General features: G+C 37.4%; 1 protein-coding gene across 1 annotated transcript; it reads left to right on the top strand.

Annotated features, from left to right (window-relative positions):
• Window positions 1–24171: 24171 nt before the first annotated feature.
• Hs2st1 (heparan sulfate 2-O-sulfotransferase 1) lies at window positions 24172–60895 on the top strand. Its single transcript, XM_013024615.1, has 7 exons — window positions 24172–24181; window positions 27530–27768; window positions 37654–37739; window positions 44419–44557; window positions 53341–53438; window positions 55358–55515; window positions 56102–60895. The coding sequence occupies exons 1-7, from the start codon at window positions 24172–24174 to the stop codon at window positions 56326–56328; spliced, it is 957 nt and encodes a 318-aa protein (XP_012880069.1). The 3' UTR covers window positions 56329–60895.
• Window positions 60896–72089: the final 11194 nt, after the last annotated feature.

The following is a 72089-nucleotide window of genomic DNA, read 5'->3' as shown; positions in this document are numbered from 1 at the left end:
TGACTATTGCTGTACCACGTGAGCCAATAGTCTGTCAGACTATCTTTCAGATAATTTGTCTGTGGCAGATGGCTTCAGACTTTAGTTATCAGGCCTCAGTTATTAGGCCTCCTGCGTAGCTATAGTTTAAGTTATGAGACACTGACAGTCTTTGAGGTCTTCCTTCCTTCCTTCCTTCCTTTCTTCCTTCCTTCCTTCCTTCCTTCCTTCCTTCCTTCCTTTCTTCCTTCTTCCCTCCTTCCCTCCTTCTCTTCCTCCTTCCTTCCTCCTTCCTTCCTCCTTCCCTTCCCTTCCTTTTTTCTCCCTTCCCTCCCCTTTTTCTCCCTTCCCTTCCCTTTTCCTCCCTTCCCTTCCCTTCCCTTTCCCTCCCTCCTTTTCCCTCTCTCCCTCCCTCCTTCCTTCCTTCCTTCCTTCCTTTCTTCCTTCCTTCCTTCCTTTCTTCCTTCCTTCCTTCCTTCCTTCCTTCCTTCCTTCCTTTCTTCCTTCCTTCCTTCCTTCCTTCCTTTCCTGTCTTTCTTTCTTTCTCCTTTTTTTCTGGTCCTGAGGCTTGAATGCTTGAGCTCAAGGGTCTGGTCCTTGTTCTGGAGCTTTTTTGCTCAAGACTAGCACTCTACCACTTGAGCCACAGCTGAGTTTTTTGGTAGTTATTTGGAGATAACAGTCTCACGGGCTTCCTGCGCAAGCTGGTTTTAACTGTGATTCACAGGTCTCAGCCTCCTGAGTAACACATGAGGTTCATATGGTTAAGAAAACAGTCCCCTTTATTACAAACAACTGATCATTTCAAATCTTGCTTACTCTGAACTTGAGGGTTGAAAATGGAAGTAAAAATGGTCCCTGAGTGTCATAAAGTATTGGTAATTCCAAGGTCTTGGTTGAAACAATATACATTTGCCTCTGTGACATTCATGCAGGTGTGTCTTTAAATATCACATCTGATCAAATGCTATTACTTTTTACTTCCTACTCTTGTGGATGCAGTGCTGGATGAAGGGGAAAAGCACCATTTGACCCTATCACAGCACTACTAAAGTCAGCTCACAAAATAACACTGCTTCCTGAATTGCGAAGATTTTATAGAGAGTTCTTAATTCAATCTTTTTCAGAGCTTCTTCATTTCAGGTCTATACTAGTTAGCTGGAGCTGCCATAACAAAATACCACAGACTAGGTGGCTTATATGCTTTACAATTTATGCTATCATAATCCTGGAAGCCAAGAGCCAGAAATCCAGGTATTTCTTCTGAAGCCTTTGTCCTTGATTAGAAGGTGGTAGTCTCTGTCTTCACATGGTCTCTAGCCAGTAGTTGTCTATATTCAGCACTTGACAATATTACTTTTATACAAGAGGTGATACTGAGATCCGTCAGTTCTGTTTTTCAACCAAAATTTTGTTGTTTTTATGCCAAATTTGAAAGTGATATTCTGCTTCACATGTATGATACAAGATCACAGAATAATCAGAAGGTAGCAGTATTATGCTTTGATATAATTTTTGTATATAGAGGGACCAGGTATACTGTTTAGTCACAGGATTCTCAAAATTCCTTTGAGAGATTAAAAGGGCAATTAGTAAAATAATTGAAGTCAGTAGGTATAAACAGATTTATTTATTTATTTATTGTTCGGCTGGGGATCAATTCCAGAGCCTTGTGCATAATGTACTCCTGAGATATAACCCTAGCCCAACAAATTATTTTAATCTGAAAAAATATAGTATAGGTGGGGAAAATGTGGATGCTTTTATTTTTAAACAATAATTTCTTCACATAAAAATTAAAATGCAAGTTGATCCTTAATAAGGTGCCTTCCTAGCCGGGCGCTGTAATCCTAGCTACTCAGGAGGCTGAGATTTGAGGATCGAGGTTCAAAGCCAGCCCGGGCAGGAGAGACCGTGAGACTCCTATCTCCAGTAAACCACCAGAAAACCGGAAGTGGCGCTGTAGCTCAAGTGGTAGAGCGCTCGCTTTGAGCTGAAGAGCTGAGAGACAGCGCCCAGGCCCAGAGTTCAAGCCCCACGACCGACAAAAAAAAAAAAATAATAAGGTGCCTTCCTTATCTATTGTATCAACAAAGCTCTCTTCATTGGTAAGATTTTGAAATTTGCCAACACAGTTTTCATGTTTATGCATAAACAGACTTCATTTTTACAAGAGAGTACAGTCAGTTCTGCTGTGATTCAGCATATGTTTCATTACAAAATCACGATGCTAGGCAAAATTGTTCAATAAAGCACAGGATTGTGAGCACTGAAAGCATAGAAAAAGCTAATAGGTTTTGTAGCACAGTTATATACAAGGTATGTGGATAAATACCTGAGTTTTGCAATGAGTTGGTACTTCACCTTGAAAGACCTGAAATTTGCTTCTGGAAGTGAGCCTTGAAGAGTTTTACTGTCTTAATTACTGTCAAGTGGTAGAGAGGTTAACTAAAACAGGATGGAGGCATGAGGTGTGAATGGATGTGGCTTATGACAGGCAGTAAGCTGAGGTCAGGGCTGAGGGTGTGGGTATTTGCATATTTCTACTACTTTCATTTTAGCTAGGTATAGTTTTCTGCATTTATCAAAATTTGTTATGAATAATGCCAAGCATAAACACAAAATCTGTGCTGTACTCATGGTTCTAGTATGTCATTTGCATTGTAATAAATTCACATTTCAAAGTCAGTGTTGTAGCAGAACTGATTAAATATTGGCCTAGATTTTATGGAGTTATTTGTGATGATTATGTGTTGCCTATATATGTATGTGTTATTATATAAATATACACATATAGGGGCTGGGAAGGTGGCTCAGTGGTAGAGGCTTGCCTTGCATGCATGAGGCTCTGGGTTCCATTCCTCAGCACCACATAAGCAGAAAAAGCGGGAAGTGGCACTGTGTGGCTCAAATGGTAGAGTGCTAGCTTTGAGCTGAAGAGCTGAGGGACAGCGCCCAGGACCAGAGTTCAGATCCCATGACTGATAAAAATAAGGTAAAATAAAATAAAAAATATAAGCATATACCTACAAATTGTAGTTATCCTAAAGACAAATAACTACTTATGCAAGATGATATACTAATAAGGATAGTATCCTAATAAAGGATAGTTATTGTAATAATTATTTATAATGAAGAAGATTTATAATCTTAATAACTGTGAATAAATCACTTGTTAAATAAGTTATGGCTCATGCCATAGTTATGAAAAATACCATACTGTTATTGATGACAGTCACCTATATAAACTGATATATGGTGTTTTCCATGTTTTTTTAAAAAACAGGGTTTCCCTGTTGTCACTTGTATTTGATTCCGGTGCCCTGCATCTTGTATACATATTTTTCTAATTTGGGGAGCAGAAGGGAAATAACAAAATGCTGAAACAAGGATACAGGTTGTCCCATTCATTGTAACAATGAGAGGTACAAGGCACAATGTTTAGCAAACTTTTAAACTTCGGGGGTGGGAGGGGGCAGGGAGGGTAGGGAGGAGTTGGGGAGATGGGGAGGAAGGGATAGTAGGGGAAAAACAAAGGAGGAGGTAACCATGCTCTATAGAAATTGTACTCATTACCTTACTCATGTAACCCCTCTGTACAGTATATTTACAATAAAAAATATTTTTATGCCGGGCACCAGTGGCTCACGCCTGTCATCCTAGCTATTCAGGAGGCTGAGATCTGAGGATTGTGGTTCAAAGCCAGCCCAGGCAGCAAAGTCTGTGAGACTCTTATCTCCAATAAACCACTCGAAAGCCAGAAGTGGCACTATGGCTCAAGGGGTAGAGTGCTTACCTTGAGCTGAAGAGTGCAGGGACAGCGCCCAAGGCCAGATTTCAAGCCCCAAGGCCGACCAAAAAAATAAAATAAAAATAAAAAATATTTTTAAAAAGCAGGGTTTAGAGTAGTGGTGGGCTATCATTGGCACTATAAGTTAAGTTTGTAATCAGCCTTCTTCTCCATGTAATCTGGACTTGTGGATTCCACCAACTATGGGCCAAGACTTTGGAAGCAGAGCTGTGGCTCATTAGCCTTGAGTGTAAAGGCCAGGTGAGAATGTGAGGCCCTGAGTGTAAGCCCCAGTACCAGGACAAAATCAATCAATAAAAATAGAAAGCTAAGTAAGTGCTGGTGGCTCACACTGATCATCCAGCTATGCAGGAGGCTGAAATCTAAGATTTGTTGTTTGAAGCCAGCTTTGGTATGAGAGTCCCTGCGACTCTTATTTCCAGTTAACCAATGGAACGCTGAAACTAAAGGTGTGGTTCAAGAGGTAGAGTGCCAGCCTTTAACAAAAAAGCTAAGGGATAGCACCCAGGTTCTGAGTTCAAGCCCTAGTACAAAACAAACAAGCTAACAAAAATAAAACTTATTTCTGTACTAAACATATGTAATTTTTTTTTGTTTTTATTACCTAATGATATAGTTAATTGACTATATAACATTTATATTATACTGTGTTTTATATTACAGGAGATTGTGCACAGCTTGTATGCAAATACCATACCCTTTATATAGGGGAATTGAATGACCACAAATGTTGGTATCAGTGAGAGGAAAACAGTGTAATACCCCATGGATACTGAAATAGGACTATGCGCAGAATAGAAAGATGAAACACTTGCTGGCATCTCCACAGTGCCAGGCTTTGAGTTCCATGACAACAGATGTATGTCTTATTTGTCTTCTCTCCTGACAAGGTAGCACGGTGCCTAGCTTGTATCAGGCGCACAATATATACAAAATAGGATAAATGAATGTGCTTCCACATCTTATCTCTAAGAAAATTTGAAATGCAAACAAACACGGAACTGAGGAGGATTGAATGAGTATTCATTGTATTTCTGGAGAGCAGAGAGTATTTGTATATACTTATTAGAAAATTGTTTTCCTTATTTGCAATAACTACTATATATCTGAGACAAGCAGAAAAGGTCAGATAAGATGATGTTAAGCAAAATGAACCCCAAAATAAGGATATAAGTGGTTTTTTCTTTCTTGCTATTGTTTCTAATGTATTTATAAGGCACCACATGATTTTTTTGTTGCTTTGTATGTCCCTCCTCCACAGTATAACCCCTGTTTTCACTGTATTGATGTTGATATAATTTGGGGAGCAGAAGGGAAGAAATTGTTTAAATAGGGATACAGGTTGACCCATTGCAGCAGTGAAATGTACAAGAGCTATGTGGAAAAACAATTCAGGTGTGGGGGTGGGAAGGGGGTGGGGAGGATATACTTGTGGAGATGGGAGGGAAGGGGGATGGTAGGGAAAAACAAAGGAGGAGGCAACAATGCTTGATAAGAAATGTACTCATGACGTTGCTCATGTGATTGTAACCCCTCTGTTCAGTATTTTCACAATAAAAATCTTTAAAAAAAAAAAGAATACTGTTTCCTGTGTTTTGATTCAAATATGTCCTTTGAGTAATGCCACTGGAACATATGCATAATAGGTAACTGAAAAGAAATTGGAGAAAGGGATAACAAGACAAAGAGCAGACATGTTAAGTTGTTAATAGTTGAAGTTTTATCATTAGGAAGCAGTGATAAAATTTAAAAATAAGGGAGACAGATTTCTGCGTCAGGAAATTTTCAGAATTCCCACGAAGATATGGTAACCTATTAACAATTAAAAGAACAGTATCATGGAAGTTTTGGTAGTAGTGCAACATTTCTATCAGATGAATGTAATGCAAGGTTAGGGAATTGGTAAAATGGAATGATTAGAAGTAACTTCTTAGAATTAGGTTTGAGAGCTGCACACCTGGGCAAGCGATTTTTTAGTTTCATTAACTATGAAGTGAGAATAATATACATTATAGTATTGCTCTGAGGATTAAGAAATCATAAATTATGAGCCAGTCATAGTGGCACACATCTGTAGTCCAGCTGTATAGAGATAGAGGCTGGAGGGTCAGATCATGATTTGGAGATCAGCCTGGGATACATAGTGAGATACTGTTTGAAAAAAATCTCCTCAATAAATACTTTAATGCGGCGAGCGCCTTCTCGGCCAGCGAGGAAGAACGACCACCACACCAGGAGTCTTCTCAGATCACACTTTATTGGAGAGCCTTTGAATTGATAGGAGAGCTTGAGCGAGAGACCCGTGTACAGAAACGTGGCCGCTTATATATGGAATAGGAACACGGGTCGTTCTATCATTGGTCGTCTGCCTTTCACCGTCACCAGGTGCCACGGGATTGGCTGGGGACTCTACGTGGCTCGCGCATGCACAAAGCCCGGGACCCACAGTCCCGCCAAGCACTGCCTAATATGGAGTTGCTTACCTCAAAGCTGCAAGGAAGTGGGCGCCATCTTGTAATGGCGTTCGCCCTGGCTCCCCGCACTTTAAATGTTGCAGTTGTAATAAGAATGTTTTCTGTCTTTCTTTTTTTTTTTTTTTTTGAGCTGTGCGCTGGTGACTCATGCCTATAATCCTAGCTATCAGGAGGCTGAGATCTGAGGAGTGAAGTTGAAAGCCAGCCCCAGAAGACAGATAGATCTAAGAGACTCTTACAGTCCTCTGCTCTACTGACTGATCTGTGGAAGGACTCTCAAATGTGGGAGACTCTTATTTCCAATTAGCCAGTGAAAAGGTGGAAGCAGAGGTATGACCAAGTAAGAGTATGAGGACCTGAGGACCTGAGTTAAAGCCTTTTTACCAGAACACATACAAAAACAAACAAAAAAAATTGATAGTAGGTTTTATAGTTTAGTTTCCATTTTAAGCTGGTATAGTATTTATCTTACCTATTATTTTAAGTAAATATACTAATAAATATCTATGTTTGAATTATATCATAACTAAAATGTAGTTTTGAATTGTGAAAAAATTTTAGGAGGTGCCCCTACAATGTATGTCTTAATAATTAAAAGTTATATTTTGAGTTAAATAGGTACAAATGTCACAGTAAAGATGGCTGACGTTCAGACAATAAAGAAGTCAATGTGGACTTTAATAAGGGATATAATATAGAAAATTGGTTTCGACTTTGGAAGGTTGATGAACAAAATAAGAGCACCTAAGTAGATGAGGGCCAGTAACTTCTGAAAGCAGCTGCTCTTGGAACTGGAGAGATGGAGGATCAGGGGTGGCAGAAATGGACTCTGGGACCTGAGGAGATGTTACATTGTCTGAATGGTGTTGCTACCAGTAAAGAATTAGGAGGAAGCAGGGTTTGCTGCCACAAGAAAAGTGTTGCTGCTGATATGTTTTTGACAGGTTTCAAGCAGAGAACACATTTGTCATATTTTTCAGTGTCCTTTTTGGTGGAACCTACTAGCAAACCAGGTGGCAGATGAGAAGTTTAGTTGACAGATACTCAGCCCAGGATCACAGAGTACAGATAGGTGAAAATGGAGTTAGGACACAACAGCTTGAGAAAGGTATCAGAGGACCTCTGATAGTATATATTAATAATTAACATATTGTTTTCATGTAGAAAATTTTTATTTTGAAGGTTTTTCCTCTCCAGAAGAGATTAGCTATATTTATATTTTTTTCTGTTAATGATTTAAGATGTGTTTCTTTCAGAAAGGATGACTTAATTCACTAAGAATTCCACGTAATTTACTTTTCTCTTCCTATCTGACCACTCTTGAATTTTTTATGAGTACCTAGGAAACCTTTTATATTGTATGTGATTGTTTTTCTGGATTTAAGATTTGCAAAATGTAACAAAAACTAAATCTGAAATATTTTTTGAAGTCACAGGTTTTTTATTTGATTAAAATTATTACTGTGATTTTTTGCTTTCTTGAAGCTAGAGTACGGTGGATTTGTGGATAAGATTGTATCTGTGTTTAGAAGATACTGCATTTAAAAAAGATACCTTCTTATCATCCTACAAAAGTAACCAAACTGATCACATTTGCATTTTTGATTAAGGATAGTTTGGCATTTTTCAGATACAGATATTCACAGCAAATGTGCTTTTTTTTTTTTTGTAATGACTACAAGCATCAATTTATTTGTTACATAGTTCCCAATGAAGTAACTTCCCAGGGATGTTGTTTATTGGTCTATGCTCTCACTGAGATATGTTTATGGGTTCTAATTAGGCATACATTCAGTAGCATGTACATAACATCTATAAAAATATGGTAGTATTTAGATGGCTTGTGTTACCCACAGCATTGTAGCAATTTAGTAAGTGTCCTAATACTTTTAAAGTATTTGGTAAGGTTGGGTTTTATACTCTTAAAACAAATATGCTAAATACTCTACAAAATTATTAAAACCTTACAGTTGTTTACAGGTTTTATTGCATAAAGGATAGTTAACTAAAAGTCAGAAAACATATTGGCAAAGCTTCTTAGTTCTACCATATGGATTTAAATGATCTTCCCAGACTTTGTGGGCATTTCAGGGGTAGTTTAAGGACATAGTAGTTTTTTTTAAATTATATTTATATTTATTTATATTTTATTTCTATTCTTAAGTAGTTGTACAAAACAGTAGGCTAGGGCTGGGAAGGTGGCTCAGTTGTAGAATGCTTGCCTTACATGCATGAGGCCCTGGGTTCTATTCCTCGCACCACATAAGCAGAAAAAGTTGGAGGTGGCACTGTAGTTTAAATGGTAGAGCCCTAGCCTTGAGCTGGAGAGCTGAGGGACAGTGCCCAGGCCCAGAGTTCAGGCCCAATGACTGACAAAAAAAAAAAAAAGTAGGCTAGAACATCCTTACATATTTTAATTAGCATCAGTTAGTTGTATAGGGGATTTCATTTTGACATGTTCATATATGCATACAGTGTACCTTAATCAAACTTACCCCCTTGGTCATTTCCTCTGGTAAAATAATCTTAAACATAAGATTTCAGGTATTACTCTGGGAGATTACATCTGAGGGATAGATGTTAAAAAGTAAGTGTAATAATCTAAATTGAAATGAGATAATACCAATGTCCAGTTCTAGATTTGTTGGGCCTAAAGAAAGCAATGAAGATATTGAGGATAAATATCAGAAAATTGTTGAGTAAAATTTAATGGGAACCATTCATTAGTATGTGGATTTAATAGTGAAACTTAACATCAACTTGTATTTTTAATTTATATGGATTACAGTTACCTTTCCAGAGTCTATGTATATTATAATTATATATCTATACTCACAGTGTATATAATAGACTGAACTATGTAGAAATATTTTTCTCCTCCTATTTTCCCTATAAGTAAGCTACCATGTGAAGTCTATTTGTAGCAGGATTTGTAAAGAGTACACCAGGTAATCTTAGAAAGCCAGAAGGGAAGGTACCACCTGAGTTTCATTCCCTCTTCAGAACAGGGTATATCACCTTTTTAATGAACTGGTTTCTTAATTGGCTTATTTGCAACAGGCATTTTGTTTTTTATGATTAGCATATCTAGTTAGGTAAATTCTATTTTCTAAGAGCTTTTTTTTTCTTGCTATTTTTTACATGCTATTTTTTTCAATGCATGCATTGAATATACTGTAAAAAATTTTAAAGTAAATTACAATCTGCAACTTTATATATTTAAACAGTACATATATATCCTGTGTTGAATCCATACATATTCACACACTTGTTAATTCTTCATTGGGGGAATAGTGACTTATTTATGAAGGGGTTTTTGAGACCCTGTATTTGAATGGCATAGGCCGTAACTGAGTTATTGCCATTCTTTTCAAACTGGAGTGTTAGAAGGATTATATGAAAAGACTAGTATAAAAAACAGGAGAGCTGATATTTCTAAAGTTAACTATTACATTTTTTTATTAGTTTCATGCTGAAAATAAAGTTTTCTCTGAAAAGTATAGAGTGTGGGGGCTTGTTTTTAATCTCTACTGAAACATGGTTCTATTTTATACAGTGATAGCAAAACAAAATTTTCCCCGATGTTCTATTCTTCATTTAAAATAAATGGGTGTCCTCAGTTTGGACAGCAGAAATAAACCTTCCCATATGTTATTTATAGACTGAATTTATAATTGGTCTTCCATCCATTGTATTAATTACCTGGAGCCAATTTTGGTCCAGAGGTTAAATGGAACATTGCAGAAACAAAGAATTCTAAAGTTTAACTTATTATAATATATTGTTATAGTTTTTCCTATTTTATTACGATATTATTTGTCATAATGCTGTTATATACTGTGCCTTGTTTATAAGTGAAGCCACTATGACATGTGAATGTAAAGGAAAAGCAATGTAACACCTCATATGGTATCAGGAATTATGCTTGCCTGACAGATCATACAGGGTCTCCTGTGTAATCACACATGGGAAACTTAGTTGTTTTCATTTGGGTTTTGTTTCTGTAGTGGTGAGATGATGATGAACAAAAATGTCCATGAAAACAGCTTGACTCAAATGATAAGCAATCCATGAGGGTCTGGATCACATTTTCTACTTTGAGATTGTTACATAAATTCTTTGACATCTAACATGAAATTGTGTAGTATGCGTGTGCTTTGCATTTTGGTTTATACCTGCTCCTTGGCTCTCTCTAGTTTGTCTTTAAATATGGGCATGTATTGGATTAAAGTTGTTTTTATTATTTTAGGTATTTTTCTATAACTAAAACCATGCTACATAGTTTTGCCTCACTATTCTTAAAGAATATTTGCATTTTGTCACTGCTTAGCTCACTAACTCTTTTTTATTTTCTGTCTAATCAGATCTTAAAGTAGCTATCAAGACCTTCTATAAACTTACTCATTCTTTTTGTCCACTGGCACTTGAAAACAAATACTCCAAGACTCATTGAATCTAAGAGGGTATTTGTTTGATATCTTTAACATACCATATTTGTTAGCACCCCTTATTTTTTTTGCCAGTGGTGGGGCCTGAACTCTGGGCCTGGGCACTATCCCTCAGCTCTTCAGCTCAAGGCTAGCACTCTACCACTTGAGCCACAGCACCACTTCTGGCTTTTTCTGCTTATGTGGTGCTGAGGAATGGAACTCAGGGCCTCATGCATGCAAGGCAAGCACTCTACCACTGGCCACCTTCCCAGCCCCTAACACCCCTTATTGATGACAGGAATATACCACCTATGTCCAGCTATTGGGATCTTATGAACTTTTCCAGGCTGGCCTTGAATCACTGATCTCTGAATCCTGATCTCTGGATTACAGGTATGGCCTCAACTGCACATTTTGTTAGTTGCTCATTACCTTTAGAACTCTTTTTAAAAATGTAGTATGGGGTTGGGAAGGTGGCTCAGTGGTAGAATGCTTGCCTCACATTCATGAGGCCCTTGATTTGATTCCTCAGCACCACATAAGCAGAAAAAGCTGGAAGTGGCGCTGTGGCTCAAGTGGTAGAGCACTGGCCTTGAGTTGAAGAGCTCAGAGACAGTGCCGAGGCCCAGAGTTCAGGCCCCATGACTGACAAAAATAAAAATAAAAATGTAGTATGAATCTTTACCTCCATTGGCCAATTGATACAGTAAAACAAGGTCAAGGCCATGAATCAGTGCTTTGTGTTTTGTTTTGCTTTGTTTTGTTTTCATCTAAAGTATTTGATTTCATCATTAACTATATCTTACCATTAGTTAAGGGAAAAAAAAATCCTTTCTTGTACCTGAACAAAACCATTTCAGTGCTCATGTGTTACCAATGAGGGAAGTGTGTATTTTAGTTCAGATCATGAGCTTAATCTTAGACTAGGAATTCCCTACAAAATAATTTTGTTTTCATTTTGTGATAATCTTGAAAAGTACATGCACACTTGGTTTCAGTCACATAGCAGTGATCTTGTCTGAGAGTTTATTGGCTGAGCATATTTGAAAGTAATTTGAAAACTTTCACAATGACATTTTTAACATACTTTTACAATGGCGTGTTATGCAAGTGGCACAAAAATTCAACTGGAGAAAAGTGTTAAGCATATTAAGTCATCACACAGAACACATGATAGGCTTCCTAAACTCAGTAGAATTTGCCCTATTGAGCAGCAACATTATCTGGTAAATAAGAGAAGCTGGCATCAGGTAGTTTGGCTTTAAATTATATTGCTATTATAGATAGATCAGTATTTAAACATATATTGAGTTTCTCAGACTGATTATCTCTTATGTAAGAGATTTAGGAAGAAATCCTTATGAAAGGAGACATCCCTCTGTGTAGTGGAGGTAAAAGGATGCACAAAAGAAGCACAGGACAGGAAGGTGATGTTAAGAGAATGTGGCAGAGTTTATCCTAAGAAACTGCAGTTTCAAACGGTGAGGAAACATATTCAAAGGTCTACAAATGGGGAAGGTTTAAAGGCAGTGTCTTGCTCAGTGCAATTGAGTCCAACTTTGTAATAGCCACACTACTTCTTGGTTTCATGCCCAGAAGAAAAGTAATTCCATAAAAATGAAATTAAATTAATGCAATTTTCTTTTCAAGTGCTTAAGAACCAAAGTGCTCCAGCAGTTAGTTACAGGTCCTCATTTCAGGCTAAAGATGTGGCTGAAGGGACAGAACAGAGTGTCTATCTACAGTTGAGAGACTCTGATTTCAAAACCCAGTACTGTTAAAAAAAAAAAAAAAGCATACAGGTGGAATGAAACCAGTGCTAATTGCCATTTCTCCATCTAAGTTTTAGCCAGTCTCAGGGAGAATTACAAAGCCCTTATTTAACTAACACACTGGTGTGATTGACTGGGATATGCTGCTTAACTGTTACATGGTGATCATTAAGTCAAGACGGAGAAGTCTATTTGGCTTTCATATTCACAGCATCTTTTCAAATTGGGAGAAAATACCATTCCAATTGATATTAAAACACTAGAGTTAATTTGCTACTACAGTAATCCCCCTTAGCCAAGGATTTGCTTTCCTAGGTTTTAATTAACTTCAGTTATCTTATTCCAAAAATATTAAATAGAAAATTCCAGAAGTAAACAATTTATGAGTTTTAATTTGGCCTAGTTCTGAGTCTACAGCCCTCCATCCATTCTCCCCACCTTCCTGCCCCCCCCTTGGCCCAACTACACACACACTTCAGTATGAGTCACATTTGCTATACGCTCTGCCTACACAGGAGTGAATTGGAAGCCAACTGTATTATTCTATCTCCTTACCTGCTTCTGAAGTGCTTTTGCTTACTGTTGCCCCAAAGTGCAATAGTCAGTAGTGATTCTGTTGCTCTGTTTTAATCAATAATTAAACATTAATTCTGTAGACAGCTTAATTCCTATCAAAAGGACATAAATGAACTGAAAATACCAGCTTTATGAGAAAATTTTGACTATGACAGAAAAACATTTTACATTGATTATATAATGTGAAACTTTGAGTTTATAAACTTTCAGATTTGAAAATAGTATTGCTACTGGGAGCTGGCATATTGGCACACACCTGTAATCCTAGCTACTTGGAAGCCAAGGCAGAAAGATCTTGAGTTTGGAAACTTCCTGGACCAAACCAAAGTAAAAGTACTGGTTGTATAGCTCTGGGTACAATATCCAGTACTGCCAAGAAAATATGTACATATTGAGTGAATATAATGTGTCCTGGAATTATATGTCAGGCCCTTTCCCTACTCTGTGTAATTTTCTTTGTTAAAGGTAAACAGTTTAGTTGAAAGTGCATTCTAAACCTTGCACTAACTTTCTAAACAAATTTTCTTTCTTTCCACATAATATAGACTTTCTGTTATTATAGCTAACTTACAGACTATTACAGGAAATTATTTGTTCTAATGATCTCAATTCTTTCTTATTACATTATTCTCAAAATAAGTGGGGTTCTTTTAACCATGGTCTTACCTATTATTTATCTCTTTTGAGTTCTGTTTCTAACTAAACCACATTTTGCTTTTTTCTGCTTTTAATTGCTTTTTGTTTATTTTGTTGTTATTGTTTTCTTTTGAGACAGTCTCACTGTGTAGCCTAAGCTGACTTGGAACTCACTATAGAGCCCAGGCTAACCTCGAACTTTTTGATCTTCCTGCTACTGCTGCTCCTTTTAATTACATTTTAAAAATGAGCCATTTGAAGACAGGTCCAATAACAGATGTTATTAAAAAGCATGAAAAGGTATATATAATATATATACTTGTAATTAAGATCTTTAACCATCTATATTGCTGTCTTCTGTAAAAATCCCTTTTCTTCCTTTCATCTAACTTACTGCCCATCATTTTTTTTTTTTCTAATCCAAGTTAGTGTTTTATAATCCCATTCTCATCATAACAGGCCTTTGGACTGAATAAGGCTGATAATGAATGTCATTTAAATGTTATAATAACTAGTTAGAGCTAAAGTCTGTATTTATGAATTACTATGGATGTTTTCAGGATGTACATAGTAGAATAATAAAATAGATCCCTGCATTCATTAAGCTACACCAGTTCATGTCTGACTATATTTTATCTTTTCTGTTTCTCTTTGTATTTTAGGTATACCTTTATTAGTGGTTTCTTTTTCAAACAAAGGATGGGGGCAGGGAGAGTCATTCAAATGAATAATGTTGCATATTTAAAAGGTTTTTATGACCTTATTTTCCAGAATAAACATTTCACTCTGCTTCTATAATGATGGTTAGAGAAATTAACCTAGCCTTAGGAGATATAATGGTTGGTGAGGGGCAGTGGAGGAGATGGGCCATCTCCTTAGCCCAGCATGTGAGTTCAAAGGTTAATACTCTGACCACTAATTTATACCACCAAGTTGAGTTGCTTTGTTTTTTTCCTCATCTAGGCTATGTCAGAAAATTTAAATTAAAGGAGATAGCAGCTAGTTATACTATAGAAAACAGAACATTTTGTGTCTGTCTTCTTAATAAGCCAGTAGAAACCTCTAGAAACACTGATTCTCAAAGTATTCCCGGACTATTCTATTTCCATCACCTGAAAACTTGATAGGAACATTGTTAGGCTCTGAACTAGTAGCTAGGGAGAAGGCAGAGATCTCTATCACACACCTCCTCGAAAGAATTCTAATTTTGAGGAGCTCTGTTCTAGAATATAGTACATATCAAACTCTAGTGAAGTAAGTTTTCAGCATTTCACACAGATACTGTTATTAGATTTTTTAGATAATGATATCCAGGCCCAGCTGGAATTAAGTCCTATTATCTCGGATCTTCTTCTACTTAATGAATGGAACATTAAGTGCCATTGTAAAAGTATAAAAATAATTCAGCTTTTTTAGAAAATGCTGGCATTTTTCTTGATTTTGAAAGTGCTGTATTTTTCTTGGTATTTATTTCAACAATGCACATGTGCACCCATTTTTTTAGTAGTACTAGAGTTTAAATTGAGAGCCTCCTTTCTAAAACAATATTCTACTATTTGAGCCATGTTTCCGCCCCTGCTTTTTGCTAGTTATTTTGGAGATGGAGTCTAGCACACTTTTTTGCCAGGCTGGCCTCTAAACTGCAATCCTTCTGTCTAGGATTACAGATGTGAGCCACTGGCACTCAGCTTAAAGCATATTTTAATGGTGGTTTGTATTTCTAAGAATTGAGGAAACTTCAGAATCTTCCTCCACCAGAGATGTGTATGTACTCAGATTTATATTAATGGCCTGTTTCTCCTTTGGTCTTGAGTCCATATGATTTGCACATTGCCTTTCTAATATTTCTGGAAATCTTCTAGATTTTGTCTCTTTTGTTTTTAAGAAAAAGCATATTCCCTTCTGTCTCCAATCATTTGTTTGGTCACCTGTTTGCCCACAGGGAACTATTTGTAAATTAAATGTCATCTCTGCTGCTGCCCCCAGAGGAAAAGTTGGTTAAGTACAATAGCCCTCATACTGCTGAGACTGATGCTCTGTTGGATGTAAAAATGGAGAGAGTTCCTATAAATACTGTGAGTGATGTAATAAATACTATGAACCTACTTTATTGGGCCTCTGAAGAGCTGTATAACTGTATGCCAATACTTATGCATAGTCTTTATTTCTAGATAACAACTGTGCACACAGAATTAAGTTTCTCTTATGGCTCCTGCACTGTTGTGCCTTCTTGACTCTGTCTTCCCATTTCTGTTAGCTGTGTGCAAAACCTTGGCAGTCTTGAGGGATAGTGGTACACAGTTGCAAGAAGAAAGGCATCCAATACCCCCACATTACTGCATTTGCCAATAAGAATCACTCACATTGGTACCAGAACAATAAACAACTTCAAGTAGAGTACTAGCTATCATGAAATCCTTTCTTCTGCCCAATTCTTCCTTCCCTAGTTTCTCAATGTTAATGAATAGTACCATCCTCTTTCAGTTAAGCTTAGGAACCAGACAGTAACCTACAATTCATGTTCCCTTCCCTACAAAGCCATTTCTGTTTAAGAATGTCCTTCATCAAACAAATTAACTTTGTTGAATCTTGACTATCTGGTATAGATCTTCTTTATGTTTTCTCCCCAACTGGAGTGTACATGAAGCACATTGAAGTTACAGCAAAGTCTAGTGGCCATCTTAACTCCTCATATGATTTCATTGCAAGCTCACACGTCACTTTTTTTCATGGAATGGTATTTTTAATTTGAAAGAACAACCAACTGAAAAAAGTACATTTATTCATGCTTTTGGGTAATTGGCAGATATTCTTTCAAAAATGAACAAAATGAATGGTACTCAAAATACCTGAGAGGACAATTTAGAAGGAGAAGGCTTTTTGGCTTATGAGTTTAGAAGCCCATAATTGCTTGGCTCCACTGATTATGGATCCATGGTGAGGCTGTTTATCTGATAGCAGACAGGAAACAGAGAGGGAGGAGGAAAAGAGAGAGAATTAAGAAGCAACCAGACTAAGACGTCCCCCAGAAACAACACCCTCAGTGATGTTCTTCCAGTTAGGCCACACTCCCTCAAATCTACACCACCTTCCACAATAATGCCACCAACTTGGGACCTGTTCAATCAGGGGACCTGTGGAGGATAGGACATATTTAAACCATAAATGAGCTTGTAACTTTAAAGAAAATGACTTAAATACTGATTGCCAATTATAATAATTTAAAATATTTTGTATCTGCTGCTATGAATGTGACAGCTTCCTTAGCTGTAAAAAAAGATGTTCCTGATTAGATTTGCTGATCTGTATAACTCAACTAATAAGTATTCTTCAATGCAAACTAGATCAGTGAAACAATGTATATCCATTAATATGCCTATAAAAATGAATATTCATGAATATAGTTCCATACCACATTCCCACTAACATTTAAGAAATTAATGCATGTTAAATACTAGTCAAAAAGAATACTCCTGCTTAAATAAAAAGACTACTAAAATACTTATTTTCCTATAACATCTGTCTGAATCAATTTTCTTCATAGTTTTCAAGCCAAATAATAGATAGTAATATTTTGAATAGAGAAGCTAGAATGAGAATCCAGTTCTTTTCTATTTATCCAGACATCAAAAAGGTAACAGGCATCATTTTTTGGAAAATAATTTTTCATAAAAAATTGTCATGCTGATACTTTTGATTGTTTTTAATAAGTTAATGTTTTGTTCTTAATTTCAATTTCTAATGTACTGATAGTTATAACCCATATGAACAAAAGTTTGGAGGACCTTACCTTTTTTGTGTGTGTGCCAGTTCTGGGGCTTTAGCTCAGGACCTGGGGCTCTATATTTGAGCTTTTTTGCTCACGACTAGCACCACAGTTCCACTTCCGGCTTCTAAGATTCCCAGATTTTCATGCATGGACTGGCTTTGGATTGCTATCCTCATATTTCAGTGTCTCAAGTAACTAGGATTACAGGAATGAGATGGCAGCACCTATCTGTCCCTGAGTTTTTGTGCACAGGGCTAGCACTCTACTACGTGAGCCACAGCTCTACTTCTGGCTTTTGTTGATGATTAATTGGCGGTAAAAGTCTCATGGACATTTCTTCTTGGGCTTTGAATCACAATCCTCAGATCTTAGCCTCCTGAGTAACAGGATTACACATGTGAACCTGTCTGAGGATCTTAATTTTTAAATATATAAAAGAAGTTCTGGGGGCTGGGAAGGTGGCTCAGTGGTAGAGTGCTTGCCTGGCATGCATGAGGCCCTGGGTTTGCTTCCCCAGAACTACATAAGCAGAAAAAGCCAGAAGTGGCACTGTGGCTCAAGGTAGAGTGCTCTCCTTGAGCTGAAGAGCTGAGGGACAGTGCCTAGGCCCAGAGTTTAGGCCCTAAGACCGACAAGAAAAAAATAGATAATAATAATTAAAAAAAAAAAAAGTTCTGAAGTCAGGCCCTGGTGGCTCATGCCTTTAATTTTTATAGTATCCTAAGTGATAAATTCTTTTTCTCAAGATAGACAAAGATACATCACTGAATAAACTAAAACAGAATAAGATTCTGCTTCTTAGTTGTCATTGACCTGCTTTGTCTTTATTGGTACTTTTTCTTACTTTGTGACCTTGAATGAGTGGAACTCTCAGAAATCAATGTGTATTGTTAAAACAGAAGTAACATTCTGGCTTTACAGACTTTCCCTGGTTTTAGCTATTACTAGTGCAAAAGTCCTTGCCATTATTACCTTTTCTAGGTCTTCTTTAACTTCCTGTCTTTACCAAGTATGTGAAAAACTTTCTTGTTGCTAGCCACAGACTACTTAACCTTCTGCAGTAATCACACAGATGCTTCCTCGCTTTCAGATGCTTCAAGATATTTATATCCTTTTCAAGAATTCATTGTGGGTCAGGATGCATCTAGCTCATTTTTATTCTATATGTACTCTAGTTTTTAGTGTGAGCATGAAATGTTGTGTAATATATATCCATCCCTGTGTGATTAAATACAAATTTCTTAAGAAATATTTCTTCCTGTGATTTAGAACGGTGGTTACTAAATATCAGGAATAAAGGGTTTGGTATCAGATTACAGTTTGAATTCTGACTTTGTTCTTAACAATTTGGTAATCTCCCTCAGTCTAATTTAATACAGTATTATCATAAAATTATTATAGGAATGAAATGAATTAATGCACGTTTAAACATGTAGCACTGTACATGGCTCACAGAGGGCCAAAGAAGTGGGAGGAGATGCTATTTTGATAATTAATTTATCAGCCTAACCTAAAGGTTTTATAGATGTTTTTGGAGCTACTTCACATTATTGTCAAATAATTTTATAGCCATTGTACTGTTGTATTCATTGCCACTAATCAAGATTTCATGCTTTCCCCCATTAGCCATGTCCAATTTTGAAAAACAGTTCCCTCATCTAGAGGCTTAGTTATAAGGTGTATTTTCCAGACACTTTGGAAACGATTTGTTCTCATGGCACTTATTTAGTGTTGTTCAAGATGAAAGTTGAAAATAGGAACAATTCATTTGAAAAGTTTAATATAAAAGGATGTAAGATGGTTTGAGATGCTTTGGTGAAGATTAGTTGGACTCCCCATTTTGTATCAATTTTCATTTCAAGTTATTGAAATGAATGAACTGAAGTGAATGATATAAGTAAATACAGTTTTTATTTTTTGGCAGCCCTGTGGAATGAACGCAGGACATCATTCATGCTAAGCAAGCATTCTGCCCCTTGAGCCATGCTCCACTCTAGCACCTATTTTTTTAACTGCAGTACATTTTAAATAAAATATGCATATAATTTACATATATATGGTACCGGCCTTATTAACAAGGGCTGAAAAAGTGGGGAAAGGTGAATGACTAGATATGTGTAAAGAATCTTTGCCTAGAAATGCTATCCCTTTGGCTGGCAAATCTGACCCTTCTCTTATACCCGTGTTTTATTGGATGCAATAAAATTATACCAGGTAGACATTTTTCTGAACTACGATTTGGGACAGGTTTCATTTTATAATTAATAATAAATCTCATATCTATACTTTAATCATACAGTTAGAGAAAAACTTAGGCCTTATGTGGGATTTACCTATTCTGAATTGTTTTATTTTCCACTTTTATCCACTTAGATGTGTTTTTTAAAATTTCTTTTGATACTTAGTTTTTTGAGTTTTTGTTTGTTTCCTAAGGCCTTTTTCTGGATTTCCGTGGAGCATTTTTAATATGTATTTTGATTTATCTAAAGTGCTTTTGAGTTTAACCTATGCATATTCTATCATGTAAATTTCATTATGGAAATATTATGTCATTTTACTGGTATCATTTTACTAAGTCAAGGGAAGGATATGCAACTTTTCTCTGTCCCTTTATTCTCCATTTACAGCATAATTGGATTATGTGGAGATATTTACTTTGTTTACATGTAGATTGATCTCATACAGCATTATTTGAACATATATTTGAAAAGCTCAAGAAGGAAAGGAAATTTTGTTGATTATATTGGTATTTTTACTCTTCCCACTGTTTTTGTTTTCCTTTCTAGTGTTTTTAGATATTTTTTTTTTGGGGGGGGGTCCAGTCGTGGGGCCTGAACTCTGGGCCTGGGCGCTGTCCCTCAGCTCTTCAGCTCAAGGCTAGCGCTCTACCACTTGAGCCACAGCGCCACTTCTGGCTTTTTTCTTTTTGTTTATGTGGTGCTGAGGAATCGAACTCAGGGCCTCAGGCATGCAAGGCAAGCGCTCTACCACTGAGCCACCTTCCCAGCCCCCCCCTTTTTTTTTTTAATCTTTCTTTAGCCGGGTGTTGTGGGCTAAGATCTTTCTTTAGCCGGGTGTTGTGGGCTTACGCCTGTATCCTACCTACTTATGAGGCCCATGACAACCCTGGGCAGAAAAATCCATGAAATTCCATCTTTAAAATAACAAGTCACAAAGCTGGGTTCGAGTTGTGTCTCAAGTGGTGGAATGCCAGCCAAACGAGCAAGCCAAGAAACTACCGGACCTTGAATTCAAACCTCATAGTGATAAAAGAGAGAGAAAGAGAAAGAGACCACTTTAAAAATATTTTTTCATATGAGAGTTATTTCCCCCTTCAATACTGAAAACTGTTGTCTTTAGGTATAGTGTCCTAGTTATAGCTTCCTGTGTCTCTTGCCAAATGTGTAAGTTTGTAGCTATAATTCCTTTGAGAACTTTTTCCACCTTGCCCTCTTTCTCTCTCTTTCTAAGACTCCCTGACACTAATTTTAGAGCTTTCATTATAACCCACAGTTCCCTGAGGCTTTCTTCGTTGTTGTATTTTTTTTTCTTTTTTCAGTTTAGTTTCTCTACTTGTGTTCAAATTGAGTAATTTCTTTTGTCTTCTGGTTCACTAAAGTTTTCTCCAGACTTTCTGCTATTGAACTCATTCACCAAGCTTTTTATTTCAGTTATTGTATTTCTGAGTTCTAAAATTTCTGCTTGGTTCTTTATACCTTCTGTCTCTTTACTGTTGAGTCCTTCTATTTTCTCCTTTGGTTGATAATTTTCTCATTTGGTTCATAATAGCTCATAAAGTTTGGGAATGTTTTAGTATAACTGCTTTAATTTTTTAATTACTAGTAGTATTAGTATTATGTAGTTGGTTAGTACAGTGCTTCTTGGTCAGTGTCACTCCCTTCCTTTAAATTTTTAATAATTTTAATAATTCTTTGAACTGAGTACAGTGGCTTAGACCTGTTACACATGTGTTGAAGATTGGGGAGATCACAGTTTGAGGCTAGTCTGGGGAGAAAAGTTAGCAAGAATTCCCATTTCATCAATAAATTGTGTGAGATAGAATGCCCTGGTGAGTAGAATGTAAGAAGAAAGATCGTACTCCAAAACCAGCCCAGACAAAAACATAGGAAAAACCACAAGGCCTACCCCAAAATAAGAAAAAACCATGGACTGGGAAGGTAGCTCAGTGGTAGAGTGCTCACCTTGCATGCATGAGGCCCTGGGTTAGATTCTTCCACCACATAAACAGAAAAAGCCAGAAGTGGCGCTGTGGCTCGAGTGGTAGAGCACTAGCCTTGAGCTGAAGAGGTGAGGGACAGCGCCCAGGCCCAGAGTTCTGGCCCCATGACTGGCAAAAAAAAGAAAAAGAAAAAGAAAAAACCAACAAAAAATACCTGAGGGAGTAGTTCAAATGGTAGAATATCTCCCTGTAAAGTGTAAGGCCTGAGCTTATACTCCAATTCTACCACGAAAAATGAAAGAAAGAAAGAAAGGAAGGGAGGGAGGGAGGGAAAGGAAGGGAAGGAAGAAAAAAGGAAGGAAAGAAGGAAAAGAAAAAATTTTCCTTGATAGCTGGATGCCATATTAGTGCTGTCATTCTTGATTATCTTTATTTATTGAATTTAAGATTCTCCTGCTTTTTGTGAAAACTGAGCATTTTTGTATTATGTTTTGAGTCTGTTATTTAAGTTTTCTGTTTCAGTTGACTTTCTCAAATACATTCTGGCAAGAGAAAGGGATGCTGCTTTGTAATTGCCATATGGGAGGCTATCCTCTTTTTTAAAAAGCTGATCCACCTAACGATAGCTTTTAAGTTTTAATTCTCAAGTAGGCATCCTTTGTTGACCACCTAGAAACCACATTTACCAGTGTTCAGAGTCCATCCTTCAGCCTGAAGATAAAAATTTGTTTTGTTAGTTCCACCTACTGGATGAATTCAAAAGAGTGACTCAGGCTAATGAGTGTTGTATGTAATCAGACAACTAATTTATTTAATTCAGCAATTATAAAATATTACCTCCACAAGGATCAGATAGTGCTTAGTGAGCACATTGTAAGTAGGTGTTGCTTAAAAAATTCAGTTAAAAAGCCTGAGATCATTTTTCTTTTACTGCAATTGTTATTTCCCACTTCCCATTTTATGGGAAAGAAATTACACCTCACTGCATTATTTGGAAGCATACACAGCTCAAGATTTATTCCCAGAAAACGAGAACAAGCCACCTGAATGCTGATATGATACCAAGCCCTTTGGACTCAGTTTATCTAGCACTACAGTAAAAATACTTGCTGGGAAGTCCTGACTAGGCAAGTTGATATGTCAAGGCACCCTCACCATGGACAATTATTGGATGGGCACTGCTGGTTTCCTCTTTGATTTAGCTTGGTTTTTGATCTTGCAGTTGATCTCTTTTTTCTGTATACATATCAGTGCCTTTAGGCAGGGTACTAACAAGCCATACCACAAGAATATTTAATGTAGGGTCATGGACTTCCCTGCTATGGTTGGGCTGTAAGAAGAAACTCTGAAATGCACATGCCATCCTTTCTGGAGAAAGAGCCGCTGTTCAAAGATCATTAGGAAGGTGGGGAGGGGGGTTGTGCTTATTTTTGTTCTACTCTATTGTACATACGTATTTTAATCTCTGTAAATCACCTTGGCTTTTTATCTGATAGAATCTTAATATTGTTGTTGCAGTTTCTATATTTTTTCCTTTAATTATAGATATTAGGATTTGGGACATTTGTTCTTAATATTCTTTTGTCTGTCTTAGTCTGATATGTAGCAGTTTTAGTATTTGAGGGCAAAGCAATCTGCCCCCCCCCGCCCCCCGTCGTGGGCTTGACTCTGGGTTTGGGTGCTTCCCTGCGCTCTTCAGCCACAGCACCACTTCTGGTTTTCTAGTGGTTTATTGGAGATAAGAGTCCCATGGACTTTCCTGCCTGGGCTGGCTTTGAACCGTGGTCCTCAGATCTCAGCCTCCTGAAATAGCTAGGATTACAGGCGTGAGCCACTGGCACCCAGCAGGACAAAGCAATTTATTGTTCTTTTTCCTTTGCTGTTTTTTTTTAATCCCTCCAGTGCTAAAATGTTACCCACAATGCAGAAGTATTATATATTCTCAGTTCTATTTTTGTTATTCTGTAGTCTGATATATATGTGTACGGATACATATAAATTTATATATATATATATATATATATATATATATATTCTTACAACTTTATTGCTGTGTAGAGCTTGGTCTAATGAAAATTTTATATTTATGCTTAATAAATGAGGCCTGTATGGCAAATCCAATGCAAAATGCAAGTACAGATCAGTATTGCTATTATTAAAGTTCTTTTGAAATATTTGACTTTGTTGCTAACCTACCGTGTGAAAAGCTCGTCAGGTTAAGTACCCTACAAATGTGCTGTATCTAATAAACCTTCCTCCGTGACTTAGGAGAGTCTCATTCTATATATATTCTACATTCTATATGTATGGAATATGGCCAACTATAAATGCTGTTACTAGTTTTAAGTGTTGTCATAGGAAAAAAGAACCATAATTTACCATCAGTAGTAGTAATGTTATCAACTACATGAAATTTTTTAAGTATTACTAGCAAGAGTTACTCTTTTCCATACTATTTTTATCTTTTTATGTAGTGTTTGGCCTTACCTGCTGTTAGTAATTGTCTTGTATAGTTAAAGTATACACACTTAAAAAAAATAGAAAATGCATAAAGGTATGTTATTCAGATGAAAAACATAGTGGTTCCAGCATCTGTACATTTTCATAGTTAAAGACATTTTTAAGTTGTGTAAAATACAGTTTCATATAATTTAATATGCATAAAGAATCACTTAAAAATAAACATTCATTTCATGGCCCAGCTAGTTTTATACTTTACATGATTAAAATATATATAGACCTAACAACATTTTCTAAAGCATGATTTTTATTAAATTCATTGTTAATTTTTAAGGCTGTTATGTAGATACAACTTTACAAGTTGATGGAGATTGCAGTTTACTACCATATGTCTTCTGTAGACAAAACAGATACCTGTTTATGAGGTAACCTGGAGAATCTGAGAATTGGTTTCCTTTGGAAATGAGTCATTTCAAAATACTAGGGAGAGTAAATTCAGCATTGTTGGATGGTGACTTTTAAAGGCAATTTCACACATGTCAGGCTGCTAGGGGAAACTTCACACTGGCAGCACTCAAGTGTTAATAGAACTGTTTCAGATCCCCTAGGGGGAAAAGGGTTGTAGTCATAACAATACCCTAATAGTTTTGAAGTGTGATACAAATGAGTTTGAGATTTCGTGGAAGATAAGAATGCTGAGTAAGATTGTTGAATAAAATAATATTCAGATACTCTCAATAAACATTTGTTGAATTTAAGATAACATCCAGATTCTGTGTGGGGCTCAATGCTTTGAATCCATATTACCTTGATTCATAAGATCAATAAACTGAATTGAAGTTAATCTTTGGTTCCTAGGATTGTTCAGACTTAAGTATTTCCTAGCACCTTTTATAGATATGTCTGTTTAGCCTCTTTCATGAGGTGTCTTATTCTGTCTTCCTTTTTTTTTTTGCCAGTCCTGGGGGTTGAACTCAGGGCCTGGGCACTGTCCCTGAGCCTCTCTCTGCTCAAGGCTAGCGCTTTACCACTTGAGCTATATTGCGGCTTCTGGCTTTTTCTGCTTATGTGGTACTGAGGAATTGAACCCAGGGCTTCATGAATGCTAGGCAAGCACTCTACCACTAAGCCACATTCCCAACCCCTATCTTCCTGTTAAGAATTGATTTTTTTCCTAAGATTCTGTCCTAGACTTTGCATGCTGGATGTTGTAGATCATTGTCCCTCCCTGCTATCTGTTTTCTATGATGATTGTTCTCAACTCTCAACATAATGTACTTGGGTACTTACATAATATCTGGATATCCCATCTAGTCCTTGATGTGTGCAGTATAAAGTTCATTTCTCTGTTTATTTCTATATCCATACCTTGTGCATCTGTATACATATATAACACATATAGATATCTATCATATGTGCTCTCCTGTTTTGGAAAGCACACTGTTAGTAGGTAGCAGCCCAGGACTTACAATTAAGTCTTCTGGATGTGAATACTCACCTCAAAGTGTACTCTTTCAATACAGCATGATAACCAAATCTTCTGAACCAAAATTTACAATATGTATTCTGACATTATTTGAGGCCTGACCTTGTGATTATCCTGTTATTGTTGTTTCATGATGCTTATTAAATTGTCAGAATTATAGGATGGAGGCAGGGATAAATAAAATCACAGGATAAATATAGTGAGATATATGCAATATAAGATACACACATAGCGGCTGGGAAGGTGGCTCTGTGGTAAAGCACTTACCTTGCATGCATGAGGCCCTGGTTCAGTTCCTCAGCACCACATAAGCAGAAAATGCCGGAAGTGGCGCTGTGGCTCAAGTGGTAGAATGCTAGCTTTGAGCTGAAGAGCTGAGGGACAGCGCCCAGGCCCAGAGTTCAGGCCCTATAACCGACAAAAAAAAAAAGATACACATATATTAAAATGATCTAGATTAATCAGGGAGATAATTTCCTGGGAGGTGGTAATTGAATTGTAACATGTATGTTGAGGAGTTAAAGGACTTAGATTAGAGGAGAAGGAAAAGTGTCCAAGGCAAATAAGACATCTTATACAAAGATATGAGATACAGTACATTCCACATGTGTGAACAACTACCTTGCCCACAGAAATGTACAGTCTGATTAGAGTACTTTCCTTTATTGTTTCCTTCCTTCTACTCCTTTCTCCCTTTCTTGCTTCCTTATTCCAAATACACACCACACACACCACATACACACCACACAAATGAAAAAAATTGAAGTTGATGCTTACATTAAATACAGAATAGTAAAAAGCAAAATATAACTGCTTTTGGAATGACTTAATAGGTAGTAATTGAGATTAGAGGAGACAAGAGTATTAATATGTTCATTTCTTAAATGAATATAACTAGAACTTAACTATAATGTAGTACTCTTTAGAGACCTAAAGTCATAATAGTACTTATAATTGTTGTTCTTACAAATTTTGATAAACCAGAGGTAACTAGATTCTACATAATGCATTTCAAAATTTTTGTTTACATTAGAAGTGATTTCTTTTCAGTGCATTTTTACTGTGAAGTTCATTTTTCCACGTAGTCTGTCCTTGTGTGTTTGAGAATTAAATCAAGATGTAGAAATTCTATTAGAATGTAAAATGGCTTTATTTTTGTTGTTGTTGCATTTGAACTCAGGGCTTCGTGCCTGTTGGACTGTCACTGTACCATGAATCCAGGCCTTCCATCCTGTTTCTTCACTGGTTGTTTTTAAGATAGACTCTCATAGTCCACATACATTAAAAATCCCATACTGGCCTACGCCAGTACATTCTGCTTTACTCTATGGAGATGGCATCCCATGGACTTTTCTGTTTGGGCTAGCCTGGAATCATGAGCCTCCTAATTTCATTCACCCACATAGCTTTGGATGATAGGTATACATTACCCCACAACCAGCCATTGACTGACACGGGGTGGGGGTGGGGGGTGGTGTCTTGTGAACTTTTCTCCTCAGGCTGGCACCTTGAGCTTTGATCTTTCTCAAATTCTAGATTCTAGATGTAGTTTATAGACATGAGCCACTGGTACCCAAATTAAAATGACTCTTGAACTGCACTGAAGTATTCTCTTTGGTCTTTGCTGTTCTGTATTTAGTGACTGCTCTTTGTTCTTGATATACATTGGTTTTATTTTTCAAAAGTAATTCTGAAACTTTGGCTATCATAACATTTCTTCAACTGTTATTACCCAGTTTTTTATGTGAAGATTCTATACTGGGTTAAAAACTTTATTAGAATAAACAAGATTTATCCTCTTAAAATGTCAGCCTATTTTATTTCTCTATGTTTTGGGTCTTTGCTTTTGGTTCTTGTTTTCTTTGTTTTTGTTCTTCTTATTACTGTAGTCCAAAGTTCAGCAGTCTACTTCTTATGATGTTATTTAAAACTTAAGTCATGTCTCTTTCTTTACAGAAAGGGCAATTGCAAGACATGAAGTCCGAGAAATTGAGCAGCGACATACAATGGATGGACCTCGACAAGATACAGTGTTAGATGAAGAAGATGACATGGTGATCATTTATAACAGAGTTCCCAAAACCGCTAGCACCTCATTTACCAATATCGCATATGACCTGTGTGCAAAGAATAAATACCATGTTCTTCACATCAACACTACAAAAAATAATCCAGTGATGTCATTGCAAGATCAGGTAATCAGTCATCATCATTTAGGGAATGTTGGATGTTTTCTCATAGTTGGTCAGGTTTTGTATCTCCAAGGATATGTGTGCTGACCCTAATCAATTGTCAGCTTCTTAGAGGAAAGGACCCATCAACTTTTGTATAATTTTATAGGCTTTATGGTATTTGATAAATTTTCTTGTTTTTGTTGTTGTTGTTGTTTTTGTTGGTCATGGGGCCTGAACTTTGGGCCTGGGCTCGGTCCCTCAGCTCTTAAGCTCAAGTCTAGCGCTCTACCACTTGAGCCACAGCACCACTTCTGGCTTTTTCTGCTTATGTGGTGCTGAGGTATTGAACCCAGGGCCTTGTGCATGCAAGGCAAGCACTCTGCCACTGAGCCACCTTCCCAGCCCTGATAAATTTTCTTGCATGTAGTAAGTATATAGTTAAATACTTGTGATATTAAGGAATTAATGATTAACTTGCACCTTTGCAGAAACATAGATGTTCTGAAATATGAAATATTTTGGCAAGATGCCCTATAATGAAAACTTACCTGTATGGCTTCAAATTAGTATAAAGAACTATTATTGAATACTTGTACTCAATTTTGTGATTAGCTTCCTAAATCTCATGTCTTTAGTAGTTTATATGAATACTAACTTTAACCTCCTGGAGAATAAAGATGGTGGCTTATATCTTTAACATAATCTTGTCTTTTAAATCATCAAGGAATTTTAGATAACCAGATGGATGCATAAACTGTATGAAGTAGTTTGGAAACAAATAGAAGAAATGATTTTAGGAATCTAGTTTACTTATCTCTGTAGTAGCAATAGCATACACGCCCCTCCCTGGAGTTCTAACCATAATTATAAATAAGTTTTCTCAACAAATGTCAGAAGGAATGGGAAATTGATCCGATAAAAGGGAAGTAGTTTAAAGTACTATTTAGGATTAAATGCCATATTTAAGTAGTCTTATTAGGTAGATATATGTGGTGTATATTTAGGTGGGTATTTATCAGCTTGAAAGCAGCTGACCTTGTTTTATTGTTACAAAATTGACTCTTTCTGACTGTTAAGCATAGCTATACTCCCTACACTGAAGCAAGAGAATAACATTGATATCTGAGGTTAAGGTTGGTTCTTGCTAGAGAGCTATTTTTGAAGGCAAGTGGTATATGGCATATCATCTGCCATATAATTTTGGGCTTTCTGAAAGAACCACCATTAAATTTTTTTTTGTAGAACCAAAAATACACATCTGTCTGCCAAACTAAATAATTCTGTAAATTAGAAAAAAAATAGATGAGCTTTTTGTTATTGTTCAGCTAAATGGGTCATAAAAAAAAACTAGTCATTATTCAACAGTGTGTATCTCAAGGGCACACATTCTAAATACTGTTTTGTATAATATGCAGTAAGTTTTAAATCTGCTAACATTACTGTTCACATATACTCAGAGTATATCTTAGTTTAAAAGGAATATATCTTAATGCTCACATAATAATTTGATTTCCTCAGAAATATTTTTAGAAGAATAAGATTACCTGCTTGTTTAATTTTAAAGTTATTTTGTATCCAACCTTACAAAGCTTTCTAGCAGCTACAAGATGATGCCAGCCATTTTTTCATGAAATCTGTAGAAGCATACCACATATAACATTTATAGGCATCACATAGTACATTTTCCTTGTTGCATTTGGATGAGATAAAACTTCATTTTTTCTTTCAATGGCTGGTTAGTTTCATGTAGGAAAGAAGAGAAGCATAAATGCCACCTTTAAAGCATTGGATACATATAATGAGCAACACTGAAAACATACTTTTATAGAGGAGAGTAAAGGAGTAGTCTTTATCATGAACTGCCATACTCCCAAATGTCAGCCAGCAGTTCAAAACTTGGTCTTAATTAGGAATTTCTTACATAATAAATATTCTCCAATGTGTTCTCTGTGTACAATTCACTGGTCTCTTGTTTTACACCACAGCAGTTTTTCAAAACAAGTCATATTTAATGTTTCCCTTTCTTCTTTAGGAAAGGGAAATTTCATCTATATGTAAACTTTTAAATATTGTACCACACTTCACTGAAAATATATATATATTTTTTTTTTTGTCGGTCGTGGGACTTGAACTCTGGGCCTGGGCGCTGCCCCTCAGCTCTTCAGCTCAAGGCGAGCGCTCTACCACTTGAGCTACAGCACCACTTCTGGTTTTCTGGTGGTTTATTGGAGATAGGAGTCTCACAGTCTCTCCTACCCAGGTTGGCTTTGAACCGCGATCCTCAGATCTCAGCTTCCTGAGTAGCTAGGATTACAGGCGTGAGCCACCAGCTCCCGGCTTGAAAATATTTTTCAAATATCCCCGAGTCCCAGCTTATGTACTGTGCTTTTATTCTAACACCATGTTTTTTTTGTGTCCTGCTCTATGCTCAGCTGATTACATAGGGATCAAATGATCAATTTTGCTTTTTTTTCTTCTCTTATACTTTCTGATTCATATCTGATTCACATGACACTTAAGAGAGAAGAAACAAATCTACCGTTCTATTCTATTCAAATCCTGACATGTCAACCGTAGCAGTTCATCCTGCTCCACATTTGCTTTTAGCCCCAGCTTTTTGCTAGACATAATTTGTACAAACTATACTAGATTGTACAAAACTGCTTAGTTTTCTCAAATGTTTATAAGCAAGCCTGGCACCAGTGGCTCATTCTTATTATTGTAGCTACTCATAAGGCTGAGATCTAAGGATCACAGTTTGAAACCAGCCCAGGGAGGAAAGTCTGTAAGACTCCCATCTAAACTTAACCAGCAGAAAGCTGGAAGTAAAGCTGTGGCTCAAAGTACTAACTTTGAACAAAATAAGCGTAGGCCCTGTGTTCTAGCCCCAGGGGTCGCGCGCACTGGCACACGCACGTGCACACACACACACACACACACACACAGAGTTTAGAGGCAAAGTCCAAATATCTTTAATTGGCTATAAAAAAAACTATTCCATATAATAATAACAATGCCATCTTTAAAAATACTTGTCAACTTTGCTGTCAAGGTTTTTCTTTGTTTGTTGAATATATAACATATACAGAGATGGTATTGCATTCTTTGCAAAAATACAGAAGAAATAAAGAGCTTATTTATATTAGAACCTAAAACACATGTAAGGAACTGCAAGGACAATTAAAAGAAAACATTCATTTATGGTCATCTCACTAAAATATTTAACAAAAATTGCTTCTAACCAGAATGTTTTTCTGCACCTAATCCTAAGGAAACAAAAAAAATTCATATGGTAGCACATTCTCTAGAGCAATGATTGTTGTTTCTGCTAAAGTATCAGTGTTAGAATAATCAAAAACAGGGAGAAGAGGAGGGCTCAGGTGGTAGAGTATATCAGCTACCTAGCAAATGTGAGGCCATAAATTTAAATTACCGCCAGAAAAAAAGTCCTTCAGCTTTTCTAGTTGAAGATAGAGTTTGCTCCACCATCATGGAAGTACCTTTACCTTAGATAACATTTTGTTATTAAAATCACTATGCCAAATAGATATGACTAGTAACATATTTTATAGCCTTTTAAATTTTCTGTTAAAACATAACTAGGCTTTTCCTCCACATAGGATAACATAATATGTGTATATTACATATTACTTTAGACAATACTTGAGATGAGTTACTCTAAGGTCCTGGATGGAGTTAATAATTGAATTTTTTTTAAAGCTTCCACTTGGTGCCAAACTAATGCTATTGGTCCTTAAACAACAGTTTGAGTAGCAGTGATCTAGGGTATGAGTCTTAATAACAATATGCAAAAATGATCATTTTAGGGGCTGGGAAGGTGGCTCAGTGGTAGAGCGCTTGCCTTGCATGCCTGAGGCCCTGGGTTCGATTCCTCAGCACCACATAAGCAAAAAGAAAAAAGCTGGAAGTGGTGCTGTGGCTCAAGTGGTAGAGCACTAGCCTTGAGCTGAAGAGCTGAGGGACAGCGCCCAGGCCCAGAGTTCAGGCCCACGACCGGACCCCCCCCCAAAAAATGAACATTTTAGTCTCAGGAAAATTTACTCATATCCCTACTTCCTTTACAAAATCCTTACCTAGGCTGACAGGCACTTTTGAATCCATCCCTCATCACACTTGCCTTTTAGTTCACTGAATATATCTCAAGGCTTCTGCACTTAGAATAATACTTCTCCTAGTTTCTCCCTTAGTTGTCTTCATGGTCTCTCTTCTGTTTCAGATTATGTGACATTATATAGTAAATACCTCTTCCAAAGTATTAGAACCATAACACTTTCTCTCCTAGCATTAATCGGTTTATAAAAGTATCTTACATATTGTTTTGATTCTGATCTGCTTTTCCACAATAATACTCGAAGCTCATTAAGGGTAGGTACTTTGTCTTTCTTGTTCACCACTACAATTCATTGTGACTGAGACATAGCAGATACTCCATACATTTTTGTTAAATAAACCATGAACGAATGAACAAATGGTTCAACTTCTATTCTGATAAAAAAAAATAGTTTTTTAGTGAGCATGACACCATGATACAATTACTGGCAGAATGAATTCTCCTCATGCAACTGGGGTCTCCTCCTCATGCTCCTCTCTCCCAAATCCCCCAATATGTTGAGCAACATAGCTCTAAACTTTAAAAAAAAATACTTTTATCCAATTACTACAGTTTTCCATTAAGTATAGAAAACTTACTCTCTGGTTTAGTCTCATAAAGTATTGATGGCTATCAAAGAAATGTTTACTTTAAGTAAATACACAAATAGGAGAGATATGTAATAACTGCTCAATTGTAATTGTCACTCAATAGGTAGAAATTATAAAGTTGGAATTTGGCCAGGGTACTGAAGAAGATATTATTACGTTTTTAGGTTATAAAAACAAATTTGTTCATGATCACAGATCATCAGAATGCTGAGTTTAATCTATTAAGAATGTAGGTCTAGAACTGGGAAGGTAGCTCAGTGGTAGAATGCTTGCCTTGCATGCATGAGGCCCTGGGTTCAATTCCTCAGCACCACATACACTGAAAAAAAGCCAGAAGTGGCACTGTGGCTTAAGTGGTAGGGCGCTAGCCTTGAAGTGGAGAGCTGAGGGACAGCGTCCAGGCCCAGAGTTCAGACCCCACAACCGGGCCCTCCCTCCCCCCCAAAAAGTGTAGGTCTAACTATTACTATTAGTGAGATGGTACTTTCTTAGCTTTTCCTTACAGTAATGGTTCAGGTCTGATTCAACAAGCAAATAAGTCACAACACCACTACCTAGATTTTTTTTGTATGCTCCCTGGAGGTATATTCTGATTACTTGCTATCCTGACTCCACTTGAGTCATAAACTCTGACAAAAATCAGTTTAGGATGTGCTCCAGGCTAGCTATACAAGCATTTTTTTTTTCATGTACTCTGTCTAACTGCAACTTCTAAACCATCCTTCTTGGTAACATATTACAATTAGAGCATGAAAATTCTCTTTGAATAAAATCACTATGGTAGCTTTATTTCTTCTCTGTAAGCCAGTTTTCAGTCTCCCAAACTTCATTTGATACTGTTAGGTTTTGCTTCTTTTTTGCCTATCTCTTTCCCCTTCATTAATGACAAAGGAAGAATCCATAAAGTCAGAGGAAATTTGCTCACCTAATCTCCATTTCCTCTTCCTACTCCTCTACTTCCCAGAGCCTTGTAGTGAAGGTCTTGGCATAATGCCCTCATACAGAGGAATACAGGAAGAAAACAACCTGAAAGACAAAAGTAAGTGATGCAGTACATGGAAGAGGGTCTAGGACTAGATTGTTGAAAGGGGAAAATGGAGGTGAAACAGTGAAGAGTGGGGAATTTTTAGAGAATTAAAAGGATAAATAGCTGGGCACTTGTGGCTCATGCCTGTAATCCTAGCTACTCAGGAAGCTGAGATCTGAAGGTGGTGGTTCAAACCAGCTTGGATAGGAAAGTCGGTGAGACTCTTATCTCCAGTTAACCATCAGAAAACCAGAAATGGCACTGTGGCTCAGAGTTGGTAGAGTGCTAGCCTTGAGCAAAAGAGCTCAGGGACACACCCAGACCAATGATCAACAATAACAAAAGAATAAATATTAGATAATCATGTATAATATTATTATATATAATAAATTAATACTTGGTAGAACATACATTTTTGAAATGTTATTTTTCAAAAGAGGCTGTTTATCATTATTTGGAGAACAGCTTGTAAGGAAATGGAATGGAATTTCCCTGGTATGTAAATGGCACTTCCCAGATTAGTGTGAATCACCACTTTACTATATTGACACCATTTGTTTAGCACTTTCTTTCTTCACCATGAAGAAAGATAAACTTCAGCCAGCATCTTTTAATTTGTTGCAAATTCTAATTCAGTCACTTTATTAATGAGACCTTCGCACTTTGTCTTAGTTACTTGTTGATGAGATGGAAGAACAAAATATATATAGTATATGTCTTGAATATCAGTGTAGATTGGATCTTAACTGTGCTCTACAGGCCAGTGTGTTGGAAGCTTTGTTTGAGAACTCAAACTTTGTTTGAGAAGGTTTGTTGAGAACTGCAAGAAGCTTTAAGAAATTGACCTAATGTGTCCTTAATGAGCATTTAGAACTGGTCCCTTTTCTTTCCTTTTTCCTCCTGTGTTCTCTGGAGACGAAGCCAACTGGTTTGCTGTGGCACACGCTCCTGTTATCATGTGCTACCTCGAAACAGGCCCCAAAATAATGGCATTGTTGATCAATGATAGAGTTGAGAGAATTCAAAAGTAATAATTCACTTGAATTTGTCTCAGATGTTACGCGTTGAGGAAATAAAGCTCAGTGTCTTACATATATACTTACACTTGCTCTCTTGGTTCTAATTAGTCTACTCAGCAACCTCTGACTAGGTCAAGGATCATTGTTGGAATGGTTGTCCATGGCCAGAAGGGGGCAGTGATCAGAGTGGATTGGAAGTTGAGGTCAGATCAGGGTGATGAGTAAATTCACAAAGAAAGAAACAAGAAAGTAAGGTCAAGAAAGTGGGAGATTTGGGAGGTGGATGGTTTATTTAAGGTATGTGCTTATTTTGGGGTTCTGTTTCTTTATCTATAAAATAAGCTGTATAGCTTAGCCTTGCTCCCTTTCATCATATATTGTGGCAGTTTATGACATTATCCAAAGTGGGGGTGGGAGTGAACTGTTGAATTTCAGTATGTCTTTAGTATAGGGGTAGCTTTGCTCAAGAGCATCTGTAGACCCCAGGCCTTTTTTGAAAAGATCACAGAAACGAGCTAGCCCCTGTGCCCATACCTGCTGAAGCCTGGCTCCTCAGTATGGTGTATGGACTCACAGCGTGCCATCCTCTGAGGCCTTGTTGGAATTAGGGTTTCAGGCTTTATGCTAGACAGCTGCATCACAATCTGCATTTGAAGGATCCTAGTTTATTTGAACATTCAAATTTGAGAAGGGCTCATTGCCTGTAATCCTGGCTACCCAGGTTGCTGAGATCTGAGGATTGCAGTTTGAAGCCAGCCTGTGCAGGAAAGTCTGTGAAAAAGCCAGAAGTAGAGCTATGGCTCAAGTGGCAAAGCACCAACCTTGAATGAAAAGCTAAGGGACAGTGTCTAGGCCCTGGGTTCAAGCCTCATTACCAGCACACAAATTAGGTAGATAGACAGACAAACCTAGACAGGCAGATAGATGAATCTGTAGCAGTCTAGGTATTCACATCTTCCTGAGTTCTTCACCTTATATTGAAGGACAAACATTAGTGAAAAGCCATTCATCTTCAGGATGGTTTGGTTTTAATATTGACCATCCTTAGGAAGGTTGGGGGACAGTTTATACCTGACTCTCATTTTTGCCAGTTTTTTACCACAGTAGATTGTGCATGTGCACTGTGGTCTTCCCTAACATGTGGCTTACACAGCAACAGTTTCTCAAATATATATTTAGTTTTTCCTTATTTTTCCCTCATACCCCATCACATTCAATATCCACATTAAATCTCAGCTTCTAGAAAACACCTGAATTGCTAACTATGTCTTAAAATGCCTTTAATCAGAGTCTTTCACCCCTTGTTCTCTTTGCTTTCTATTTCCCTCTTATTTTTGACTGAAATGCTGGAGTTTCTATAGAACCTAAGGCTTATATAAAGCCATTGACCTTTAAGTAGCAGTTATGAGGACTTTTCATGTTCAACATGGAGATGGTTTTAAAGATGCAGATTTTGGATTACTTATTTTCTGTTTTGATTTGCCATTTCCTAACTCCATTCTATCTGGTGCCTCATACCAAAAAAAGTGATTAAGACAGAACATGAGAATGTCCAATCACACATTTATATGCAGCCCTTACCATTTATCTTACTTTCTCTCATTTGCATATCATTGTATGCTTCCCATTAAAAGCAAATTCTCCAAGAACCTTCTTTTTCTTTCTTTTTCCTTTTTTTTGCCCTTTCACATTCTCTCAAACAGCATCTGCTGTTTCCCTCCCTTACCCTAGCAATAGGTCTTTTCTAGAAAGCAGTCATTTTTATTTACTATTAACTAGATGACACTAATCCATTAGGAAGTGCTCCAGAATAGCTCCACATGACTAACTCTGTTCTAAAACGTAAATGAAAGGATGAAAAATAGTTAAGACATATGTAACTGAGAAAACTATCACAGTTGACACCTGCTATCAGTATAATGTAGAGTGGTGGGTCTCACCATCCCCACTCCCTGTACTGGATCTAGTATCCAGAAGAGATTCCTCACCATCTGCTGTGTATCATGCAGAGATTTACTTACAGAAATCCTCTCTATTCCATATCCTTTGAGAAACTATGTGTTGTTGCTTGCTGACTGGCAGTATTTACATTTATCAACTTCTATATTAACCACTTCTTTGAAAATAATTAAGATAAGGATGGAGTCGTGGTCCAAAGTGGTAGAGCACTTGTCTAGCAAGCAGAAGGCCCTGGGTTCAAACCTCAATACTACAAAAGGGTAAAAAAAGAAAGCTATATCTTTCTGCTACTGACAATTTGTATGCATTCAATTTCAGCAAATTAGGAAGTATTTAGTTACTGCTTAATTTTTTATTTTGAACTATATCTAACTTTATTAGTTTTATTAGTAAGATTATGATATCTGCTCTTAACTCTACTGATAGCCCTCTTCTTTAATCATTTTGGTGGTAATACTGGTTTGTATTGGTTGAATTGAATAATAATGAATTTTTTAACCATTTCTTTTTTTCTTGTTATCATTAAGGATTGTAAAAAGGAATTACAATTCCTTAAGTACAGTCCTTCTTGAACAATATCACCCTTTCCTTCACTTTGTCCCATTTTCTCTCTCCCATATGTATAGTTCATTTTTTCCATAGTGTATATTGAATACCATGACTGCATTTGTGCATCCTTCTACCTTCCATTCCTGTTACCCTCCCTTTTGCTCCACTAAGCAGACAAAAACACCACCAACAATACAACAAGAAATGAGTTTTTGACTACCTTGCTTCTGAGAAGAAAACCTTTCCTACTTAGAATGTCTCCTGTGCTGTGTGTGTGTGTGTGTGTGTGTGTGTGTGTGTGTGTGTGTGTGTTAGGAGGTAAATATATACCACCCCTATTCTTCTTCCATCCATGTCACTGCACTTACTTGGCAGTGCTATAAATGGCTGCATTGTGCACTTTGATTTTCAAAGTTGTTATTTTTCTGAATGCAGTATTAGTAGTTCTTTCTGTGATGAATTAGTAGTTATGGGTTACAGTACACTTTCCTCTAAGCCAGACCTGTGTCTCCAGCTCAGTAACTGCCAAAGCAGCGTGACTGCTTTTAAGTTCGTAAATGGAAAGTACTTTGTGGTGAAATTTCTTTCTGTAAATTGAACTTAAATAATGAGAGTATTCTCTTCTTTTAGGTGCGCTTTGTAAAGAATATAACTTCGTGGAAAGAGATGAAACCAGGCTTTTATCATGGACATATTTCTTACTTGGATTTTGCAAAGTAAGTTATATACAAAATGTCACAGTAAATATTTTTAATATCACAGCAATCTCAAAAAGAAATAAGTTCATTAATTGTTTTGATTTAAAATAAAAACTGACTTGTGTTTGCCCCTTTCAGAGCAGTAATTTAAATATTCCTTCCAGTCTTTTACTGCCCTCTAGTGTTCATAAATTGACAGTTCTTGTTTTAATTAATAGAAATTCAAGTGAAGTTAAATTTACTGTATTTTTTAGTCATCATTATTATATGTATGTTTCATATACAACCAAAGGTACACTATTCCAGTGAGAACTCGAGTTTTAATGTAATTGATTTCATTATGATTTCCCACATCACACTGAGAGACAACTAAGAACTCTTAGTTGATTATTGGAACATATTATATCTATTTCTCTGCTGAAACTTAGTAAAGGTTACACTGTGCCTTGGTCTGCTTTGGTTTAGTTTTAAAGTTATGAAGTATTAGGGAGAGTTTTTTTAAGATTAATAATTTTCTTTTGTATTTAAATTTGAATGTAAGTGGCATTAAGTCTTCTATCCCATTTTGTTGAAGTGTGGAATTGGAATATAACTATCGTATTTTCCTCAAGGAAAGTTAAAGGTTATGTATACATGCAATATTCAGGCATTGTGTGACCCCTGTCTGGATTCTGTGCCACACTAAATACTAGTCAAAAAATGACTAGTGCTAGCATGACTGAGCTGCTTTATAGAACACGCAGTAAACCTCACACTCAAACAATCTCCTCATGATATTCTGCAATAACTTTAGAAACACTAAAAAATGTTTCTCTTAGACATGTGCACTCAATTTTTAAATTAGCAGTCATGATTTAAAGGAATATCTCTTCATATACTTGTCAGCTTTAAGAGGAACAATGTATAAAAACTTAAAAAGAAAGTGGTAATCTTGCTTTCAGTTTAACATCTTAAAGTTGAAAACATAAATAATAGAATGAAATACTAATTCAAACTAATAGTAAATCTTAATGTCTTGAAAGTACATTATTAAGAACAAATCACAGATATTGTCTACATAAAATTATATACTTCAATTTTTATTTATTTATTTACTTTTTGGTTGGCCGTGGGGCCTGATAGCTGGGCCTGGACACTGTCCCATAGCTCTTCAGCTCAAGGCTAGTGCTCTACCACTTGAGTTATAACACCACTTCTGGTTTTGTTTCTGCTTATGTGGTGCTGAGGAATCAAACCCAGGGCCTCATACATGCAAGGCAAGCACTCTACCACTGAGCTACTTTCCCAGCCCTATACTTCTGTTTTTAATTCTTCTCATTGTACTCAAGATCTTTCCATAAAATGGTAGTTTTAAATTTAGATCTATATTTTTCTATAAATAATTCATACTGCAATATTGAAAACATTTTATAGGCAGCTTTAAAATAAACTAATTATTTTTTTCTTTACACAGGCATTGAACCAATTTCATAAGTGTAATTGATATGCATATTTCCCTCAGGGCTGCATTATCCTTGAATTGAATGTTTGTTACCCTTTCACCTAAATGATTTCTTTTTTTCTCCACACACAGTTTGGCTTCTAACACTTTGGATTTCCATTATTAAAATTATATGTTGAGTGCTTTTGCTTTTGGCAAAATTTTATACTTAGAACAAAGCTCTGATATTTGCAGAAGTACTTATACTTGAAAAGTATAAAGCTTTATGAAAAGAATCTTACTTATTAAACACTGACATGAATGTTTAAAGGTAAGAATATTTTCATAGTGGGGTTTATGTTATTAGAAATGAAAAAATTGTACGCATTGTCCTGCCCATGCAATTGTAACCCCTCTGTACAGTATGTTCACAAATAAAATAAAATAAAATTAAAAAAAAAGAAATGAAAAAATTGTGACATTTTTAATAGACTTAGAAATTTTTTTAAATGTATACAAAATCACTGTATACAATCAGGTAGAAGTAACTAGTGTCTTTTTGATATATTTAACTGGACAGTTACACATACCAAGTATCAGCAAGAAAGAGGAAAGAAACACCACTTTACTGATTTTTTAAATAGTATTTTTTTGAGGGGGAGCAGGTATTTGAGTGTGATTCAGGGCCTCATGTTTGCTAGGCTGGCACTGCATTACCGTATCTCTTACCCTGGCTTTTTGCTATTTATTTTGCATATGGGATCTAGTGAACTTTTCTGCCTGGGCTGACCTCAAACCTCTATTCTCCTTATCACCTCTCTATAACTAGGATTACAAGTATGAATTACTGAGTTCATTCTCCCACAGAACGGCTTTTATAAGTGGCTAATTAACAATAATCTACCCATCCTAATTACATTAATGTTCGATAAGGAGGACACTATGGCTAGCACTGATGATAAAGCCATGAGTAGCAGAAAAACAGTTCCTACCCTAATGGAGCTTCTACTGATAACTTGAGTGACAGTGTTATATATTTGCATCTTACTGTTTTCCTTAGGAAACTTTAATGCTGTTGGAGAGAAAAGATTTGCAGGTGAAACAGTAATAGACTAAGCTAAGAGTTGAATTGCTCAATTGCAATAGCTTCTGGATATAGGAGGTTAAAAATGAAAACAGATGTCACTGTGTGACATAGTGATCAGGAGGAGAAGCCATAAGATTTCACATGGTAAGATTTCAGTCTTTCCAAAACAGTAGCCAGTGGTCTTTTAAAATAAGCTAGGAGGTGAAATTTCTCTGTGTAAATACTCCATGCCTTCCTTCCTAAATGCCTATTAAGATAAATTCTTAAAATGGTCTACAGGCTCATCTGAGCCTACTGTACCTCTACACTCATCCTGTTACTATCCTGAGTCTGCAGTCAAAGTGATGCTGCTATTCCTCTAACATCTGGAACTTGGAAGAAATCTTGCATCCTAGAACACTGTCTCCCAGACAGTGGCTCCTTCCTCATTACATATCATTGCTGATGCCTTCCTAAAAGTTGTTTTCTCTCTCTTACTATTCTGCTACATTCTATTCTGTTTCACTGCATTTTTCTTGTAATACATCTTTCTGTTTGCTTACCCCACATATTGAGACTATTAAGCATGCACCCCATGCCTGAACTCTTTCCTTTGATTACACCAGCTAAACTAAGATTGTCAACATTATTTATCTTTTAAATTTTTTAAATTTTACTTGAATTTTTTCCAGCCTCTATTTTCTTCATTTCTGTTCAAATTTGTTATTCCTTTCCTGCTAAATTTGGTTTAGTTTGTTCTTGCTTTTCAAGTTTACTAAATAACCATCAGGTTATTTTAAGGGTTTTTTTTTGGGGGGGGGTTGTGTGTGTGTGTGTGTGTGTGCCTGTGTGTGTGTTTTATGTAGACACTTTGTTTATGTAGAGATGGCTATGAGAGTTGTGAACTTCTCTCTGGTAGTACTGCTTTTGCTATAATAGGTTTTGATAGATGGTCTTTTTTCTTCTTGATTTCGTTTGAGATAATAGTGTTTAATTTACATACATTTGTGTAATTTGTCTTGTTGATTTCTAGTTTTACTTCATTGAAGTTAGAGAAGATACATGCTTTAACCATGAAGTGTTAAATTGGTTAAAATTTGTTTTGTATCCAAATTAGTGACTATCCTGGACAGAGTTTCTAATAGAAAAGGTATCTATTCTGTAGCTGTTCAAATTTCTGTAAACATTTGCTAGCTCCGTTTCTGCAATTAGATTTAACTCCACCAGTTATTTGTTGATTTGCATTGTCTGGATGACCTCTGTTGATAAAAGTGAGGTGTTGTATTTGAGTGTCAGTCCTTTCAGGTCTAGTAATGTTGGCTTTGTATATTTAGGTGCTTCAAAATTGGTTGTGTATATATTTATATAATTGTCTCCTGTTGGATTTATTATTTTATCATTATATTGTGACATTCTCTGTCCCTTACCATCTATTTTAACTTTTGTTTTCTATTTGCATGATTTATCTTTTGCGGGTATCCCTTAGTCTGTGTGAGTTTCTTGTAGGCAGCATATCATTGAGTCTATTTTTATTATCCATTCACTCAGACCATATCTTTTAATTGGGATATTTAATCCATCTACATTTAATCCATCTACAGTTAGTGTTAGCACTGGTAAGTAAACATAATCCTGCCATTTTGCTAATAACATTGATAAGTAAAAACATGCTTCTGTAATTTTGATTGTTTTTGTTTCTTTCCTCCTCTCTTATCATTCATCTTTCTGACTTTGGGGTTTCCTATATTAATGAAGGTTTGGTTTTCTTCTCTTTATCTTTTGTGTATCTTCTGTACTAGTGAGTTTGTACTTTTACATGTTTTCACGATAGACATTATCCTTTCATTTCTAATGCGGGGACTTCCATAAGCATTCTTATCTGATGGTAATGAATTCTTCTGGATGTTGTATTTTATTTTTATTTATTTATCTTTGTTGTTGTTGCTGTTGGTTGTGGGGCTTGACCTCTGGGCCTGGGCGCTGTCCCTCAGCTCTTCAGCTCAAGGTGAGCTCTTGACCACTTGAGCCACAGCGCCACTTACAGTTTTGGGTAGTTAAGTGGAGATAAGAATCTCACAGACATTCTTGGCCGGACTGGATTTGAACCACAGTCCTCAGATCTCAGCTTCCTAAGTAGACAGGATTATAGGCATGAGCCACCAGCTCCCAGCTTGTTGTATGTTATTTATTTATTTGTTTGTTTGTTTGTTTTGGCAGTACTGGGGTGAACTCAGCTTCATGTTCAGTAGGCAGATGCATTAACATCTGAGCCATTAGTAGCCCTTTTTGCTATATTTACTTTTCAAGTAGGGTTTCACCTTTTATGCCAGGCCGCTCTAACCACCAGCTTTTCTGTTGAGATAGGGTCTTTCTAACTCTTGGGCAGGGCTAGCCATGAAATGTTATCCTTCTGGTTTCCATCTGAGCCATCTCACCTGGAATCTTTTATTTCTTAACAACTTTTCTGAGCATAATATTCTTGCTTGTTGGATCTTTTTCTGTATTTCTTTCAGGATTTAGAATATTTACTCCATTCTCTCCTAGCCTAGAAGTCTGCTATTATTTTAATGGAGGTTCCTTTTATGTGTCTTTATATTTTGGTCTTATTGTTTTTACAATTTCAGTGCGGTTTTTTCTTCCAATAATTTGACTATACTATGCCTGACTATACTACCTGTTAGTTAAATTTATTAGAAATCTTTTCTGTCTCTTCCTGAACTTGTTTAGAAAGTTTTCACTATTTGTTTCACTAAAAAGGTTTTCTATGACTTTCCCCTTCTCTTCTGGAATACCCAAACTGCAAAAATGAAAAATGCTCACTTAACTGTAGTCTTATGAATCTTAAAGACTTCCTAAATTCATATATTTGTTAGTTCTTCTGATTAGATTGTTTCAGAAGACTTTTATACAATTGCAGAAAGTCTTTGAGTGAGTATGTGTGTGTTTGGTTTAAACTCAGCCTTGTGCTTGCTAGGGAGGTGCTCTGCTCCTGACCTATGCCTTTGGCTCATTTTCACACTGGTTGAAAAAAGGTTTTAGTTTTTCCGTACTCCTTCTATTTTTATACATGATATTTTGCAGAGATGATAGGCACACACCACTGTACTCATCCTCTTACTTTCAGATGGAGTCTCGAGAATTATCTTGCCTATTGTGGCTTGAATCTACAGTCCCCCAATCTCAGCCTCCTGAGTAGCTGGGATTATTAGGTAGGACTAAGAACTACCATACCCAGCTCAAGTTCAGAAATTCTACTAGTTGATCTAGTTAGTGTTAAAATTCTCAACCAGATTTTTTATTTTTGTTGAATTTTAAGCTCCAAATGTTTTATTTGGTTTTTATGATCTCTCTTGACTGAATTGCCCATTCATGCCATGAATTGTCTTACTGATTTCATTATTTTTATTCATTATTTATTTTTAATTTTTCAGTTTTCCTTTATCAGTTTCTTTTCCCCCGGGATTTCAGGCTTCCTATGTCTGTGTCAATATTTATGAATCTGAAAGATCATTTTCTTCTACTGGTTGCATAGGATAGCTCTCATAGTTAAAAGCAAACCTGGTGTTATATCCTAGAATATCTATTTGATGGGAGGTATTGGCATTGGTTTTAGTATTCCTGTAATAGCTTCTATTGTAATCAGCATTGGTGGTGCCTCTGGATGGCTCACAGGTCTCAGCCGCAGAGGCTATAGGATTGCACTGCCAAATAGGATACAGCTTTCTCAGACAAGGCAGGTTCACTGGCAATTCTGGGCATAGTTACCCATCTGCAAGTTGAGGATTCCTGTCAGTTTCCACAGATTGTATAGAGGGAAGGCCTCTCTGGCATGCCTGTGCAGACAAGGCAGAACTGGTGTGACAGCACAGGCCTGTACTTGCCAGTGTTGGAGGGCCACTTGAAGACCAGGCCACAGAGTGGACCCAGATAGAATACCTGTCAATGTCCAAGGGCTGCAGAGGTCACTTCACAAGGCCTCTAGGAGTGTCCTGCTCAGGTGGGCTGTTGGTCAGCATCTCAGGGTCTCCCTTTATTATACTTTGAAGGACATGTTGCTGAGAATCTGCCTTCCAAATACTTGTGCAAGCAGGGCAGGTCCACTCAGGACAAGCTGTGTGGCTGCTTCCCAGGTTCATGAGTGGATATTCACCATAATTTTTAAAAATAATAATTTTTAAAATGTTGATTTCACCATTTTATTTTTATTTCAGATTCGGTGTGAAGAAGAAGCCAATTTACATTAATGTCATAAGGGATCCTATTGAGAGACTAGTTTCATACTATTACTTTCTGAGATTTGGCGATGACTATAGGCCAGGATTAAGGAGAAGAAAACAAGGAGACAAAAAGGTAATATTTCAATTTTAAGATTCTCATAGAGTCAGTTGTTTAATAAAAGTTTTTATTAAACAATGTGCTTTGAATTTTTTCTGTTGATTATAAATGTACTGCTTGATTATTGTGGAAATTTTGAAAAGAGCCCCCAAATATATGGAAACAAAAACAACAAATATAGTTGATAGCTTGTAGGATCCAAAATTTTTGAATTTTTAAAATTTTTCTTTTAGGACTGAATGTTTGTTTTGTTATAGCTCTGTTAACAAACAGAAACCATTGCAATTCCTCCTCATTAGTGTGATGTGTTTTCATGTTATTTTGGTTCTCTTGGTCTTAATGTCAGTTTATATTTCTGTATAGTTTATGATTGCTGTTTTTTTTAAGTTTTATTTTATTGTAAAGATGCTGTACAGAGGGGTTATGGTAACATGAATAAGGTAACAATTACATTTCTTGTTGAACATTATTACCCCTCCTTTGTTTTTTCCTACTATCCCTTCCCTCCCCCACTCCCCATCCCCAAAGTTGTAACATTCATTTCCAACATAGTGTCTTGTGAGCATCATTGTTGCAATGGGTCATCCCGTATCATTGTTTCAGTTTTTTTTTTAAATTCCCTTCCCCTCCCCAAATTAGAGAAATGTATACACAAGATGCAGGGTACCAAAATCAAATACAGTGACAACAGGGGATATAGCATAGGGGGAAGAACATACAAAAGAAACAAAAAAAAATCTCATAGTACATTTAAAAACAACAACAACAAAGAAAAACCTCTTGAGTCCATATATTGGGGTTCATTTCACTTAGCATCTTATATGGTCACATGTACATAGCTTTTGAGCTTTTCTGCTCAATTGATAATATTATCCTAGACATATAATAATTGTTGCAAATAAGGGAAACTATGGGACCTATATTTCTTTGGGTCTGGCTTACTTCACTTAACATGATTTTTTTTCCAGAACTTTCCATTTCTTAACAAATAGGGTGGTATCATTCTTGATGAAAGCATAGAATTCCTATATATATATATATATATATATATATATATACATACCAGATTTTCTTGGTCCAAGGAGAGAGTTATGGTTTGTATTAGCTTTAGATTTGGTAGGATACAAATGGAGAAGGCTATTGTCTTGCACTTCGGAGCTTCACTGGAATTGTTTTTCTAAGAACAACTCTGATTTTTTCAGTCTTCTTTTGGAGTACCTTTGTGGGATCTCATTGATCACAAAGTCATGCAAAACAAAGAGAGACCATCTGGCCTGATGGGACCATCAGGCTTTCCCTGCCTGACTCCCCCACTCGCCTACCCTGGTGCATCATCATGTGAAACATGCATGTGTTATTCCTCATATTTTCAATGTTTTACCCTTCATTCTGGAAAAATCTCTGTTGACCTTTAAGGTCAAGCACCAAGTGGCCTTTTCCTTGAGGTCATTTGCCCCTAGGGAGTCACATCCCTTTCAAGATTCCCCAATGCTCCATTAAAATCTCTGCTACTAAGCATTTACTTTGCAGTACTTGGGCTATTGATATGTTGCTTCCAAAAGCATGGTGAACTTCCTCAAGCATGTGTTTCACTCACCTTAAAGTTCCTAGTATTCACCACAGTGTCTGTGTGTCTAGAAGAGCATAACAAATGGCTCGGCATTTGAGACGGAAAGTGTTGTACAGTAGGGTGCTAGGTACGTACTAAATGATGATAACCAACATCCAATAGTTAAATTCTTTTCTGTTAGTTTTCATGTTTACCACATGAGATAATAGTGGATTTTGTTTTCCTTTTTTATGTTTTCAAAAAATTGCTGTATCCTTCCTTAAGCTCAAAACTTTAAGCAGAAAGTACTGGTCCAAATATAAATAACTGTCCAAATATCTCTATATCTCTGTCTCTGTCCACCTATCTCTTATTAACTTTATTTCTTAAAATGATTTTCATTATGGATATTGTGCAAGATTTTATATATACATATGTACATACAAACATATATATCGCTTTTTTAGCTCTATCACTTATACTGTTATTCAGTATCCTTTGCTCAAAGGGACAATTGTGTTGTTTAGGAAGAGATGTCATATAGGTTCCTCCATCCATCTTCCTGTGTAGTTTGGGGATTAAACACTAAAATACTTGATAATTAATCAAATAATTATTTTTGTGTACCAAATGAATGTTTTAAGTTATTACGGTTTTTTTTTCTGTCAGCTCACACAATTCTGTGAAGTAGTTGTTGATACTGCCCATTTTACAAGTAAGGAAACTGAGATTCAGGAAAGTGAACAGCCTAAGGACATACAACTAGTAAATGTCGGAGCTGGAATTTAATCCTAACCTCTGCCATTCCAGTCTTTAGTCTTAGCCCCTCATGTTTCACACAGCTGGGTGCTAGTGGCTCACTCCTGAGTGGCTTCCTCAGGAAGTGGGACTTGGAAGATTACGGTTCACAGCTAGCCCTGGCAGAAAGTCTGTGAGACTCCATCTCCAATTAGCCAGCAAAAATCCAATTAATTACCAGCACCCATCAAGAGTGACATCATTTTATATTTTTATAAAACTTTTTAGTATCTATCTTAACATAGACAGCCTCATTTTCATTATCTTTTTGTCAGCTCAGCCTGTTCTATAAAGAAAATCTAGCTTCATTCAGATATGTCATTGGAAAAGAGAATGCTATATAACAGTCTTTTCAGAAAGCTGTGGATGTTCTTCAGATGAAAACCTGAGAAGTTTCCTAGTTGTAATGTGGAACTTACGACCATAATAGTGAACTTAATACTGTTACAGTAAAATCCATTGAGGTGTTGTGCTTTATCATTTGAATTGATCTTTTAGCCAAGTGTACTTTTGAAACATCATATATTGGTCATCTGAAGCATATTGGTTTTTTGACTTATATGGACCTTCCAGATGTTTATGTATTTGCTGTACATCATCAAAAATGTACATATTAATACCACAGAGCTCATTAAAGTTTTCTAAATTTGTATTTTTTGCTTAAAAGTTAAACTTTTATAATTGGCTATACCATAGGATTTTTTTAACCTCGGTCATTTTGAGCCAGGTAATTTTTTTATCATAGGGAACTGCCTATAGAAGGAGGGTGTTTACATAGGTCTCTGGCCTATACTGCAGCCCCACACCTCATTTATAAGAACATATCTCACAACATTGTTGAATGCCATCTAAGGGCAAAACAGCTCACACTTGAGAACCAATTTTCTCATCAATTCTGTAAGCTGTTTTCTTTCATGTGAGAAGTATAGTTTATTCATTAAAAAAAAAAAAAAAGATCCCCAACTACCCAGGGTAGAAAAGCCATACTTTGTCTCTTAATTTTTCATCAGCATAGCTCTTGCTGTGATTTAACAAATGTTAAGGACCTATAATTCCCATCTGTCATGCAATTTCACTTATTAGTATTTTTTTTAAAGTTTACCATTGAAATATCGGGGAGGAGAGGTTCATACTGAAATAGTAAATTTAATATGTGTGTGTTCTAAGTAAAAATCCAAAGAGAATCAGTTTACATTTATTAAGAGGTATTTACTGACTCCTACCCCAAATTGAAAGAATTTTGGTAGGAGAGAGCAATATGCCATGGGAAAGAATAACAACAACAACAACAAAAAACTTGAAAAGGTCTTAAAAGAAGAAAATAAGTTTTATCTCAAAAAAGGAGAGAATTGGAAACTGCCATAGTTTGTCCATGGGGAGACCATTGGGGGCCGCAGAGAAAGGAGTTTAAGTATAATCTGAAGGGGTAAGGAGCAACTGAGAGGGAGTGGGGGAGTGAACAAGTAAGCGGCACAGCTCACACCTACTCCGGAGAGAAGTTTGACTTTGAAAGGAACCAAAAACATCAGGAAATGTGTTTCTTAGATGACAGACAGGTATTTGGGCAAATTCACATCAAGAAAGTGAAATGGCTTAAGAAACTTAAAAAAAAAAAAAAGACTTGATGGAGCGGGATCTCAGAAGGGAGTGGAAAGTGTATATTCAGAGATAAAAGAAAATAGCTCTTATAGATGGGAGCAGAAGGAGCTACAGATGCAGATATGCTTGTGTCTAAGGAGAAAATCAAGGGAGCATACTGATAGCTTTGGTTATCTACATAAAATAGAAAGCAAAGGCTGGGAATGTGGCCTAGTGGTAGAGTGCTTGCCTAGCATGCATGAAGCTCTGGGTTCGATTCCTCAGTAGCACATACACAGAAAAAGCCAGAAATAGCACTGTGGCTCAAGTGGCAGAGTGTTAGTCTTGAGGAAAAGAAGCTCAGGGACAGCACCCAGGCCCTGAGTTCAATCCCCAAGACTGCCAAAAAGAAAAAAGAAAAAAAAAAGCAAGGTCATTTCCAGAAAACGACTTCAATCAAGCATCAAATTGTGCTTAATATTTTTTATCTTTAGTTAAATATCCAAACTAACAGTTTTGATATTTCATGGTTTTAAAAATCATTTGTACATAGTTCATAATAAACTACTTTTTCTTAGCACACATGGTTTTAAATGAATAGATTGATCTTATCTTTCTTTTTATTTCTCAAGTATATTGAACTGGGTCTGTGAAATAGTCTGGAGTGTTTTTGTTGATTTAAATTGTTTCCTTTTTGTTTTAAGGATTGACATTTTGAAGAAAAAAAAGTTATTCCTTTATAGAAAAATTCTTTTTCTGTAACATGACCGCTAATACAGTGATAAAGAGATGGCTAAGTGGAAGTAAGCAAGAATGTGTTCAGCTGGGCACTGGTGGCTCACACCTGTAATCCTAGCTACTCAGGAGGCTGAGATCTGAGGATGGCAATTCAAAGCCATCCCGTGCAGGAAAATCCAAGAGACTCTTACCTCTAATGAAGCACCAGAAAAGCTCAGGTACAGCACTCAGGCCCTCAGTTCAAGCCCCACGACTGGCAAAAATAAAAATAAAAAGTTTTGGTTACCAGTCACTTGTGTTAGTCTTTGATGGCCTGATTACAATCTCTAGTGAGATGTTACTTTGCAGTGTTTCAACTGAACTAAGAGCTCAGTGACTTGAGCATAACTTATAGTATATAGTAAAGGTGGGATTCATTTGTCTTGTTTTTTTCTTTCTCACTAGAAAATGGTTTACTTTTCATTAAATATTTGTGTAGAAATGGGGAGATTCCCGTTATGCTAAGATTTACCTTTTTAAAAATTATTTATAGGGTTTATTTTAATTGTTGCTGTTTTTTTGTATCTTCCCTGCTTCTGGTCGTATTCGAGTTCTTTTTAATTAACAGGAAAAAGACTCTTCTTCAGAGTTAATAATCTGTAAGGAAGGCAAAACACAAACTATTTTCTACTTCTGTATTTTCCAATAATTTTTTTTTTGGGTCCAGTTGTGGGGTCTGAACTCTGGGCCTGGGCGCTGTCCCTCAGCTCTTCAGCTCAAGGCTAGCGCTCTACCACTTGAGCCACCTTCCCAGCCCCAATAAAATATTTGGTGATGAATTCAAGTAAATGTTGTTAAGCTACTAAAAAAAACCTAAATAGTTAAAATAAGATTCTTTGTCTCACACATAGCTATCTCTAGAGATTCAGGCTCTTGGGCAGCTTTGTGCCCCACTATGTTTTAGGAACCTAAGTTCCTTGCATATTGTCACTTGCCCTTCTTTGGCAGTTATGCTTGCCACCTCTAGGTTCTAGCCTAGGGGAAGAAAGTAGAGGGCAGGCATTTTGTTGTAAGCAAATGACTCAGAAGTTACCCCTATCACTTCTCCCTCTAGTCCTCTAGCAGAAGCTTAGTCATATGACCATATTCAACTCACTGCAAGAGAGGCTAACTCTGACCTGTAGAAGAAAGGAAGATTAGACTTGGGAAGTAACTTCTAGTCTGTCAAATAGAGTTTGAATATTAAAAACTATTGTCCAAAACTAGATTTGAAGGCTTTCTAAATTTTTGTTGCTTGAAGTAATAAAACACTTCAAGACTACAGGAATTAAGATTATGCTAGTTAGTGAATTTGAGTTAAAATGGCTGTCTTGGATGTTCGATTTATTTTTAGTTTAGTTTTAATCCAAGTTGTATGTGTTTTGATACCCTATATGTATACATATAACTTTATGGGAACTGTTAAGATTGCAGCCTCTCTTGATTATGCTAGCTTCTTATATTTTAAAGCAAAACCTGTTTAAATATCTTTGAATGTCATACATAGAATCACATGCACACGTGAAATGGTTGTAGAAATTATGGGTTTATCCATATTCACTTTAGTAACTTAGCCCTCTTCTGTCTTATACTCAGATAGAGGCATAAGGCAGTAAAGGACCTCTACTGAGCTGGAGATGACATTTCCATGAGCTAGGGCCTGTTAGAAATTGGATAGACAGCAGTCAGAAGCCTTGGGATCTATCATCATTCAGTTCATTGAGCCAAGGACTTCATGGAAATTGGAACATGATAGAGGGAGATATATAGGAGTGGGGTTTTTTAATGTACTTGCTGGCATAAATGATAAAACCACTTTTTTAGAAAAATGGCTTGGGGTAGGGAATATAAATCAGGCCATCTAGAAAAAAACTCAGAAGTGATGTAATGGCCATTTCAATGGCCATTACAGTCTTGAGTGTATTCAGTCTTGACTGTAACCTTAAAAACATAGCAAGCAAATTTGAGAGAACTCTTAAAGGACTGTCAAAATGCTTCATGAAGAAAATAAAAACCCATTACTTTGTCTTCATTTCCACTGAACTATGTTTTTCATACTTACGTAAGTCCCCAAAGTGCACTCTTTCCAGTAGCAGTTTATAAATATTTTGTGCAATTTATATTGCATTATACTATGTGCTGTGGAAAACACATGCACATTATATGACGTTTTCAACTGTACCATAGTTAAGGAGATAACACACATTAAAAATACATGAACCTGGTTATAGAGATAATCATGTAGATAGATAGATAGATAGATAGATAGATAGATAGATAGATAGATAGATAGATAGATAGATAGGCATGCATATCTAGAACCTAAGAGCTAGTTGTTAGAAGGCAATATAAAATTAATAACCTGAAAGGAAATAAAAGTGATTTTATGCTAGAGTAGTCACTGGAAAGATTATAAAGGTTATATATATTATATCTTCCTATAACCTAAACTGGTAGGCAAATCTACCAGAGGAAGAAAATTTAGGAAGAAAATGTAGTCAGCAAAGGCATAGAGAATTGGAATTGCACACAGCAGAGGTTAATCTGTTAGAGAGAGAAGTTATGCATAGAGATTAGACAAGATATTGAGGTCAAATTCTGAAGCATTCATGAAAGGAAAGATAAAGAGTTTGGATTTTTTTTAACATATTCAAAGCGGTAGAAGGTTTCTGGGTAGAAGTTAGTGACTACTAAGGCTAATCTAGTAAGTGCACAAACTTGCCAGAATGAAGATATTGAGAAATCCTCATGAAAATAAGGATTGAGAAAGTGTAACTGCACTGGAAAGACAGTGCCTCAGGGATTCAAGGTGAGGAAGAAAATGGAAAAGATTAAGAACTGTTTTGGAATCTGAGTTGCAAGGGACAATTTAATCAGAAATTTCCAATACAAAGTGCACTGGGAATGAAAATTAAAAATACACAGTATATGCCTGGCTCAAGAGGTTTGACAGCTGCATAGCAAGTAGGAGGTTCTGAGTTAAATCCCCAGTGCACGCTCCTTCCTAAAAATACAAAGTAGATTAAAAAAAATAAGATGGTTATGGTTGGGCAAAGACACCATAGCTAAGAAAAATTAATGACTACTTGGTAGAAGGACCTTAATATGTTTGCTTCATCAAAGACAAGGATAATTCATTCAGAAAGATAAAGAAGACCCAACAAAAGTCAAAAGCAGGGGAAGGATTCAAAGATATAGAAAATAGTTTATTAGTAACAAAGCTTTTTCACAAAGGAGAGGATGGGACGAAATGCTGTGAGGGTCAAGGAGACAAGAACCAAGAAAGCATTGTATTTGACCATGAGAGAGGAAAGGTGGAGAGAGATGCAGATATAAAGGCATTTACAAAATGCATACTCTGACCCAGTCACTGTGATACATTCAGTCCTTAAGTAAGGGTATACCCTCTTTTTAAACTGAGGTACTAACATAAAATTTAAGTGTCCCAGTGTTACCATGAATCTCTTTACTGTTTCTTAGTATAAGCATCTGTAAAGGAAATGAACAAATAAGCTGTAGGCTGTATGTGAATGTTGCCAGAATCAAGAGAATCATTCTACTGTAGCCTAATCTATGCCATTTCTAAGGAATTTGTTGTCTTCATTCTCAGATTTTTGGTTAAACAGGCCCTCTGAGTTTATCTAACCTTACAGATTAGAAAAGTATTGGTGGAAGCAATGAAGACTTGTTGACATGTGTTCTTTCTTTTCTCCCACAACTTAACTCTTTCCAGAAGTAACAGATGGTAAGCTTGTGATTTCCCACAGCAACATCCAACCTCCCAGGTTTGTTCTCCAGTATCTCTGTAGCATCTCAAATAGATAATTTCCTTTGGTGAAAAAATATATGTAAGAATTCAGTTTCAAAGACAACTTGTAATCCTTCATATAGTGAAGAATTCTTATCTACATTGGCATAAAACAAAGTTGTGAGAAGAATCTGTGTTTAACTTTCCTCAGTATCTCAAGTCTGCTTTTGTAACCTGCCTGTTCCTTTTATTGTATAACTTTCTCCTACCTGCTCCCACTCAAGTATTTAGTAACACAGGATATTAGGAAACTTCATAGGAGAAACATGGATCTATGACTCAACCGGTACTCCTTTTTCTTTCTTCCAGACCTTTGATGAATGTGTGGCTGAGGGTGGCTCTGACTGTGCTCCGGAGAAGCTCTGGCTGCAAATCCCATTCTTCTGTGGCCACAGTTCCGAATGCTGGTAGGGAGAGAAAGCTAGCATAAATTGGTTTATCTTCCTTCTTTTCTCTGTATTCAACCTTACAAGTATAAATGTGTTAGTCAAGGTATAGATAGTGAAAAACCAGCAAAGTGCAACATGTAATTGACTAGTATTTTTAATTAACTAATATTACCTTTAAATTTATTTAAGATTCCTCATAGCTGAGTTCTGGTGGCTCACTGTTATACTAGCTACTCAGGAGGCTGAGATCTGAGAATCACAGTTCAAAGCCAGTCTGGGCAGAAAAAGTCTGTGAAACTCTTATCTCTAATAACCTACTCAGCTGGAAGTGGCTTGTGGCTTAAGTGATGCAACACTCGCCTTGAGCACAAACAGGCTCAGGGATAGCGCCCAGGCCCTGAGTTCAAACCCTAGGACCAGCAAAAAAATAAAAATAAAATGAAAGATTCCTCATATAACTTATCTTCACAGTGTTTTCTCAGATGGTGGTTTTGTTACTTGTTTATTTATAGGTTTATTAGGACACAACCAGATATATTTGTTCACTTATTATCTATGGCTGCTTTCATGCTACAACAACAGAATTGAGCAATTGTGATGTAAATCATGTAGCCTGCAAATAAAATATTCAGTGGCCCTTTATATTAAAAAAAAAAGTCTGCCAAGCCCTTCTTTTAAAAGAATATTGCTCTACTGGGCATTTCTGAAGGGATTTCAATTGGAAAGGAAATTTAATATGTTTAATATGTTTCATACTACAGAATTGGGGGGTGGAGTCCTTAGAAATCCATTAATTCATTTTCTTCTCATTCTATCTCCCCGCCCCCTTTTTTTTCTAATAGCTTAGAAAACATGGAAAGGTAAAATCACCAGCTCAGGTGATCACACTGCTACTACTTAAAAGGGAGAGCAGAATTAGAGTTAAAGAATGGTTAGAGGCCAGGTGCCGGTGGCTCATGCCTGTAATCCTAGCTACTCAGGAGGCTGAGATCTGAGGATCACTGTTCAAAGCCAGCCCAGGCAGGAAAGTCCATGAGACTCTTATCTCCAATAAACCACCAGAAAACTGGAAGTAGCGCTGTGACTCAAGTGATAAAGCACTTACCTTGAGCTGAAGAGCCGAGGGACAGCACCCAGCCCAGAGCCCTATGACCAACAAAAAAAAAAAGAAAAGAAATTGTTAGTGCTCAGCTGGGCACTGGTGGCCTGGCTTATACTCCTAGCTACTCAGGTCAAGAGGCTGAGATCTGAGGATCATGGTTCAAAGCCAGATGTAGCAGGAAAGTCCATGAGACTCATCTCCAGAAGTAGAGCTGTGGCTCAAATGTTAGAGTGCTAACAAAACTCAGGAACATGGGTTAGGAATTGAGTTCAAGCCCAAGGGCTAGCACCAAGAAAAGAAGAGAAGAGGAGGAGAGGAATGTTAATGCTCAGACCCCAAAGTATAGTCTAACTAGGGCAAAAATTTAAACAAATATAAATAAGAGATTCTTAGTAGAGTTATGTCTTATTTCCTTTCTATTCTCAGAAACTTTAGGAAACACTAAACTCACCAAAAATGAAAGAAGTCTTAACCAATCATAAATTAAGCATTAAACACAATGTTTAGACTCATTAAAGAGCTCATTAAATGAATAATGTTTAGAGTTGTTACAAAAAATAAATTACATTAAATCAGATGGGAGGAATATATGTTGTATACATGTTCATATCAAAAGTCCTCCAGTCGTCTGAATTAGCACTGCATTTAGGAAAAACGGGATATGGAGGCAAAGGAAATTAAAAACAGGTGTGATTCCCAAAGGAGGTTAATAAAAGGCCATTAAGTCTTCGGATGTGCATGTGTTTTATCTATTTTCTTCATAATGTATGGCATCAGAAGCACTAGAAATACTTAACAGATTTCACAGCCAGGTTTTTAATTCCTTTTCTTTCAGGAATGTGGGGAGCAGGTGGGCTATGGATCAAGCCAAGTATAACTTAATTAATGAATACTTCCTGGTGGGAGTTACTGAAGAGCTTGAAGATTTTATCATGTTGCTGGAGGCAGCTTTGCCCCGGTTTTTCAGGGGTGCAACAGAACTCTATCGTACAGGTATTTAAATGAGTGGTTTCTTTTTAAAACTGTCCTTACCTTTTTATCTTTGTTCAAAACTAGAAAAACAGGTGATTTGAGGTTTGTTTGATAAAGTATAGCCAATAGGTTCAGAAAGGCAGGTGTACAACATCTGTTTCTTCTCATGGTGCAGTCCTAAAACCATTTTAACTAAAGTATTTATATGCCCTAGTTTCTATATTATTCTAGCAAGTATAATTTAGAAATTAGAATTAAGATTGGCAGTAGATATTTCATCATATTTTTAAAAATAAACTGCATCAAGTTTTTTACAAATACATTGTAAGAAGTAACAGCCTACACTTTACTGAATGGTGATCTTTATATTTACTCGGTTTTTTTATTTTGTTAAGTCTTTTATGGGTTTACATTGGAAAGGAATGAATCACAGTTCTAGTATTATTAGGTCTCTAGATTGGGCTCAAGTTATACTAATATAAGACAATTGCATTACCCGTCTCTCAGTATGTTAACTTGAAACCATTTCTTTAAATAAAAGAGGCATCAATCTTCTGTGTATTTTCTAAGAATTATTTACCTTTTCTCTCTTTTCCTTTGTAAGTAGGAAAGAAATCTCATCTTAGGAAAACCACAGAGAAGAAACTCCCCACTAAACAAACCATTGCAAAACTGCAGCAATCTGACATTTGGAAAATGGAGAATGAGTTCTACGAATTTGCACTAGAGCAGTTCCAGTTCATCAGAGCCCATGCTGTGCGAGAAAAAGATGGAGACCTCTACATCCTCGCACAGAACTTTTTCTATGAAAAGATTTACCCTAAATCAAACTGAGGATAGGTGTGGCTGTAAGATTTTTGAACTAGAATGTTGATGCTATCTTGACTTCACCCTCAGCTTCTTTACCACCTGAATTGCTGTTAGACGGATAAAACAGTTGTTTTAAGTTGTGTTAGGAAACAGTAACATCAAAGATTGCATACTGGCCAGGTATGCCAGTGCTGTATGAAATGTAAGTTTCAGGCATTTTTTTTTCTGTTAAAAATTTTGGTCATAGTTTTAACCTCCTATTTGGATGGAGGAGGTGTTTACATCACTTGAAATAAACATGACATAGGGTCTAATCAGAAGTCGAAATACAATTTTAGGGATAGTTCTGGTATTTTGCTTTTGACAAATCCTTTTTTAAGCTAACCATGAATGAAGATGAGTCCATTGGCCATTTCTGTCCATTGGCCGTTTCCACTCTCACTGGAAGTCTGAGTTCTACACCTCTACTGAACAGTGGCAGTGTGTGATTTGTTCAAATTTGTGTCAGTCATGTCTCATGAAACTTACTACAATGTTGGATCATGTTTACTAAGAAATTTTTCTGCTGTAGTTGGATTTGCCCATATTTATGTAGATGGTTTTTATGATCATTAGTGTTTAAAATCAAGTTAAACCATGAATAATACTATAAAAAATATAAAGAGTTGAAACAGTATTTCTCATTTCTGTTTCCCCACTGTCTAATACTGGGAAGATATTGCTAAGAATGATGGCATTATGTGAGGTTCTAATTAAGACCTCTTCGCATTACTATCAAAAAAGTAAGTTTCATATTTGTTTTTCCATAGGTGATTTGTAAAGCAGTAGACTGAGCTATCAGTCCATATTATGACTCCATTAGTGAGCTGTGGTATGGGTAGGGTTTTCCTACTTCTGTACTTTTACCTGTAGACTATTTTTAACTAAGGTGCTTTATAATGTGTTTAAAGCATTGCATTTACAAACAAAAAAAAGAGAAACTGCTGTAAATATTGCATATTTTATGTATTTGGACCAAAAGGTTTAAGTAATTAAACAAAAGTAGTTTCCCACCCATTTTATTATGTCAACAGTCATCAGACCCTCTGTTCTTGCATTTCTTATTTAACTTTATGGTTAAGACATCACTGAAATGACCTTTAGTAACCTTACAAGTTTTAGAGTACATTATTCATAATTCGAGGCAGTAGCTACAGTGGAAAGAGTACGCGACAAGAGTGAAAACACATTGATTTCTGGTTCTGTCTCTGTACCTTTCAGCTGTGTGATCTTGGGCAAGTACTTAACCTCTCTTTGCCCCAATTTACTCACCTTGAAATAAGGATAATAATACCTGCTGCACCTACCTCACAGGGCTGTTGTGAGGACTGAGATGGCATGTGAAAGCACTTTGAAAACTTTAAAGTGGTAAATAAATGTAAGGTATTATTATGAAACCATCTTTAACATATAGTTTTATAGCATTCATTTTTTAACTGTTTAAAAGGAAGAAGTCTGCTTTTGAGCTTTGTGACAAAAAAGTTTATCTTGATATAAATGTGTTTTATAAATATCCTCTCAGTGTTTTATCTTCAGTGTTTCAACAACTATTGAAATATGAAACACCTGTGAACTCTCAGAGATTCAAGCAGCTGCTTGAGTTCAGGAGGTTCCCTGGAAACAGACTTCATTAGCTGAGTAGGAGCAGAAAATCCTTATTCACATTTGAAAGATGTGTTTTGATTTTACTTTATATTACCATTCAGAAGTGGTAGCTATTTTCTATCTATGGTTTTTTAGAGCATGTTTGGCAGACTTTAATTTTCCTGTTCATTCTTTACCTTCTTCCTCTTGGAGTAACAGATAAAGAATTTTAGAAACAATTTTCTAAAAGAATGTTGTTTATGTTTATGTCAAGTAAAATTTCTAAACAAGGATTCACCAAACTAAGCATTTTAGGCAGAATTCCTTATAGGTTACTAACTAGGGGCAGAAGGGGGAAATACCAGGAAACACTTTATAAACGTTAATGAAGACAGACTAAAGAAAGGACAGAATCACTTTAGCACTAAGAACATGAAAATATTGAGACACAACTAGGCATACTTTTCTTATTTGTTATTCCTTTATTTTTCCCATTTTTTTTCTTAGTTAGCTTTTTGAAGTATTTGCTAAAAACACACAAATTGCTTTCTTGTCCAGAAGTAAAGCATCACTTCAAAGAGTGGGTGTTTGACATTTCCTTTCTGTGGCACAAACCCCAGCTTATTCTTGGAGTACATAATGAACCTTCTTGAGGTGCATTAACTCTTAGCTAGAGTGGTACTCGCTACACTAGGTCAGAGGGGTCATAAACTTTACTTCAGTAAAGTACCAGAGAGTAAATCTTTTAGGTCTCTGTCATAGCCACGCAGCTCCGTTACTGTTGGTAGTGTTGGGAGTATCTATAGGCTATACAGAAACAAACCTGATAATGTTCCAATAAAATTTTTATTTACAAAAATAGATGACAGATCAGATGTAGATCCTAGACTACCAGCGCCCGCACTAGAGAGACCTTTATTTGTGGAAAAATCATGTTTGGATGTGTACTCTCATTTTCTGAAAGAATTTAGAGGCTTCCAAAAAGCTCCTAACTTATATCCAAAGAATTTTTTTCAGATTCATGTAGTTTCTCCCCCAGATTTTGAAGCTTTTATGTAGGTATGTATTTTTGTCTTTGCTAGTTAAGAATTGGGACATTTATTTTATCTTTTAGGGTGCAGTAGAAATGTCCTTTTTGGAGCTTGAGAAAGGAGTGTATATGATTATAAAAGTCCAGTCCAGAACAACCTAGAGTCTGAGTCCTCGTAATATATGACTTTTTATGATCAATTCAATGAATAGAATCACTGATGTAGTATCAGTTTTTTAAGTGGCAAATGTGGTTTCTCTTTTCTTAGCCTTTGTGTTTTTTCAATATTTTGACCATAGAGAGATTTTCTTTTTTCTTTTTTTAATAATACAAAAATTAACCACTTTGAATTTTAAAGATGTCATCTGTGTATCAGTATTTCCTAAAAAGTATCTTTGTTCAACTTGTATCAACTCCTATTTTCTAATTGCTGTGAAAATAGCAACTGTTGATCTATTATTGTGACTGTTTTAAAAATGTAATAGGGAAGATACATTTTGGTTTTACTTAGCTTTAATCTGTTATGTATCATTAAATGTATGTGATAGCAACACTTAAAATATTGTAAGGGAATTACTTTTCTGTCACCCATAGGCATTTGTACAGTTTTGTGACAACAAACTGGCTACATCTTAATTCCTGATGATTGGACTGAAAATCAGAGAACTGAAACTTACATTCAACTTTTAAAATTTTATTTTCTATCCTCAAAGTACAACTGATGCCTATAATTTGAAATGTTATTGTTCTTTCTCTTTATACATCCTATTGGAAATTCCTAAAATTGTTAGTGCCATCAGTGATTTACCAAACAGTATTTTGATACTGCAGATGATTTGCTCATTGTATTTGCCTAGTCAGAAAAAAAATAGTTTGTAGACAATGATTCTTTTTTAATAAAATGAAATAAAATTCTGAAAGCACTAGAGAATTCAACTAAAGGCTGGTTCCCAAATGCATAGCTGGTATTTTAATTTGTTTAAATTATACTTAGAGAACATCTGTGTAAATCATCTTGCTGGATTTTCCCATTGGTCATTGTCAAACATGTATGGTCTTCAAATCCTTTATTGTGAGAAACACCTGGTACTGTAACCTTTTATGAAGTTTGTCTTTAAGTGGTCCGTGTACTTATGTTTTTCTGTTTTAAAAGTTTGCCTCTTCCTAAATGCTATTTACTTTGAGAGGAAGGGAGGCTCTGGTAAGTGCTGCATCCACATACCTGCTGTGTCCACACAGTTGCTATGTGGTGCCAGCTGAACTGCTCACAGGCAGTCTTCTGAGGGGAAAGGCAGCCCCGTTTCCAATGCACAGCCAACTGAGCTCCTCCGGGGTGAAGCTTGCTTTTTTGATTTCCTGAAATGGGAATTTTAGGAACTAAAATAAGTGGTCCTTTAGTTAGATGTATCCTATAATTTAAGTTCATGCAGCTTTGTGACCTTTGTAGTACTATTTGTAAAATGGCCTTGATGGTGGTAATCTCTTTAAAATACATTACTGGTAAGCCTATGAGAAGTCTTGGTGCAATCTATCTGGTTGTTTTTAGACAGATTTTGTAGCTTTCTATCAAGAGGTATATGAGCATCTCTAAAACAGTGTTGGATGTAACCTAGAGAAACATGGATTGTCTATTTCAACTTTTATTTAATAGACAGTGATTCAGTGCCTTTTCCTCCTCCCAATCCTGTTGGAAGATGCTCATTACTTTCTCTCTTTTTCTCTTTTTCTTTATCTCCTTATCCTGCCCTCTCTTATCTTCCAGTTGATTCATTTATGCAAGACTGTTTCCAATTTGAAACCATTTTGTCTCATCTGTTGGAGAGATAATAATCAGTCCTTTTCCTCAACACTCTGCCAGCTTTCTGTTGTTCAAGTGTTTCAGTTGACTACCTGATGCAAAAACTACAAAATAAACACTCAATGGGAAAGGGGGAAATGGCTTGGTGTCCTGTCTTAATATTTTCTTATGTAGCTTTGCTACTAACAGACATTTTTCCAAGCTGACTCAAGTATTCAACATCATAATCTTAACTCAATATCAATATTGGTTTGCCAAGATTTTATAGCTTATCTGTGCTGAGAAGTTAGCCAGACTGAAATGCTCCCACTGCTTTTGCTTATATTTAAGGATTGGTATTGAAATTTCAGATAGGAAATTTCTAAGGTACATTTAGGCATGCCCTTAACTAGAAGAAAATAAAATGGGGAAAGGGCTATTAAAATGAAAATGAGTGTGTGATCATTTTTACATTATGTAATATGCTTAATAGAAATACCAGATATTTTTAGTATATAGTACATTGAATAAAATACCAGCTCAGTGATGAATTTTCTAAACAGAGGAGTTAATCTGTACCCACAGAAGCAGAACACTATGCTTTGGGAGTTAGGTGGGCCTAGTTGCACAACATGACATTAATAAAGGAGGTAGTAGGGTTGATATAAAGGTATTCATAGATACAAATTGCTGGCCCAATGCAAAGTAAAAACCCATAGCTTTTATATGATACATTGAAATATATCATTAGAGGCTGAGGTCTTAGTTATGTAACCTCATAAAAGATATTCCTGCAAGCTGGGTGTCAGTGGGTCATGTCTATAATTCTAGCTACTCAAGAGGCTGAGATCTGAGGATTGTAATTCAAAGCCAGCTCAGGCAGGAAAGCTCTCATACTCTTAACAAAAAGTCAGAAGTGGAACTGTGACTCAAAGTGATAAGAGCACTACTAGCCTTGATGAGCACAAAAGCGTACGGACAGTGCCCAGGTCCTTAGTTTCAGCCCTAGGACTGACAAAAATCTTTAAAAATGCTTCTTTTTGCTTTTTGAGTAAGGCTACTAGGGCATGAACTCAGGGCTTGGATGTTATTCCTTAGCTTTTTTCACTCCAAGTTGGCATTCTACCACGTGAGCTACAGCTCTACTTCTGGCTTTTTGGTAGTTAATTGGAGGTAAGATTCTCACAGGGGCTGGGAAGGTGGCTCAGTGGTAGAGTACTTGCCTTGCATGCATGAGGCCCTGGGTTCGATTCCTCAGCACCACATAAGCAAAAAGAAAAAAAGCCGGAAGTGGCGCTGTGGCTCAAGTGGTAGAGCGCTAACCTTGAGCTGAAGAGCTGAGGAACAGTGCCCAGGCCCCACGACCGGACCCCCCCAAAAAAAATTCTCACAGACTTCACTGCCTAGGTTAGCTTCTAACCACGATCCTCAGATCTCATCTCCTGAGTAGCTAGGATTACAAGCATGAGCCACAAGTACCCAGCTGTTTTTGGTTTGGGGGGTTATTTTGGCAGGGGTGGGGGAGTTAAAATAGATGTTCCTGAAATGATCCCCAAGAGTTAGCTAGGCTTCCCCCACACACACACCATCTTTATCTCTGTTTATTCAAAACTAAGCAACCAATTTAGTAAGGCTACTGTGCCTTTTTAAAAAAACATTTTTTTCTATGGTACAGGGATTAAACATCTCTAGCCCTCAATAAATGTTGCTATCCTTGCTTTTTTTTTTTAACCTTGAACACCAAGCCTCTGGTTTTTTTGACCTCTGATAGTTCCCTAGCATCCTGTATATGGCCTCTTGTTTCTCTAGGGATCCTTTACCTTGTACATGTTCTCAGAGCAGAGCAGCTAGAGATCACTGTTGAAAGATGAGGAGATCTACAATTGGCCCAGAAACAGGCAGTTTGAAGATTAGATCATTGACTCTGGTGTGCAAATAATTCTTTCTGACCTTGAACAGATTTACCCTAAAGGCCTTAGCTATAAAGTAGAACTAACAATAATTGCAGCACTCTTGAGAATTACATGAGATTAGTACTTAACTGCCTTTTGCATAGTAAGCAACAAAGAAGTACTGACATGGCCAAAAAAAAAAAAAAAGATGAAGATTGAAAATGATGAAGTATTGATTTGAACATACTATTGAGGTTGGTGACCCCTCATTCATTAACATGAGCTAAACTTGGAAGCATAAACAATAAACAAGGCATGGCTTCTGTTAGGACAAGATGGGTAAAGAGGCATGAGGTATGAGTTTTGTCACCAGCACTGCACACATTCGTCCACACACATCTTTCTTGGTTAAGTTCATAACCCCACCCTACAACCCAGAATTTTAACATAATACATTTCATCTGAGTGCTAATTTGGACATCGCAGCAGCCATCAACTTCTAAATGAAATTGGGGTTCAAAACCAGCCTAGGCAGACAAGTCCACAAGACTCCATTGCCAAAATAACCAAATGCTGGATTGATGGTGTGGCTCAAGTAGTCAAGAGTGACCAGCTGCAGTATATTTTTCTGGGTATCCAAGCTCAGCAGTAATTACATTGAAGTGGGCTCAGCCTTCCTAAAAATGGCTAGGCAGGAATAAGTGATACTTTATTCAAACAGAAATAACCAAAGACTTGTTTTCCCTTGAAAAGTAGTTTACAGTTCTCCAGAGGATTAGGAAATTGTCTCCCTTAGCATAGCATATCAAGCCAATCTGATCAGACATTATAGCTCATAAACAGTGTAAAGGCAAGCTACAAATTCCTACACAGACATACGTAAGAGCAATTGTGGCTGTTAAACTCGCTTCTCTTTTATGTTTTCTTTGTTTCATGTTGCTGCATCTATCGAACACTTTAGACAAAAAACAATGAAAAATTAGGGCAGTCTTTGCTTCTCCATTTCTATCATACCATTGGCTTCTTTTTTTTTTTTTTGGGTCCAGTCGTGGGGCCTGAACTCTGGGCCTGACCCTCAGCTCTTCAGCTCAAGGCTAACACTTGAGCCACAGCGCCACTTCCGGCTTTTTTCTTTTTGCTTATGTGGTGCTGAGGAATCGGCTTTTTTCTTTTTGCTTATGTGGTGCTGAGGAATCGAACCCAGGGCCTCATGCATGCAAGGCAAGCGCTCTACCACTGAGCCAACTTCCCAGCCCCACCATTGGTTTCTTATTTGATCATTTAAACTCTGCTCCAAACACAGATGGACTTAGATGCCCTTCCTGCTGCGGGCAGTCAGAAGCCTGTAATGTTTGATATGGATCTTCAAGGTGGACAAGAGGAGATTAGATTGGTCTCTCTGGGACCAACACAATTCATTTTGTAAGAAAGTTATACTCAAGGCCCCAGGATTGCCAAGAGCAAAAAGGAAGCAGTTCAGCCTCCTCTTATCAAGATCCACAGTTGGTTCCACATTAAGCAGTGAAGTGCCGCATGGTAAAAGGATTTGAATAATGAATTGGATCAGAAGCCAAGAAGGAGGTTCCTGCCACCCATGATTAGAATGTAAATTTCATGTGTTACAACTTTATTACCATTTTCTGCTGCCATGTATCACCAGGACTGAGATCTGCAGTGTGGAGGAAGTTGTTGTTTTTCCTGATGGAAAGGTTTTTTTTTTTCTTTTTTTCCCCCCCTATTTATTCACACATATTTATGGAACTATGTTCTGGAAACTGTAATATCAACTCTGCACTTTGAGTTTTAACCTTTATAACAATCCCCATATTTAATTCCTCACAATTGTCTGGAACTGTATTATTTTACAAGGTGCTTTCACATATATCCTTGCATCCTCTTCTTATGTGGAAGATCTATTATCCCTCATTATATAATTGAAACTAGCTCTACTAGTAAATGGGAGGTGATTCCTCAATTCCCTGTGCTTCTACCATGGGTCTCCCTCTGAAATTATCAGAGGCTCTAGTATAGACTGAACACTTGAAGGCTTGACCCTAGTTCTACTTCTAGACCAGCACCATCAGAATCAGCTGGGAACCTTCTGAATAAGTCCTAGCAATCTGTGTGTGAGTAAGATGGTGGTTCTTACCCAGGCTACAGATCAAGAACCACTGGACAAGAGTATAGTTCCTAGATGACTGAAATCTAGCGGAGTATAACCTACCTGGTTAGCCATCTGAGACCTCTCATGCCAGAAATGACAAGCCAGAACTTAAACTCTGGTTTGTCTGGCTCTATATTGAGCTGTCTTCAAGATCACAGTCTATCTTACAAATTCTAGGCCTTTTAATTCCTTTCTAAAATATTTGGAGGAGGAAACAAGCTCTTCTAGAGTAAGGCACAAATAAATTCTACCTTTTTTAGTGCATTCTGTTTCTATGTGAGCCAACATTGGGTAGGAATGCAGGAAAGTAGATCTCGGTAATAGCTATTAGGAAAGTCACACATCCAGAAAAAAATGGAGGGCCCAAAATGGCCACTCAGAGTAAGCACGTTCATCTAGACCTGTGGTGGCTATGGTTCTAGTGTTCCTACTGTGTGTGTGTGTGTGTGTGTGTGTGTGTGTGTGTGTATGTCTCCATTCTGGTTTCTGAACTCAGGGCACAGGTACTGTCTCTGAGCTTTTATGCTCGACTAGTGCTCTGCTATTTGAGCCACAGCTCCACTTACAGCTTTTTTGGTGCTTAGTTGGAGATAAGAGTCACAAACTTTCCTGCCCAGGCTGCCTTCCAACCTTGAGCCTTAGATCTCAGTCTCCTGAGTACCTAAGATTACAGGCACGAATACTGAACACCAAAACAACTACTGTTTTATTAGGATAGATTTAATGGCAAGAGGGATAAGTTGCCTTGTCTTGGCAATATCTATGGAGCTATAGGTTGACATTTTGTGGGCTACCTAAAGCTAACTGGAATCCTTGCTGGTGTACTCCACAGCAGTATTTCTCAACTGAGAGTTTCAGTCATCTATGGAGGCTTCCAGCCCTGTGGCTTATATACAGATACCCACGTGTTTCTTATGAATTTCACCTGCATTTTACCTCCGTGAAGTAAGGGTTCACTCCAAGGCTTAGTCAAAGCTCCAGGGTTATCAGGGAGCTGGGAACCATCCAAACATGAGTGTTGTTAGGCTTCCTCTACATTCTCTGAGATGTGCAGAGGAGCTGCCTGAACCTGAGCCTGCAGGTGCAATGCATCCCTTCTTGAAAGAGGAAAACTGTCACCCATGCATAGATCCCTTCCTATGAGCTGATATTTAGAGGAATGTGCTGTGGTTGTACCTGGGGACCTCAGTTGAAGAAGGAAGGTCTTGGAGATTAAGAGGAACACTAAGCAGAAAGGTTCATTGAGAAAGACAGCTAGAACTTCCACATAGGAGGGACTCAGAAAGCCAGTCATATTGATGGCATTTTCTGGGGATTTTTAAGTACTTCATTGGGGCAGATTGTGCAGGCCCTTGGATATAATGCTCTAATTGGTAGGCTTCTTTTCCTTTCCATAGAAGGACAGTATCCAAAGTTTTGACTTGTCCCTATATTTGTCTTCTGTCTTTATTCAACATGTGTTCCTGGTCTTGTGTTGGACATTATCTCTCCAGCCCTGTACTTTATCTCTCCATTTTCTATTTCCCCATCTGCTTAGGCAGGATGCCAGGAGCTTTCTGTCACTGCAGTCCTGACATAAGCATAGGGGCCCTGACACCTCCAGAGTCCTTGTTTCCCTATCTGCCTATTGTTCCATGGATTCCCATCATTGGCACTGTACCAAGTGCCTTGCCTTTCCTATCTCATTCTCCACCATCAGAAAAAGGTCCAGCCTCTAGCCTTCTTTTACAAATGAGGGGACTGAAACTTGCATAGGTCTCTCAGCCACACAGTGTTGAAGTGCTGGAGGCAGGATCCAAATCCAGGTCTGACTGCAAATTGTCCACTCTTAACCATTGTGATGGACAGGCTGGGACAGCTAAGACAGGCAGGGGGATGGCTTGTTTTGAAAGTCTTGATGCATGTCTTTTTCAGCCCCACAGGGCTTGGCAACAGAAGTGGGATCTGGGGCTGGGATGCTCACCCATGTGAGCTACAGCTGTGGTTGTAGCTCAGCCATGGCCTCCAACGGCAAGGACTGGAGTTAGAAAGGAGCAAACGGAGGCCATTTTGTTTCTTGTACTGCTTTCTGTGGAGTCTCTTTTTTTCTAACTTTGTACATTCTTCTCAGGTCAGTAAATGATAGAGTCTAAAGAGTTACTAGACTTCCAGGTGCAGTGCTGGGGACCTCTCTGTACATGACTCAATATGCCTGGAGTGAGTGCAGGTCAAGTCTGAGTCACAGATTCCTGGGGGCAGCCAGAGCATCCTATGAGTTCTCCCAGCATGCTCTGGGTTTTACAATCTTCTACATGCAAAGCTTGCTTTTGTACAATAGTCTGCATGACAGGAGGTGATCCAGACTTGTCTGGGGATGTAGAAGGTACTGAATAGCTGGGAACTCCATGGAGCAGACGCAGCCCAGACCCAACATGGGCGCCCAGCAGTGTGCTTGTTTCCAAGCATCCCTGCACCCTGCCAGCTATCCCTATCATGTGTCCCTCTCCACATACTCAAGGGCCTTTCTGCAAAGAGGAGTGGGAAGAAATCCATAACAAAGCCACCTAACCTTCCCAGGTTGGGAGGGCAGAGCAGAATCTTACAGGGCATATAAGACCAGATGCTAGAGAAATAAGTCCTCTGGTTTGGGGGTACCCAGTGTAAGAAATGAGAGGTGAAGGACCAGTATGGGCTTCAGGCTTTACTGGAGGACAGACATGCCAGGGGGGGCAGTCATGTGGGTCACACAGGTTATATTACGTGGGTTGTGGGAATTCATGGGGAGAGTCAGTTCCAAGAACAGATGTTAGGAAGGTGTTACATGGACTAAAGGAATTGGGAGAGACACATTCCGAGAAGGAAGTTAACCCAACTGGGGCAGGAATTCACACATCACCAGGAAACTTAACAGATTTTGGTAAACAGGTGGGGACACAAGGTGGGGACTTAATCGGTAGTTTGACTCCAAGACCTTAGACCCAGGTGTCCACAGGATGACACAGTGACACGAACATAGCAGAGCTTCCTACCTCTGAGATTTCTCTTCATAATTTCATGGCACCTGCTCTGAGCTCCCCAGAGGCCTTGAATCTGGTTGTGTTCCTGTGACTACCCTTCAAATTCCTTTGTGTTTAGGGAAATTTCCACGTCCTTCTCTAGCTAGCAGATCTGATCCATCTGAGTCACATTGAACCTCCCATTTACTCACTTAGGCCTCTGAAGTCCGGGTGGCCCAGGCCTCACGCCAAACCCACTACTTCTAACAGCAGTCCTATTATGATGGCTTTTATACTTAAATTTCCTTTCTTCCAAAAGCCTCCCAGATCTTTAACAAATTCAAGAATTATGCTGCAAGGCAAGAATCTGAAGGAAAATATCTATTTTAATTCTACTTCTTCCGTGGCCTTGCACAATTGTTTTGAAGGATGGATTAATAAAGATTTATAAACGTGGGTTGGGTAGGTGGGTGAGGTACCCTTCAGGCCCCACCTACTTTCACCATCTCATCTTTCTAATAATCAGAAGAAGAGATCAAGTTCATCATAAGGATGTTTGCCTCTCTACCTGTCAGAGGATGCTGGTCAAGCAAATGCATGCTAAGGCCAAGTTCTTGTTCACTTAGAACAGACAAGAGCAGATGCCTGGAAAGATAACCTGGGCTTGTAAGGTAAAAAATTTTGTCCACACACCTCAATCATCAGTGCCTAATTTCAGCTTGCCATGAGAAATACAGTTCATAAGCTACTCCATGGTGCCTGTCACTGAAAGATAAGGAAGTGTGGGGACAGGAGGTCTGAGCTGGCTAGGACCGGTCCTTTCAAGGGTCTGGACACCTTGTTTTATGTGGCTATCTAGCTCTGACTACTGATACCTTACTTGGGGTTCTGGAAATGTCAGCAGATTTTGTTTTCTTAGAGGAAAGAATACTATCTCAGTACAGGTTAAACAACCCCAATCTGAAAAGCTGAAATCTAAAATCCCCCTAAATCCACATTTGGGGAGCATAGACATGACACCACAAGTTGAAACTTCTATACCTCACTTCATGAGATGAGTTGCAGTCAGAATTTAGAAAGGAGTTCCATGTGTAGATTTGGGCTCCCTCCCTCAGGTATCTTAATATCTATGTGCACACATTCTAAACAAACAAGCAAACAAACAAAGGCTCAACCTGTATCCAAATTTGATCTCCTGACTCAAATTGCCCATTCATTTTGATGACAACAATCTCACAGGGAAACGGTTCATGCCATTCCTACCTCAGAAAGTACCATTGGCTTTTCACCATTATAACAAGGAGTCTCTCAGCTCCTTTACAGAAGCAATCTTTGGGTCAGTCTCTCACTCTTTTCTCAGTCTTGTTTACCACCCTAGCTCTCCTATGGCCTGGGCATACCTGACCCATACCTAACCTTTGCCAAGACATTTTTGTTTTGCCATGTTTTCTCTCAGTTCCCTCTGGAAATCTTTCTTAGCAGTCAGGGCTGACTCAAAAGGCATCTCTTTGGGACATTTTCTTTGATCTCGAAAGTCAGAATCTTGTTAGTTCTTGTGTTACTACAATCACAAAGTCCCCTGCTTGTGTCTATGTTCAATAGCAGTGACCTGTAAAATGAATGCCTTTAGAATGAAACAGACTTGAATTAGGTCCTTCTTTTCTCATTTACCTGCCATGTGACTTTTGGGAAATCACTAATTCATTTCCTTGTCTTATAGAAAGTAAAACCTAATGGACTGGGCCCTATGGTGTATGCCTGTAATCTTAGCCAGTTGGGAGGCAGAGACCAGAAAGGTTAAGGTTTGAGGCCAACTGGGAAAAGGGCAAAAATGACATCCCATTCAACCAACAAGCATGGTGGTGTGCATCTGTCATGAAGCATAGGTGGTGGCATCATGATTCAAAGCCATCCTGGCAAAAAATAAAAGATCTTATCTGAAAACTAAAACAAATCAAAACAAAAAGACTGAGGGGCAAGGCTCAAGTGGGTAGAACACTACCTTAGCAAGCTTGAAGCTGTGAGTTCAAACCTCAGTACTTCCAAATGAACCAACAGAAGTAAAGCCAAGTCTTATTTGACCTTAATGTGCACAGATTGTATAAAGTCACATCTCTAAGATTCTAGAGAGAATAAAACCATTATGGGTGAGCTAAATCTTGTAATCCCACCCAACTGCCCTACATGCCACACCCATCAGGGCCTATGAAAGCCATCTTGGGGTACCCCCATCCAACCCCAAGCCCTTAATGTTCCTCAATTTCTCTATTGGAGCTGTGGTGCCAAACAGAAGTAAAAAGAACATTATGGGCTTTAAACAAAACTCCCAGGACAAAGTCTATTGTTAATTGGAAAATAAATAGCTCTCCCAGTACCTTCTTTCAAGAGGCCCCCCCTGCCATGCAGGTTGGAAGACAGTTACACCTCCTTTGAGGATAATAATGACTACCCAGACTCCTTCAGAAGAACATGGGGAAGATGAATGAGACAGTACACCTGGCAACTCTTTGAGGTCTTATGAGGAAGATACCTTGAAATAGAGAATACAGGTGTGCTCTGCTGTGACTTGAGAATTTGGTGGATTTTATGAAAATCTGAACCTACAAAACAGGCACATTAAGGGGTGAAAATTAGCATCACAAACAGCCTCTTGGCTAAACAAAAAGAATCACAGCAGGATCCCTTTAAATAGCCAGCTCCCCTGGTGCATTTAAAATATGACTCAATTTGCAAAGAATTTGATTTACATATACCCAGTTAGGAACCCATCTACTACAGAAGGAGAAGCACATATGGTTTTTACAGCATTTTTTTTAAATAATAAAGATCGATAACTGTGGGATTTAAAAAATACAAACTATTTCTTTCTTCTCATCATCTTTAATCTTCTAGCTAGGAAAAGTGCACGGCTGCCGCTGTGGAGGTTGGGCGTGGCCCTCAGAAGCTCCTCTCTAGAAACTGGCAGGCAAAAAGGGGTGGCCTGGCTTACAGCTGATGCCTGATTGAAATAAATAAATTAATAACTGACTTGAGATCACTGCAGAACACAATGTGGTACCACTAATTGGGTTAAAGCATTTCCAACTTAACATAAGATTTTTTTTTTAAAATCATTAGATAGTGAATCTCTGATGTCTGAAAAGGTCTGACCCTGAAAAGAAGCCATATATAGCTGCTACAGAAGCCACTAGAAATGAGCAAACCCCCAAAGAGACAAGAAGTTACAAGCCTCTCCTTCCATAGTCAGAGGTCCTGCCAACCGTCTACAAGTGCCTGGCTCAAGACCGTCTTCTTGCCTCCTTCTTCCTCACACCCTGAAGAACCCTTAACTGTTTTGCTGAGTTGAAGATCAGATCTTTCTTGCAGCAGGCCAAGCATGTGCTCCACCCACTCCGCCATCTTTAACCTTAGAAGCTTCTCAGTAGAGCAGGCCCAAGCTGGGGAACAGGAAAATAAGCTGTCTTTTTGATTTTCACATGAAACTGAACATAGTACTTCCTGATCTATAATTAGAAATGACCAAAGAACTTCTTTATCTCAACTGATAGGGTAAGGTATAGAGCGGCCTGAGAAACACCAGCCCACAGCGTGAGAATGGAACTAATGAATGTCTCCTTCCTTTCTTCCTCACCCTTTTGTTAGGTCTGCCCAGGAAAATGGCAAATAATTGAGAGAGACAGAGATGTCCCGACCTGCAGGACTTCAACGAGGGCAATGAACCTAAGCGAGAAGGAATGAAGGGACAAGAGACACCAAGAATGACAGCAAGACAAGGATTCTGATCAAGCTGCTAATTTTTATTTTTCATTGGCCATAGCAGCTGTAGGATGTTTGCTTAGGGCAGGGTGAAAATGTGGTCCTTAGCAGCTACCTGGTGTTTGTTTGGGGCAGGATGAAAGGACCAGATTCTGTAAACAGCCTGGAGATGTTCCAGCAAGATAGTCAAGCTTATCATGCAGAGAGACTCCCTGCAGGGCTCCTGACAAGAGACAGAGAGAGACACAGAGACAGAGACACAGAGACAGACAGGAAGAAGGAGGAGGAGGAGGAGGAGGAAGGAAAAGAAGGAGAAGGAGGAGAAGGAGAAGGAGAAGAAGAAGAAGAAGAAGAAGAAGAAGAAGAGAAGAGGAGGAGGAGGAGGAGGAAGAGGAGCAGGAGGAGGAGCAGGAGGAGAAAGAGGAGAAAGAGGAGGAGGAGGAGAAGAGGAGGAGGAGGAGAAAGAGGAGGAGGAGGAACAGGAAGAAGAGGAGGAGGAAGAGGAGCAGGAGGAGGAGGAAGAAGAGGAAGAGGAGGAAGAAGAGGAGGAGGAAGAGGAGTAGAAGGA

Source organism: Dipodomys ordii, unplaced genomic scaffold (genome assembly GCF_000151885.1).
Source record: "Dipodomys ordii isolate 6190 unplaced genomic scaffold, Dord_2.0 Scaffold78, whole genome shotgun sequence".
Classification (NCBI taxonomy): domain Eukaryota; kingdom Metazoa; phylum Chordata; class Mammalia; order Rodentia; family Heteromyidae; genus Dipodomys; species Dipodomys ordii.
This window is presented reverse-complemented; position numbering and strand designations above follow the sequence as displayed.

Coding starts and splice junctions, on each gene's coding strand:
- Hs2st1 (XM_013024615.1), top strand. Junction 44,558..53,340: donor GAAAACAAGGAGACAAAAAG/GTAATATTTCAA, acceptor TCTTTCTTCCAG/ACCTTTGATGAATGTGTGGC. Junction 55,516..56,101: donor AACAGAACTCTATCGTACAG/GTATTTAAATGA, acceptor CTTTGTAAGTAG/GAAAGAAATCTCATCTTAGG.